Source organism: Hyla sarda, chromosome 4 (assembly GCF_029499605.1).
Source record: "Hyla sarda isolate aHylSar1 chromosome 4, aHylSar1.hap1, whole genome shotgun sequence".
Taxonomy (NCBI): Eukaryota; Metazoa; Chordata; class Amphibia; order Anura; family Hylidae; genus Hyla; species Hyla sarda.
Window position 1 is genome coordinate 13942293 of NC_079192.1, and position 71291 is coordinate 14013583.

The window sequence follows — 71291 nt, forward strand, 5'->3', positions numbered from 1 at the left end:
CACATTTTGCCTGCATTAAAACCATGTCATATCGCGGTGGTCCCTGCGGCCAACAACGGCCGGGACCCGCAGCTAATACAGGACATAACCAATCGCGGTGATGCCCTGTATTAACCCTTCAGACGAGGCGATCAAAGCTGACTGCCGCGTCTGTAGCAAAAGTGAAACTAAACCGGCTGCTCAGTCGGGCTGTTCGGGACCGCCATGGTGAAATCGCGGCGTCCCGAACAGCTTACAGGACACCGGGAGGGACCCTACCTGTCCGATCTGCTCCGTGCCGGGATCCCCTGTATGGCCGGCGCTCTCCTTCGTCGTCATCACGTCGTCCCATCATCCAATAGAAGCGGCATGCGTAGCGACGTGATGGCGGCGACGGAGAGCGAGGATCCCGGGCAGCAGAGACGTTCTGGAGTGACAGGGACATCCGGGGACGCGGCGACAGCGATGGAGGGCGACATCCAGGGCAGCGGTGGGTGACGGGTCCGGAGCGGCGGGAAAATCTTTTTTTTCTAGATTTTCCTCCTTTAAAATTGAGTGCGTCTTATATGCCGGAGCATCTTATAAGGCGAAAAATACAGTAACGCATTGCCAAGCATTATATAGGGTAACATTTGATGGTTGGTTCCCTTTAAAAAAAAAAAAAAGTTTTTTCCACCGGAGTACCCCTCGATCCAGAAACAGCCCATCTATAAAATGAATGGGTAAAAGTACTGACTAAAGAGCTCTGATCCTTTTGTGCTCCACTTGGAGAACAAAGTGTGGACCCTAGAGAATACATACAGAAAGCCTGTTATATGCCATCACTTAAGTCCCTGTCCCCAGGGGTTGGGGTTCACAATCTAATCCTGGACAAATCCCACAAAAACTCCTTGAAGATGATGTCCTTGGTAGGATTTGATCCTCAGACCTGAGCACCTTAAAGTGGTACTCCGCCCCTAGGCATCTTATCCCCTATCCAAAGAATAGGGGATAAGATGTCTGATTGTGGGGGTCCCGCTGCTGGGGACCTCCGCGATCTCAGCTGCGGCACCCCAGACATCCAGAGCACGGATGCCGGATAACTGGCGATGAGGAGGTACATGATGTCATGGCCACGCCCCCTCAATGCAATTATATGGAAGGGGGCGTGACAGCCTCCCATAGACTTGCATTGAGGCGCGTGGCCATGACTTCACGAGCCTCCAACACTGCACCCGATGCTCTAAGTGAATGCCGGGTGAAGCAGGGAGATCTTGGGGGACCCCAGCGATCAGACATCTTATCCCATATCCTTTGGATAGGGTATAAGATGTCTAGGGGTAGAGTAACCCTTTAAAGCAACAGTGCCACCCACTGAACCACAATGCTGCCATCAATCCTATCAAAAAATGCTGGTATTTCTCTAGTGTCCTGACCCAGAGACCTCATCCTCAGTCACATTTGTTTCCCTGTAGGCTTGTAGATGACTCCCCATAAGGTGATCTGGGCTCGCTTCAGTAAGCCTGCAGGATGCTCAGAGGTTCCTCCAACACTAAACCCTCCCGTGACCCAGTGTATTTTTGTGGACCGCCGATGTCCAGCAATCGAGATCACTTTACCTTATCTACAGTTCCAGGTGAATCAATCTAATGTCAGATTTAAATTTTAACAATAGCCTCTTAAAGGGGTACTTCACTGCCCCAGCGTTCAGAACATTTTGTTCTGAACGCTTGGAGTGAGCGGCGGATCTAGTTACATAAGGCCACACACTCTCAATGCAGGTCTATGGGAGGGTGCCATGGGACCACCACACCCCCTCCCATAGACTTGCATTGAGGGTTGTGTGGCGTCAGGATGGGCGTGGCCATGACAAAATGCCAGGTGCTGCACAGAAATTGTGGGGGTACCAGCTGTGTGACCCCTGCAATCAGACATCTTATCCCCCTTTAAATGAGGAAGGTTGCAGCTTGTAAATATAAAAAAATAATAAATCCAGCCATTGCTGCAGGGATCAATAGGAGACAAAGTTAACCAGGGTTCTGGGAAACATTAGCGATCTAAAAGGTTTATCTTGTAAAACTATAAATCTGTCTGGCTTAGGGTGCTTTACCTGCCCCAACTCCACCACTGCTGTTCCAAGTGCTCCTGCCACTTCTGCTTTCCACCGCTTCCTCTGAGGGGTTGTGCCCACAGGAAATGCCAATGACTAAGCCCGATCACCAGTGTTTGGTGGTCCAGTAGAGGAGTTGCACCCCTGTACCCTTTCTGCCCTGTCAGGCAGCCTCCCTACAGTGTCCGCTGAGTCCCCCTGCATATTCATTTGTATGTGTGTTATCTCCTGTAATGTGTTATAGCTTTAAGAACAGTTGACATGTGATTAATCGGTCGTCATGTGATTGTAACCCAATGAGGTGTCAGTGACCATGTGACCCCACCAGAGTCTCCCCTATATAAGCCCTGGGAGGAATGTCTTCAGTCTTAGCTGAGCCACAGTGAGGTCAAACCTGCTAAAGTGTCAAGTCCAGAGGAGGCCTAAAGTCAGTCCAGCAGCCACGGATCCTCAAGTCCATTGCCCCACAGGTCAAGTCAAAGCCTGGTAAGCTACAGAAGGGGTAAAGTCAGTCATAGTCTAGTCAGTCCAAGTCATTCTGTCTCAAGTCAGCGTGGCCTGCATCCAAAATTGTCCAAGTTCCAGCAAACCCTACGGTCTCTGAAGTCACTGGTCACCTCCGTGGGCCTAGCCAAGCTGTATAGACCGTTACATCTGTCTGAGGCTGGGTCCACACTACGTTTTGTCCCATACGGGAGCGCATACGGCAGGAGGGAGCTAAAACCTCGCGCTCCCGTATGTGACCGTATGCGCTCCCGTATGCCATTCACTTCAATGAGCCGACCGGAGTGAAACGTTCGGTCCGGTCGGCTCATTTTTGCGCCGTATGCGCTTTTACAACCGGACCTAAAACCGTGGTCAACCACGGTTTTAGGTCCGGTTGTAAAAGCGCATACGGCGCAAAAATGAGCCGACCGGACCGAACGTTTCACTCCGGTCGGCTCATTGAAGTGAATGGCATACGGGAGCGCATACGGTCACATACGGGAGCGCGAGGTTTTAGCTCCCTCCTGCCGTATGCGCTCCCGTATGGGACAAAACGTAGTGTGGACCCAGCCTTACTCTGTAAAGCTGCAGTTGTTCCTAACTTGACATCGGCTATTCCAGGCTTTACAACTTCCCCTCCATAAGCCTTACTGTCCTACACCCTGCTGTAGGGTATTGCAGTACACAAGACCCCATATATTTTAGGTCTTTTAAACTGACCACTACCTTTCCAGTAGAGTATATATTTGGACTATGGAGGAGATTAAAACCTGTGTAGAGCCCATACAGAACACACCAAGTGTGTACAAGGTGCCTGGAGGAATTCATTTGTACATAACTATCTTTGAAAACCATGGACTGCAGGAAACCAATACAAATCTATGAATAGACAAGAACCTGTCAGATATCTTCTATCTTCCTGGTGGTGTTAAAGGGGTCTGCAAGGTTTATAAATCTTATCCCCAATCCAAAGGATAGGGGATAAGATGTATGATCGCAGGGGTCCTGCCGCTGGGAACCCCTGCAATCTGTGTAGCCCCCGGCATTCTGTGCCGGGCGCTGCTTCCGAGACGGGGAAGTGATGTCACGCCACACCCCCTCCATTCAGGTCTGTCAGGGGGCATGTTGGCAGTCACATCCCCTCCCATAGACTGAATGGAGGAGCGTTGCATAACATCACGAGAGAGGCGTGACTGACGTCACATCCCCGAAGCAGCCCCCGGCACAGAATTCCGGGGGCTTCCTAATGGGATAGATGTATAAACCTGGAATACCCCTTTAACACAGTAAACATTCAAGACTATGCTGCCCAACCCATCCACATGTTCTCCACTTCAAAAGAAAATCATGACAAAAATTTACAAAATTTGTTTATTTCTACACAGATTCTTTAGCAGAAAATCTTTTCAGAAAGATTCTCCCAACCACAGTAAGAGCCACGGCAACAACCACTGAAGTGACAGATCCCACGGCCACCAGCACCCACAGCTGTAGAGGTCCATGTCCAGCACTCATCCTGGAAGCTTGGGCGGTTCCTGCTCTGGACATCTGGTTAGGCTCAGCTCCGGTCACTAGAAGAGGACCCAGTGTGGCCAGGACATGTTCCTCCATAAGAGACCCTGGAGGAGAAAAAAAAAAATAAAAAAAATATTCTAAACACTTCTACTGACAGTCCAGAAGATTCTTTCTGAAGTTTAACTTACACTAACCTGTTCAGGCATGTAGTGCAGGTGAACGTGATACTTACCAGTCCCCACTGTGAGCCTCTATGTCTCTGCAATCCCCGTTCTTCTGTACATTCAAATGATCTGCTTGTTACACAGGGGTGGTTGAAGATCCCAAGCTCCCTGTGCACGTTGACATCTGACTATCTTCCCATTAACTCCTCCCATGCAGAGCCTCTGCAGAGTTGAGCTCCATTGCGCAGCAGAAGAGGCTCCGCAGGGGAGGAGACATTACCATGAAGATGCCAGCCAGATGTCACTGTGCTCCAAGCAGGTCATTTGCATTCAACCAGGATTGTGGCTCAATACCGACCAGCAAGTATCATTGTCACTTCAAGCCCTTAACAGGTTAGTGCGGGGTACTCCGCCGAGAAAAAAAAAAATAAATAGGGGGATAAGATTTGATGGTGGGGATCCCGCCACTGGGGACCCCCACAATCTCTGGCACAGCACCTTAGTCCTCCATGTACGGAGCGAACTCCGCTCTTTGCCGGATGACTGGAGACTACAGCCGCCACACCTCCTCCATTCATGCCTATGGGAGGAGACATGACAGCTATGTAGTAGCCATCACACCCCCTCCCACAGGCATGAATGGAGGGGGGCATGGCATCACGTCATATCATAAACACGGAAGCTCCAAGCTTCCGTGTTCCAGACGCCGCTTCTGGCCCGGAGATCGCGTGGGTCCCCAGTGGTGGGACCCCCATGATCAGACATCTTATACCCTATGCTTTGGATAGGGAATAAAATGTTTTTTGGCGGAGTACCCCTTTAAGACTTTAGTTATGCACATGCAAGCTGTAGGAGACGTTTGACTAAAACCAGTAGTACTCACCAACATCTCTCTTCCCCATTCTTCTTGGCATCCCAAGGGAGGAGCCCCATGCTGATCTCTGGCCCCCAGCAATAGCGCAGTTCCCAGTGGAGCAGCACTGGCAGATACCACTTGGTCCTTCTACAGGAGACCAACTAGAAAGGAAATCATTGACCGATTATGAAACCAAGACCATTGGCGTCCAAGGTACCATCTAAGGCTGGGTTCACACCACATTTTAGGTAATACAGGACTGCATACAGCTGGGGGGGGGGGGGGCTGGAGCTAAAACCGGGCGTTCCTGTATGCGACCCGTATATAATGTATTTCAATGAGCCGACCGGAGTGAAATGCTGACTCTGGTCGGCTCATTTTTGCCTCGTATGCAGTTTTCCCTCTGGACCTAAAACAGTGGTCTACCACGGTTTTAGGTCCGGTGGGAAAACCACACACAGGACAAAAATGAGCTGACCAATCAGCATTTCACTCCTGTTGGCTCATTCAAATACATTACATACAGTCCGCATATGGCAGGGATAAGGGAGAGCCTGGTTTTAGCTCCCCCCAGCCATGTGGTCCCGTATTGCCTAAAATGTGGTGTGAACCCAGCCTAAGTCTCTATAGTCATTTGAGCCAAGGTACTTCATACCCGGTCTTACCTGCTGGATGCCTTGTTGTAGGAGCAGGCCTTGTTCACTGGGTCAGGGGTCTGGTTGATGGCAGCAGCTCTCAGGGAACAGGCGATATAGATCTGGGATAAAATAATCAGTTAGTCTCAGTTCTTTAGTTCCCCTATTTAAGTCAGTTTATACACACTAGGTTACCCTCAGAGCTCAAGCACAAGGCTTCTCCCTGCCCAGTTTGATGGATCTCTTATTGTACCCAAAGCAGGGAGAAGCTATCAGGAACCACCTGAATTACCGCATTTATCGGCGTATAACACGCACTTTTTAGGCTAAAATTTTTAGCCTAAAGTCTATGTGCGTGTTATACGCCGATACACCCCCAGGAAAGGCAGGGGGAGAGAGGCCGTCGCTGCCCGCTTCTCCCCCCTGCCTTTCCTGGGGTCTAGAGCGCTGCTGCCGGCCCTTCTCTCCCCCTGGCTATCGGCGCCGCTGCCCGTTCTGTCCCCCTGACTATCGGTGCGGGCGTGGATAGCCAGGGGGAGAGAAGTGGCGCCAACAGCCAGGGGGAGAGAAAGGGCAGCGGTACTCATTGGCGGCGCCGCTTCCCCCGTTGCCTCCCCCCATCCCCGGTGGCATAATTACCTGGGTCAGGTCTGCGCTGCTGCAGGCCTCCGGCGTGCGTCCCTGGCGTCCTTGCTATGCGCTGCACGGCGCGGCGCATGACGGCTGTGCGCCACGCCGTGCATAGCAACGACGCAGGGGATGCGCGCCGGAGGCCTGCAGCAGGGCGGACCCGACCCAGGTAATTATGCCACTGGGGATGGGGGGGGGGGAAGGCAACGGTGCCGCTGCCCCTTCTCTCCCCCTGGCTATCAGCGGGGACAGATAGTCAGGGGGACAGAACGGGCAGCGGCGCCGATAGCCAGGGGGAGAGAAGGGCCGGCAGCAGGGCTCTAGACCCCAGGAAAGGCAGGGGGAGAGAAGCGGGCAGCGACGGCCTCTCTCCCCCTGCCTTTCCTGGGGGTGTATCGGGGTATACACGCGCACACACGCACACTCAGTTTACCATGGATATTTGGGTAAAAAACTTTTACCCAAATATCCTTGGTAAAATGAGGGTGCGTGTTATAGGCCGGTGCGTGGTATACCCCGATAAATACGGTAATCATTGTTTAGGCAGCTTTAGGCTATGTTCACACAGCAGAATTCCACACAAATTCTGTTCAGCAGAGGTTGTTGAACAGAATTGCAGTGGAATTCTGTGTTCTCAAAACATAGAATTCTGCTGAAATCCAAAGCCCCACTGACTTCATTAACACCTTAAGGACGCAGCCCTTTTTCACCTTAAGGACTGTTTTTTCGTGACATTCTACTTTATTTTGGTGGTAAATTTTTGGCGTTAATTGCATCCTTTTTTGGGGAAAATTCCCCAAATTTCATGAAAATTTTGAAAATTTAGCATTTTTCTAACTTTGAAGCTCTCTAATTGTGAAGAAAAATAAAATGTTTGGAATATCCATTTTCCTTACAAATACAATATGTCCATTTTATGTTGGCATCATAAAATGGACATATTTTTGCTTTTTGAAAAAATTAGAGGGCTTCAAAGTAGAGCAGCATTTTCCAAAAATGTCATGAAAATTGCTAAATCTGAAGGGACAGATGTTACAGAACTACAACTCCCAGCATGCCTGGGCAGTCGAGGCATGCTGAGAGTTGTAGTTTGGCAACATCTGGAGGGCTACTGTTTGGGCACCACTGTAACCGCTAAAACCCCTGTCCTGTGCTGCCATTGGTCAGAACTCCGTTCTGAGTAATGGCAGGAGATAGGAGGAGAACGCAGCTTTGCGATCTCACTCCAATCTTTAGGCTGATCGGGGTTGTTGCTGACAACTCTGATCAGCCCTATTTTCCGGGTGATCGGGTCACCAGAGACCCGATCAGCCCGGAATTGGAGAAAATCACATGTCTGAATTGACATGCGATTTTCTCCGATCGCCGACATGGGGGGTCTCAGGACCCCCCTGGGCGATATGCCGGGATGCCTGCTGAATGATTTCAGCAGGCATCCGGCTCCAGTCCCCAACCGGCTAGCGGTGGGGACTGGAATTCCCATGGGCGTATGGATACGCCCTGTGCCCTTAAGGACTCTGAATGAAGGGCGTATCCATACGCCCTGCGTCCTTAAGAGGTTAAAGGGGTACTCCACCCCTAGACATCTTATCCCCTATCCACCGCTGGGGACCCCCGCAATATAGCATGCGGCACCCACCTGTTTCTTGTCCGGAAATGCTGGAGGGTCTGGGTCACGACCACAGGAACGGAAGTAGTGATGTCGCGACTCCGCCCCCGTGTGACGTCACGCCCTGTCCCCTCATTGCAAGTCTATGGGAGGGGGCGTGATGGCCGTCACGCCCCCTCCCATAGACTTCATTGAGGGGACGGGGCGTGACGTCACACGGGGGCTATATTGCGGGGGTCCCCAGCAATCAGACATTTTATCCCCTATCCTTTGGATAGGATAAGATGTCTAGGGGTGGAGTACCTCTTTCAGTGCAGAAATTCTGCTGAATGAAGGGGCAGGGGAATCCCATTAAAAAGTCTATCTTCCGCAAAATTCTGCAGCATTAACCTGGCCTTAAAGTGATGACCGGTTCCCTTTGAAGAGATCATGCATTAGTGAAAACTACTAAAATTGTCATAACATTCTTAAAAGGGTATATACTTTAAGTAGAGTTAAGTCACCGAGTAGTGAAGTATTCCCAAGTAGGAGTCCCCATTCTTAACACAGTATAATAAAGTGTAGGTACGCCTTTTTTGTAGATACAGTGAAATTAAGCAATCCAAAACAAGGTAACGTTTCGGTCCAGTGAGGACCTTCTTCAGACCGCATTGCTGCGGAGACTGTGAATGGAAAGCGTTGAACTGCTCATAGCCATGTGAAAGACATATGGACAGACGGCCTATATGTCACTCCAGCGACTATAGGCAGACTGTCCATATGCCTTTCACGCGGCTATGAGCCGTCCTCCGCTTTCCATTCACAGCCTCCGCAGCAATCCGGTCTGAGGAAGGTCCTCACTGGACCGAAACGTTACCTTGTTTTGGATTGCTTCATGAATTTCCCACTGATGTAGCTACAAAAGACAGTGTACCTAGTCTTTATTACACATTCTCAAATGGGTACTCCGCCCCTAGACATCTTATCCCCTATCCAAAATGATAGGGGATAATATGTCTGATCATGGGGATCCCGTCGCTGGAGACCCCAACAATCTTCCTGCTGCACCCGGCGTTCATTTAGCATTTCTGGTGCAGCGCCGGAGGCTTGGGACATCACGGCCATGCCCCTCAATGCAAGTCTATGGGAGGGTGTGTGACTGCCCCTCCCATAGACTTGCATTGAGGGGTGTGTGGCTGACATCACAAGCCTCTGCTCCGCATCGCCAGTCATCCAGCGAGGAGCATACTGGCAGACCGGATGTCTGGGGTACTACAGCTGAGATCACGGGGGTACCCCACAATCAGACATCTTATCCCCTATCCTTTGATTAGGAGATAATATGTACAGGGGCGGAGTACCCCTTTAAGGATGGGGGGGAGACGCACACAGACACACACACACACAGGATGGGGGGACACACACACACACACACAGGATGGGGGACACACACACACACACAGGATGGGGGGGGGTAGAAGACAGACACAGGATGGGGGGGGGAGAAGACAGACACAGGATGGGGGGGGGAGAAGACACACAGGATGGGGGGGGGGAGAAGACACACAGGATGGGGGGGGGGAGAAGACACACAGGATGGGGGGGGGGAGAAGACACGCAGGATGGGGGGGGGGGAAAAGACACGCAGGATGGGGGGGGGAAAAGACACGCAGGATGGGGGGGGGAAAAGACACGCAGGATGGGGGGGGGAAAAGACACGCAGGATGGGGGGGGGAAAAGACACGCAGGATGGGGGGGAGAAAGACACGCAGGATGGGGGGGGGAGAAAGACACGCAGGATGGGGGGGGGGAGAAAGACACGCAGGATGGGGGGGGGGAGAAAGACACGCAGGATGTGGGGGGGGGAGAAAGACACGCAGGATGGGGGGGGAGAAAGACACGCAGGATGGGGGGGGAGAAAGACACGCAGGATGGGGGGGGAGAAAGACACGCAGGATGGGGGGGGAGAAAGACACGCAGGATGGGGGGGGAGAAAGACACGCAGGATGGGGGGGGAGAAAGACACGCAGGATGGGGGGGGAGAAAGACACGCAGGATGGGGGGGGAGAAAGACACGCAGGATGGGGGGGGAGAAAGACACGCAGGATGGGGGGGGGAGGAAGACACGCAGGATGGGGGGGGAGAAAGACACGCAGGATGGGGGGGGAGAAAGACACGCAGGATGGGGGGGGAGAAAGACACGCAGGATGGGGGGGGAGAAAGACACGCAGGATGGGGGGGGAGAAAGACACGCAGGATGGGGGGGGGAGGAAGACACGCAGGATGGGGGGGGGAGGAAGACACGCAGGATGGGGGGGGGGAGGAAGACACGCAGGATGGGGGGGGAGGAAGACACGCAGGATGGGGGGGGGAGAAAGACACGCAGGATGGGGGGGGGGAGAAAGACACGCAGGATGGGGGGGGGGAGAAAGACACGCAGGATGGGAGAGGGGGGGGGGAGAAGACACACACGGGTCTTTGGTATCATACCACCGTCTCTAGTCCTTACCATAGAAAGGTCACTGCCAATAAACTTGAAGGCATCAACTGTAAACCTGAGCTTGTTGGCTTGGGATCTTTGTAGAAATTCAGAGGAGGAATCTTCACGCATACCATCCATCAAGCACCTATAGAATAGAATTTGCATGAATCAAATATTCCACAGAACCTGCACCAAATTGTAAAGAACTTGTAGTTATGGATTCTCCTATGTTCTCGTGTCCCCAAGCAAAATCCACAATATTGCTAGTGGATTTTGGCTTCCTATTAAAGTAAACAGATCAGTTTCCACAGGGACATGAACAGACATAAAAGGGGGTTTGAGCCACTGACCTTATGTCCTATTGACAGGCACATTATTGCCTAATACTATCCCTGCTCTATGATACCACTGTGTAAACTATCCCTGTACAGTCTACTGGGTCTGTGACATCAGAGATAATATGCAGTGATGTTGTCAAGTTGATTAAAATGATTCTGACTGCCGATCAATATATTTATATTAATACATATTTTTCTTCAGCATTAGCAATGGCATATAAATATATTTGTTACCTACTCTTAACCTATATCCAGCTTGCAACTAAGAAAGACCTTTGAATGACACCAGGAGTCCCAAGATGAGACGTCAGAAGACATAACATTTGAAGATACAGACTGTATAGAAGGGCAAAGATCTGGGTTTTTCCAGGTTCAGAGTGAAAGAGCCGCATAAGTGAACTTTGGCCAAGAAATAAATAAATGCTTAAATATGCTAATATATATATACACAGAGAAAGCTCAACTAACCAATCAAAATGTAACATGATGATTTTGACATCATAACTAACCTCCCTTTTATATATGTAAAAATCTAATGTGCTTTTGTAAAATAAAGCAGAACTCTGAGAACTCTCGGATAACACTTGGGAACTCTGAGAAAGAGCTTTATTCCAACATTTTTGTCTGGTGTATATTTCTTTATGTCGACACTCGGCATTATACAGCAGCAGTCACGCACATTTTAAAAGGCCTTATCCGCAACCATCCTTGAAAAGATTACTTCCATGTGCCGTACAGGCACATGGAAGTAATCTGCAGGCACAGGCATAATACTGTGCATAATAAGGCATAATAAGTTGACCTGCGTATATCCGTCACATCTGACCCTTCCCTTATAGAACAGTGTTAGAAACAGAATTTTACCCATTATAAGCAATGATCTCATAGCGAGGAGTAGAAGCCACATCTGTGGTAGTGGTAGCCACACAACTGTCCACGAACAGGATCATTGGGGCATGGTTCTGGATGTCCAAAGAGGCTTCTATGTAGAAGACTTCTCCGAGTTGGAAGACCAGTGAAGACCTGGGAGCGCTCCAGTCCTCTAAGGATGCAATAGAAGGATAGTGTCATATAAACCAACACACACACACACTACACCACCACCACCCTACCAGAAAGTCTTACCAGTCATGAGACGCAAGGAGAAGGCCAGCCGCTCTTCTGAGGTCACCGTGGTGCTGAATGGAATCCATGTTGGCTTGATGGCGTTACTGCTCACATTACCGTGTCTGGACAAGTTACAAAAATATCTCAGATTCAGACTAAAACTTTAATGTATTTCCGTGTACAAAAAAAAAAAAAAAAAAAAAAAAAAAAAAAAAAAAGGATACCACTGGTGACATCGTACCAAGGCCACAACTGTTGCTCTACAAACATAAGTGTCATCAACCCTTAAAGGAAATCTGTCAGCGGCATGTGCACGAACCTGTCGGTACAGACAGGTAGTGTAGGCGACACTGATAACAACCGTATATACCTTGTCCTGTTCCGTGCTGGCGTTCTCCAGCAATCCTCTTCGGTATCTTCAGCTCCGGGCCCAAATTGGAGCATGGGCGGAGCTTAGTGACATCACTGCTGCTGTTTGGACCCAGCAGCGATACCGGAGAGGATTGCCAGAGAACCACAGCACGGAACGGGACAAGGTAAATACTGTTGTCACCCCCACTACCGGTCCGTACCGGCAGGTGACACTGATAGATTTCCTTTAAAGTGGACCCGTCAGCAGGTTTTTAGGGTCTAGATCAGTAGACTCAAACTGTGGGCCTCTGGATGTTGCAAAACCTCAACTCCCAGCATGCTCGGACAGTTTCAAAAACACGACCTAACAGAGACAAAACACATTCTAAAGTAACCTTAAAGGGGTACTCCGGTGAAAACCTTTTTTCTTTTAAATCAACTGATGGCAGAAAGTTAAACATTTTTAAATTACTTCTATTAAAAAATGTAATCCTTCCTGTACTTATTAGCTGCTGAATACTACAGAGGAAATTCTTTTCTTTTTGCAATGCTCTCTGATGACATCACGAGCACAGTGCTCTCTGCTGACGTTATTATAATAATAATGCTTTATTTATTTGAACCCAAGTCCCTAACAATGCAAGGCAGCAGTGCTAACCTCTGAGCCACCATGCTGCCCTTAGCATACATCTGCTATGCATGGTTGCTAAAATGGACAGAGATGTCAGCAGAGAGCACTGTGCTCGTGATGTCAGTGTTCCAAAAAGAAAGGAATTTCCTCTGTAGCATTCAGCAGCTAATAAGTACTGGAAGGATTAAGATTTTTTAATAGAAGTAATTTACAAATATGTTTAACTTTCTGCCACCAGTTTTCAAAGAAAAAAAGTTTTTTTTACCGGAGTACCCCTTTAAACAGATTTGCAACTTACAGCAGTATCTATGTTTTCTATGGGGTTTTTCTCCTACTCTAGACAGTTCTTAAAATGGACAGAGGTGTCAGCAGAGAGCTCTGTGTTCCAAAAAGAAAAATAATTTCCACTGTAGTATTCAGCAGCTAATAAGTCTTGGAAGGATTAAGATTTTTTTTAATAGAAGTAATTTACAAGTCTGTTTAGCTTTCTGCCACCAGTTGATTAAAGGGGTACTCGGGTGGAATTTTTTTTTTTTTTTTTTTTTTTTTAAACAAATTGCTACCTTCCCAGAGGAGTAACTAGATCACCACTGAATGTAGTCCTAAAAGCTCTAGCTATAGACTACACCATTGGCATAGACTCACCGTGGGTAGTAACACTGGATGGGAACCAAAGCTGGGTTGGACCTTGTGATGGGTACGTTGGTAGAAGTAGGTGTATAGCGCAGGCTGACGGTGTAGATAAGCCAGTCCGGAGTCATCTTGGGGAAAGAAAAATGTGACAAGATGAGCCTTAGAGATCATAAAGAACTAATATAGTTGTAGAATGGATCACTAAATGCCCAATGGAAAACCCATATCAGATTTCAATGAGACCACCCACCATAAAGTCATCTAATATGGGGAGTACCATAAACAGAGGGATGTCCCTGCTCCCCCAACATACAGCCAGAAGATAATTTGCCTATATTCTAGGATTATGAAACCTCATGGTCATCAGGTTACACTTTGTTTTGGGAAATATCACAATTTTATTGCTTGCCCAAAAAAAAAAAAAAAAAAAAAATTAAGGAGTGCACATACCTGATGACACAAGATGTGGTCCTAGTAAGTAGTGTTGAGCGGCATAGGCCATATTCGAATTCGCAAATATTCGCGAATATATGGACGAATATTCGTCATATATTCGCGAATATTCGCATATTCGTTATATTCCCGTTTTATTTTCGCATACGCGAAAATTCACGTATGCGAAAATTAACATATGTGAAAATTAGCATATGCAAAATTTGCATACGCGAAAATTCGCATATGCGAAAATCTCACACCAGTCTCACGCCAGTCTTACACAGTAGTATTAGAGCCTTCTTTACACCACACAAGCTGGAAGCAGAGAGGGATGATGTGTACTGTGAAGAAAAAAAAAAAAAAAAAAAAGACGAATATTCGTAATAACGAATATATAGCGCTATATTCGCAAAATTCGCGAATATGCGATATTCGCGAATAATATTCGAATTGCGAATATTCGCGAGCAACACTACTAGTAAGAACTAAATGTTTCTCTGGGAAATCAGGCCAACATATATCCATCACACAGCCACTTTCAGGAGACTCCTTGCATGAAAAAAAACATTTTTTATATAAAAAGTAAGGAGTACCTGTCATGATCTTGTGAAATTTTATAATCCTCCCAGTTCACCTTGCGCCCCCCCCCCCCATATCATGATAACCCCCACCCACCTTTAAAATTTTATTATTTTTTATTTTTTTACCTTGATATTGTTCTGTATTTTCTGCTCAGTCTGATTCACAGACTGGGAATGGGAATTATCCAGCAGGCGTGACATCTGAAGCCATACAGGGGAGAACTTCCTCCCTCACTCTGCTACGCACAGCCAAAAGCAGTTCAGTGTGATATGAGCTGTGATTGGCTAAGACTGCATGCACCCACCTCAACACTCCTGATTTTGGACTTCTGCCAGGCCAGCAGGAGTCCTGGCTTTTATTTCAACCAAACATCTATAGGAGCGACGTTTCGCCTGTTTCACACAGGCTTAACAACGCCTGAGAGACAGGCGAAACGTCGCTCCTATAGATGTTTGGTTGAAATAAAAGCCATTCATTCTTTTCACTTGGAAATTGGTGTGCCGCTGCTTTTTTGCATAACTACTTTGGACCTGGGACCGGGTTATCCTGCGTGCACCCCCCTTTTCTCCTACATGTGCTGCCAAAAATCAATCATCTCATAATTTTTTTTAGTTTACCATAAGGAGTGCAATAGCAAAAGTTTTAATGATAGTGCCCATTTAAGAGGTTCCATTCCATTATGTGCAAAGTGAACAGTTATGTTGTTGTACCATTACCTCCAAGTTGCTGCCACAGTCTTGAAGGCCATTTTCAAAGATGACAGCAGTATCTGAACTCTGGGGCCCAGCAGTGCAGGGTTGGGTTCCTAGGGTCAGGTCTGAGGGCTTCACCAGCTTCCCATTCCCATAGAAGTCTCTCTTCACAGTCACCACCATGCTGTCCTCATTACACTGCACACTGATAGGGGAGAAGGAGGATTGGGTGAGCTGTCTGGGATAAAAGTCTCTTCCAGGATATCTAGAGCCCCATCCATACACAGACTGAGCCCCTCTAAGAGCCCCAAAACCAGAGACTGCCCGAGCTGGAAACCAAGGGTTTGATCTAGAAGAACCTAATCCAGAGGCAGATTGTCCAAGTCTTCTAGGAGATCCCCATTCAGGCTGGTTACTTCTCCAAGTGTTGGACTGGCGCCGGTGTCTACCCAAGGCACTGCTAAAGCCTGATCCATAGAGCAGAACCACTAAGAGACAACTCCACCTGATCCACAGCTCCATCCTGACTACAGGACAAGTCACATGACGAGAGGGTGGAGGGAGCCCAGATTTATACCCTCCCCCACTACGTAGTCATATCTTTCCCATGGAGCACACCCAGCTGGACACCTTCTCCACCTGATGAGAATTAAGAGCTGAGGTTGTAGCTTTCAGACTTAAAGGGGTACTCCACTGGAAACATCTTATCCCCTATCCGAAGGATAGGGGATAAGATGTTTCCAGTGGAGTATCCCTTTAAGCTGTGTTCACACCAGTGTTTGGTCAGTATTTTTTTAATCCCAAACCAGAGGGCAGATTTATCAAACCATGTGCTGAGGAAACGTTGACCAGTTTCCCATAGCAACCAATCAGATTGCCTCCTTTTTTTTTTTTTTATAGAGACCTTTTTAAAAAATTAAATAGGCGATCTGATTGGTTGCTATGGGAAACTGGTCAACTTTTCCTTTGCAAGGGTTTCGATAAATCTCCCCCCAAGATTGGAACTGACAAAGATAAAAACTATAAGGGTAGGTTGACACTACGTAAGTGCGCCTATTTGTCGTATCCGTCGGCATCCTGTCAAAAAAGTAATGCCGACATATACTGTTAATGGGAGCAGCGGGCCCTATTCACTTCTATGGCCAAACTGCGTCACCTAGGGGGGAGATTTATCAAAACCTGTGAAGAGGAAAAGTTGTCCAGTTGTCCATAGCAACCAATCAGATCGCTTCTTTCATTTTTCACAAAACTGAAAGAAGCAAGCTGATTGGTTGCTATGGGTACAACTTTCATTTTTAAAGAGGCTTGTGGAAAATGAAAGAAGAGATCTGATTGGTTGCTATGGGCGACTGCACCACTCTTCCTCTGCACAGGTTTCGATAAATCTCCCCCCTAGTGACTCCGATTCAAGCCTAAGGTCCTTGTGACTCCATTTGGTCACAGAAATCAATGGGCTCCGCTGCCCCCATTAACAGTATATGTCGGCATACCTGGGGAGATTTATCAAAACCTGTGTAGAGAAAGAGTGGTGCAGTTGCCCATAGCAACCAATCAGATCGCTTCTTTCATTTTCCACAAGCCTCTTTAACCCCTTAAGGACTCAGGAATTTTCAGTTTTTGCACTTTCGTTTTTTCCTCCTTACCTTTTAAAAATCATAACCATTTCAATTTTCCACCAAAAAATCCATATTATGGCTTATTTTTTTCGTTGCCAATTCTACTTTGCAGTGACATTAGTCATTTTACCCAAAAATGCACGGCGAAACAGAAAAAAAATATAATTGTGCGACAAAATCGAAGAAAAAACGCCATTTTGTAAGTTTTGGGGGTTTCCGTTTCTACTCAGTGCATATTTCAGTAAAAATTACACCTTATCATTATTCTGTAGGTCCATACGGTTAAAATGATACCCTACTTATATAGGTTTGATTTTGTCGCACTTCTGGAAAAAATCATAACCACATGCAGGAAAATTTATACGTTTAAAAATGTCATCTTCTGACCCCTATAACTTTTTATTTTTCCACGTACAGGGCGGTATGAGGACTCATTTTTTTGCGCCGTGATCTGAAGTTTTTATCGGTATGATTTTTGTTTTGATCGGACTTTTTGATCACTTTTTATTAATTTTTTAATGGTATAAAAAGTGACCAAAAATGACTTTGGAATTTTTTGGCGCATATGTCATTGACCGTGCGGTTTAATTACTGATATATTTTTATAGTTCGGACATTTATGCACGCGGCAATACCACATATGTTTATTTTTTTTTTTTACACTGTTTTATTTTTTTTATGGGAAAAGGGGGGTGATTCAAACTTTTATTAGGGAAGGGGTTAAATGACCTTTATTAACACTTTTTTAAACTTTTTTTTTGCAGTGTTATAGGTCCCATAGGGACCTATAACACTGCACACACTGATCTCTTATACTGATCATTATTATCCCATAGGGACCTATAACACTGCACACACTGATCTTATACTGATCATTATTATCCCATAGGGACCTATAACACTGCACACACTGATCTCCTATACTGATCATTGTTATCCCATAGGGACCTATAACACTGCACACACTGATCTTTTACATTGATCATTGTTATCCCATAGGGACCTATAACACTGCACACACTGATCTCTTATACTGATCATTATTATCCCATAGGGACCTATAACACTGCACACACTGATCTCTTATACTGATCATTGTTATCCCATAGGGACCTATAACACTGCACACACTGATCTTTTACATTGATCATTGTTATCCCATAGGGACCTATAACACTGCACACACTGATCTCTTATACTGATCATTATTATCCCATAGGGACCTATAACACTGCACACACTGATCTCTTATACTGATCATTGTTATCCCATAGGGACCTATAACACTGCACACACTGATCTCTTATACTGATCATTATTATCCCATAGGGACCTATAACACTGCACACACTGATCTTATACTGATCATTATTATCCCATAGGGACCTATAACACTGCACACACTGATCTCCTATACTGATCATTGTTATCCCATAGGGACCTATAACACTGCACACACTGATCTTTTACATTGATCATTGTTATCCCATAGGGACCTATAACACTGCACACACTGATCTCTTATACTGATCATTGTTATCCCATAGGGACCTATAACACTGCACACACTGATCTCTTATACTGATCATTGTTATCCCATAGGGACCTATAACACTGCACACACTGATCTCTTATACTGATCATTGTTATCCCATAGGGACCTATAACACTGCACACACTGATCTCTTATACTGATCATTATTATCCCATTGGGACCTATAACACTGCACACACTGATCTCTTATACCGATCATTGTTATCCCATAGGGACCTATAACAATGCACACACTGATCTCTCATCCTGATCACTGGCATGTATTAACACGCCTGTGATCAGTGTTATCGGTGCTTGACTGCTCCTGCCTGAATCTCAGGCACGGAGCAGTCATTCGCCAATCGGACACCGAGGAGGCAGGTAGGGGCCCTCCCGGTGTCCTGTAATCTGTTCGGGACGCCGCGATTTCACTGCGGCGGTCCCGAACAGCCCGACTGAGCAGCCGGGTCACTTTCACTTTCACTTTAGAAGCGGCGGTCAGCTTTGACCGCCGCTTCTAAAGGGTTAATATTGGCGATCGGCGATGTGTGGTATTAGCCGCGGGTCCCGGCCGTTGATGAGCGCCGGGACCGATGCGATATGATGCGGGATCGCGACGCGATCCCGCTTCATATCGCGAGAGCCGGCGCAGGACGTAAATATACGTCCTGCGTCGTCAAGGGGTTTAAAATGAAAGTAGTAATCTGATTGGTTGCTATAGGCAACTGCACCACTCTTCCTCTGCACAGGTCTTGATAAATCTTCCCCACTATGTGTAAAACCGGCCATAGGTTGGTAACACGGTAGAAATGTGTTTTTTCCCTGTCTATTCTGCTCCATTCACACTAAGATTTTTTTTTACTAAGGCCATGTTCACACAAAAGAATTTCCAAGCGTAATCCGGACGAAATATTCCACCCGGAAACTCCGTTGCAGCAAAGTCCTATAGTTTTCAATGGGACTCTGTTGCACCGCGCACACAACGGAATTTCAGTGGCAGAAATCCCGATCCTGGCCTCTTGACAGAGCCTGCTCAGAAATCAATTGCTGTTTATGGAGATGGCGCATTGATGAGCGATCCTAGCGCTGACATGGACTGCTGGCACTCACTGTTTGCAGAATGTTTGCCGGAAATTTTCCTGGCGGACACTCCACAAAAATTCCTTCGTGTTAACACAGCCCAAATAATGTGGAATTTTTTAAATTTTTTAAATTTTGGTTGTGGTTCAATTAAAGGGGTACTCCGCCCCTAGACATCTTATCCCCTATCCTTTGGATAGGGGATAAGATGTCAGATCGCGGGGGTCCTGCTGGGGGGGCGTAGTGTGACATCACACAGGGGTGGAGTCGTTACGTCACGCTCTTCCGCTCGCGTGGATTGGGATCCGAAGCCTCCAACGTTGCCGGAAGCCGTTGAGGTGGGTGCTGCAGCCGAGACCCCGGGGGTTCCCAGCAGCAGGACCCCCGCGATCTGACATCTTATCTCCTATCCAAAGGATAGGGGATAAGATGTCTAGGGGCGGAGTACCCCTTTAATATGCAAGAGTTCCATAGAGTTCTCATGATCATGTGGTGTTGGGGTGTGAGGTGCAGGGTAGATGTTATTAACCCTTTCTTGTCATTACGCCAGGACATGGTTTAGACTTAACCACCCGAAGGTAATACCGCTGATCCTGGGTTAGTCAGGGGTAATGAAGACACCAACGCCAGATTAAGGATAACGGCAGCTTTACTGAGTCAAGACAGGTCATATAGGGGGACATTTATCAAGGGATTTAGAGCTCTTTTTTTGCTTACAAAAGTCGTACAAAAAGTCGCATTAGCACTTAACCAATTTTTTTGTGCGACTTTTGGCTGTAAGTAAAAAGCTACAAAAGAGCGTATGAAAGTACATTTTATTTTTTATGTAAAGCAGTGTCCCCATCCCCATCATTATATTAGGGTAGCGGGGATAGAATCAGAGGAACCCGGGCGGCTGCAGAGTTATGTCAGACCAGGCTCCTTTTAACATACCTCGGCGCCAGAGTTTCTTATTTCCCCTACTGTAATTTCATATTTCCCGCTGGGTCCCATGATCGGGTCCCTTACAGTAGGGATATGCTGGGATTGTTAACCCCCCCCCACACACACACACACACACACACACACACACACTACAACTCCCAGCATATCCTTACTGTAAGGGCATGTTAGAAGTTGTAGTCATGCACGGGCCGGTGACAATAAATGTATTAACCTATAGTTATTTTTTTTAGGGGGGGAACCCTATGCAGTTAATTTTTTAAAATAATTAATTATTTATGAAAAAAAAAAAAGATAAGGTTCCCCCTTTTTTTATTTTTAGCCAAATATCAACCAAGCAGCAACAGCCTGATGTACCAGGTTGGGGCGAGGACCATTGTTACTGGCCCTCCCCAGCCTAAATAATGCCAGCCTGTTACTGCCTAGGCCCAGGAGCACCATATTTGACACACCGGGCCTGTTGGTAGCGGCTCCGCCTGGCACCCCTGTGGTGGTGGGTACCGCAGTAATAATTGGAGCTTAACGCTAGCTGTTTTGGGGGCTAACGCTAAGCCTCAGCTTAGTAATGGACTCCGTCTATAATACAGCTTCCACTACTAAGCCTGTCAAGTAAATAAAAAAAAGCAACATGTTTAAAAGAAAATTTATTGAAAAAAAACACTCCCCCAAAAGTCCTCATTAACCATTTAATTAACATTAAAGAAAAAAAAAATGCTGATCACTGTACTATCCTGAAGCTAAAGTAATCCACAAGATGCACGGATCTGAAATGAGAAGAAATGAAAAATGAGTTAGTACATTTAGAGGGAAAAAAAAGTGGTAAAAAATTGAAAAAACATATATATATATCAAATTTTTTTCAAAGCTGAAAATTTGTGTTCTGAAGTAATTTATTGGTTTTTGCTTATGTGTGCTTAAAAAAATGGTATTCAAAAGTGATTTATTGTTTTTTGCTTATGTAAGCCAAATTCATCAACCCACCATGATAGTATAATAAATGTCTCACACATAAGCAAAAGCAAGAAAAAAATGCCTACAGAACTCGCTTACCAAAGCAACGATGATAAATGTCCCCGATAGTCTTTGTAGTACAGCCAAATATCCCAAGGAGGTGACCAGTGACACAGGGGGACCTTTCAGGCTTGCTGGGATTTGCAGTAGTTAGACTGACTTTAGTGCAGGCCATGGTGACTACAGATGGTGACTGACAATAAGATGACTTACTGATGACCGACTTGTGGCTGCAGGACTTTAGGCCTCCAATGCTCGGACACAGACACTGAGACGACTGCACTGGACCTCAGCATACAGCAGAAGAGCGAGATTGCAGCCCCTCCCCTTGTTATATAGGGGGCTGTGCAAGGAGCCCATAGGTCACTTGGGGGGGGGGGGGGTCACCTGGTCACCAGAGCCCTCAGGGTAACAATCATGTGGTACAAACATTAAAGTAACAGTACATTAAATGAGGCAAACCTGTATACATAATGGGGGTATGCTGCAGGGGAGCCCTGGGGACATGCAGGGACTCTGCCTGACAGGGCAGGAGGACAGTATGGGGCCAAATCTTCCCATACTGGGACATCACAATCACGTGAGGTTCCTCCAGCTGTCTAAAAAGAATAACTCTCGGCATACCACAGGCCTTTATAGTCTCCTTCACATGAACTGTATCCTGTATTTGTAAATTGTTGTCCTTCACTTTAAATGGACATGCTGCATCTGAGGGTCTTCTTAGTTGTTCCTGATTTGCTCTCATGCATATGTAACCCCCTGGGATTACTGTTGTAATTACTTACCCTGCAATTACATGAAGTTTCCAGTAGATGGCGAACTGCACAAGCAGATGAACTGAGCAGTGACTTGATCTGGAGAATGAGGAGTCTGGACATGTGCTCATGGCCAGTTGTGAAATTAGTTCAGCAGAGAGAGATGACACAGAGGGAACTGCCTGCCAGGATTTGGTCCCCAAGAGTGCTGCAGCAGCTAAGAGGATTCTGCTAGCAGGTTGAAAAAAAACTGGTTACCGAAAAGCCCTCCATAAGCAGTAAAGAGAAACTTAAAAGGGGTACTCTGCCCCCACACATCTTATCCCCTATCCAAAGGATAGGGGATAAGATGTCTGATCGTAGGGGTCCAGCACCGGATGCTCGTGCCGTGACCACACACCCACAATGTAAGTCTATGGGAGGGGGCATCCTACCCCCTCCCATAGAATTACATTGAGGGGGCATTACGTCACTAGCGGGGCATGACTGTGAAGGGCTCCGCCCCGCATCACCAGTCATACGGCACGGAGCGAAGTTTGCTCCATGCAATGGATGTCTGGGGTGCTGCTGCAGGGATCCCCAGCGGTGGGACTCCCGCGATCAGACATCTTATTCCCTATGTGGTGGTCCAGTACGGGTGATGTAGCCCCGTACCCTTGCTGTCCTATCGGGCAGCCTCTTTCAGTGTCCCCAGGGCACCTTACACCTGTTTCCCCCCTGTACATATGTTCTGCTGTGTATTGTATTATAAAATGTGTTATGTCATGTGATTGTTACCCAGGAGGTACCCGGTGATCCCAAGAGTGACCTATGGGCTCCCTGCTGGTCTCCCCCATATAATCCCTGGGTGGAGCTTCTTTCTCTCTCTTCTGCTGAGGTCCAGTGCAGTCGTCTAGTGTGTGTGTCCAGAGTGTTGGAGACCTCAAAGTCCAGTCCTGCAGCCGCCATCAAGTCATGTAAGATAAAGTCACAGCTTTATGAGTCAAGTCAGCATGGTCTGCATTCAATTTTTCAGTCCTACTACAAGTCCTTAAAGGGGTCCTCCGGTGAAAACATTTTTTTCTCTTAAATCAACTGGTGGCAGAAAGTTAAACATATTTGTAAATTACTTCTATTAAAAAATCTTAATCCTTCCAGTACTTATAAGCTGCTGAATGCTACAGAGGAAATTCCTTTCTTTTTGGAACACTGATGACATCACAAGCACAGTGTTCTCTGCTGACATCTCTGTCCATTTTAGCAACCATGCATAGCAGATGTATGCTAAGGGCAGCATGGTGGCTCAGTGGTTAGCACTGCTGCCTTGCAGTGCTGGGGACTTGGGTTCAAATCCCACGAAGGACAATAAAGAGCTTTTCTAATAACATCAGCAGAGAGAACTGTGCTCGTGATGTCATCAGAGAGCATTCCAAAAAGAAAATAATTTCCTCTGTAGTATTCAGCAACTAAGTAGTACAGGAAGGATTAAAGATTTTTTTTATAGAAGTAATTTACAAATAGGTTTAACTTTCTGCCACCAGTTGATTTAAAAGAAAGAAAGGTTTTCACCGGAGTACCCCTTTAAGGTCTCTGCATCACTGGTTACATCCTTGGGCCCCCACTGAACTGTATAGACTTTACCAACTGACTACCCTCAGTAAAGCTACCATTGTCCATAACTTGGTGTCGGAGTCTTTATTGCCCCCGTGCCTAGTGGTATACCTTCAGGTGGTATTAAGCTAAACCACACCCTGGCATCACAAATAAGGGGTCAAAAAAGGGGTTAATGCCATCTGCCCTCACCACACATATCCTTTGGAAAGGGGAATAAGATGTCTAGGGGCAGAGTACCCCTTTAAGAGACTTGACTGACCTGATTTACAGCTTCAGGCCCTTTTCCCTCTGTTCCACAACAGGGCGTTCTGGACTCATACAGATAAACAAGCTTTATCTACTTTGACATTCTGAGAGTTTGCCTACTCCGAGGAACACTGTAGAGAAGGGCTTTGTATGGACCCTCTAATATGCACAAAAAAAAATAAATAAAATGTACCCAGGGGCCACTAGGGCAAAGATAAGGGTGAGTCACAGGTGTGGGTGGGCGAGACCTGTATACACATTGTATTTGTCTGATTTGTGCTATACTGTACTTTTGTCATGCATTGGTGTTTTCTTTATGCCATATAAAAAGTTAATTACAAGTTAGCTTTGAGTCAGTTGAATTTTTTTGAAAATGTTCCCAACATCCATACTGGAGGAGGCACTACCATAGATATGTACCCCAGATCCGTAGTGGAGAATTAGGATGGGCCTGCCAGGCATAGAGTGATAACAAGGGACCATAAGGATATAGGTGGGCATCCCCAAACCCTGTAAGGCTGCATTCACACTTTGTTACATCCGGCTGGGGGGGGGGGGGGGGGGGGGGGGGGGGAGAAAACCGGGCGCTCCCGTACGACAACTATGACTAGTCTACCCACCACTGCCTTCAACAGGTCATCTAAACCCACAAACAAAGACCAGAATGAGAGATTATCCAACATTTTATTTTTATTTTTTATCTTGAGCAATAAATCTTTTCAGAATAAGTTTGCCAACCATAGTAAGAGTGACTGCAACCACCACTGGAGTGACAGATCCCACGGCCACCAGCACCCACAGCTGTAGAGGTCCATGTCCTGCACTCATCCTGGAAGCTTGGGCGGTTCCTGCTCTGGACATCTGGTTAGGCTCAGCTCCGGTCACTAGAAGAAGAGGACCCAGTGTGGCCAGGCCATGTTCCTCAAGATAAGAATCTGCCAGAAAAATAAACTACTAAGTTCTTGCAGTAAAAGACACCATTCATGGTTCAGGCTAGAACATAAGTTTAGCAAAGTTACTTTAGAAGGTAAAGCCACATGGCCATAAACCAATACAAATAAGCTTCTAGTAGTATTCTACTTATGTGATGTGTAGGTCAGAGGCATGACCGATGCATCCAGATCCATTCTGGAGGTCTTCTGAAATGATGTTTGCATGTCTGATCCCTCTAGTACAGTGGCCCATCAGATGTTGCAAAACATCAACTCCCAGCATGCAGAGGCTGTCCGGGCATGCTGGAAGTGGAAGTTTTGCAACATCCGGAAGGCCACAATTAGGATCTAGAAACTCTAGAACAGTGGTCTCAGTCACATCAAAAACTCACCAACATCTCTTTTCCCAATTCTTGACCTGCTTAACGATGAGCCCCATGCCGTCCTCTGGCCCGTAGCAGTAGCACAGTTGCCGGTGGTGCAGCACTGGCAGATCCCACTTTGTCCTTCCACCGGTGACCAGCTAGAAAAGAAGAATGTCAAGTTAGTGATCAGGACCCTTTGTGGATCCTCAGCCAACATTAATGTCCCAACAAACCATTTAAGACTAGTTATTTTGTGGCGTCCCAGCACAAAAGCCCATCCTGTGGCCTAAAGACGGTCTTGGGCATCCTTGTTGTCTCTATGTTGGGCCCACTGCTCCAAGTTATTATACTGTGTTTTATTCCTGAATTATGTGATCCTTAAATTATGTACTGTACCCTCAATGCTGCAGAGTGAGCAGGTGACCCTGACACCCCAATGAGAGCACCCCCAATGTTAGCCCTTATATAGTACAAGGAGGGAGGAGCAGTTTCACTAAGTCTAGTGTGAGAAGAGTCTGAGTTGAAGAGCTAAGGGACAGAGTGAGGAGACCTACAAGAGCTTGTAGTCTGCAGCCAAGCCAATCTCAGGAAAACCCCCGCACACAGGTGACATTTAAAGCCTGGCTGTAAGCACAGAGTCTGGGGGAGACTCATTGGCGTTGCTAGGGTTGGTGTCACCCGGTGCGGTAGGAAATGGTGTCACCCCATACCTACCCCCTCCCTTCCACATAATAAAGTTCTTAGCCTGTTGTGATGGATACCACTGGTGTAGCACAGGGTCTCAGGTAGACAAGTCTGTCAGTACAGATTATCTAAATCCACTGTGGGCTGCCCTAGTCAATCTGCAGTTTCACCTACAAGTCTCAGCAAGGTGACTCTGCACTAACGTTTGTACTGTCTAAGATCTGCCAATTCCTGCAACAGTAAAGATAGTTATCCGTAACATCTTTGTCCCCATGATTGGACCAGGAGAAGCTCTTATCCTTGGACTGTGGAGGTTAACTGTGCCCTGGCATCACAAACTGCACCCTGTTTAATCACCAGTACCCTCCAGAATTTGACTTGTACTGACCCAGTTGTCTTTATTACCTGTTGGATGCCTTGTTGTAGGAGCAGGCCTTGTTCACTGGGTCAGGGGTCTGGTTGATGGCAGCTGCTCTCAGGGAACAGGTAATATAGATCTAGAACAGATTTACAGTTAATGTCTAATCAGATAGAGAGATATAGTAAAAAAAAGTTTTAGAATAATATATATTATACACACACACACACTATCCCAATCATCTACAGCAGGATTGCACCAAATCACCATGTTTTGAACAATCATGACCTTGATAGTTATCAGTGATAGTCCCAGGATGGAGCTAGGTGACATGATGGATCAGTTGGAGATCTAATAAGTGCTTATAGATCAACTTATGAAGGTGGGACATTCTGTGTTTGGAACTTGCAGGAAGAACAAGTTTAGCAAGTTGCCCAAAACCAGGACTGTCTGGTTTTGCCCATAGCAACTGAGCTTGTGTATGAGCCATGATTGGTTGTTATAGATCATCCTTTGTTGGCTTTATAGATCTGAGCCCTCACACCCGACTTTGAGCATGGACCTTCTAGGGGTGTAACCTAAAAAATGTTAGTTGCTGTACCAAGCTTTTAGACACTTTCCTAGGAGGCAATGTAAAGCTGGCTGAGTTTATATTACACTAGACAAGATGAACCAAATATATACATTTCTTGGAACCCAAACCTATGTAGTTTTAGTCTGATGCCATGATAAGTCCTCCTTACCAGAGAGGCAGCATTGTTTGTGAACCTGAAGGCATCCACCATGAAGCGAAGCTTGTCTGCTTGGGGTCTTGGAGAAACAAAGACTGAAGAGGAATCTTCTTCCGTCCCATCCACCAAGCACCTGTAGAACAGATTAGTTGTAGACAATAGACTGAAGACCTGTACAGTATTGATGGTAGTAACTCACCCATAGTTAGAGATGATCTCATAGCGAGGAGTGGAGGCCACATCTGGGGTAATGGTGGCCACACAACTGTCCACAAACAGGATCATTGGGGCATGGTTCTGGGTCTCCAGAGAGGCTTCTATGTAGAACATGTCACCAAGCTGGAAGACCAGGGATGGACTGGGAGCGCTCCAGTCCGCTGAAGAAAAGATACTGGAGTATTAGTACAAACCAAGAGACATTGAACCACTCTAGATGAGGAAAACTTCATACCAGTCATGAGACGCAAGGAGAAGGCTAGCCGCTCTTCTGAGGTCACCGTGGTGCTGAATGGAATCCATGTTGGCTTGATGGCATTACTGCTCACATTACCGTGTCTAGACAGAAGTTAGCCGTGAAATACAGAATATAGTAAAACCATGCTTCCTATATCGAATTTACAGCAAGGTATACAGGCCCGAGTCTAATGCTAGCCCCAGGAACAGCAAGACTCTATCCTGCATGTAAAGTTTTGGGACAAGGACAAGTCTGAATTGTCTCAACTTTGGAGAGCCATTCAGGTTACAGACTCCTTAATGGCAACTCCGATATACACAAGGAGCCAAAATGTTTAAAAGCATGAAACACCCATATTACACACACACACACACACACACACACACACACACACACACACACTAGAACTACAGCAACTATATACTGTTGGGTCCATACCTATTGGTATCCAATGGAGCATGCAATTCCTCTACACATTAGAGATGTAGGAGCAATGTTTCAAGGGATGAACACAATGACCTATGCTGCTATGCCCTATTTTGGATGAAGAGCCTAATCCTATTTCTCCACTGACCATTCATAAGGGAAGACCACCATATTACCATTAGAAAGTCAATGGAACACAACAGGGATATACACTCACCTTGGGTAGTAACACCGGATGGGAACAGAAGCAGAGTTGAACCTGGTGATTGGCACGTTGCTAGAGGAGGTGGGTGTGTAGCCAAGGGTGATGCTGTAGATCAGCCATTCTGGAGTCATCTTGAATTTTAAAAATAAATAAATAGACTTTAGAATGGGAATTGTAGTTAAGCCACAGTATGAAAACAGGAGAGCAATGGGAAGTAGGCAAATAGGAAACACATTGAGTGTCTCAGAGAGACAAGATGGGGCCAGATGATAAGACTCAGGTCAGTTAAGGAACCAATATTCAATATTAAAGAAGTCCACATGATCCAATAGATCTTGCCAAGGATCTCATGTAGAGATCTGTATAAGGGAATAGCTGTCATTTTGTAGGGTGAGAAGCAGAACATTCTAGATGCATCAGGAGCAGTAAGAATGGAAGATATATTGTCTACTACAGAGGAACAGAAGGAGGTTCCATGATATAAACAGATAAAAGGTTCAATATGGTGAACCATACAATGTATAGCCACAAGTTTTATGTAGTTCCTACAATCACTTACCATTAAGTTGCTCCCACAGTCTTGGAGACTACTTTGAAAGATCACATTGGGACCAGTAGTCTGAGCTCCAGGGGGACAAGATCCCAAGGACAGGTCTGAGGGCTTCACCAGCTTCCCATTCCCATAGAAGTCTCTCTTCACAGTCACCACCATGCTGTCCTCATTACACTGCACACTGATAGGGGAGGAGGAGGATTGTGGTGGAAGCTGTCGGGACTGGTAGTCTGCGCCAAGACTCCTGGAGCCCCATCCGTACACAGACTGAACACCTCTTGGAGACCCAAACCCAGAGACTGACTGAGACCAAGGGTTTGATCTAGAAGAACCTAATCCAGAGGCAGATTGTCCAAGTCTTCTAGGAGATCCCCATTCAGGCTGGTTACTTCTCCAAGTGTTGGACTGGCGCCGGTGTCTACCCAAGGCACTGCTAAAGCCTGATCCATAGAGCAGAACCACTAAGAGACAACTCCACCTGATCCACAGCTCCATCCTGACTACAGGACAAGTCACATGAGGAGAGGGTGGAGGGAGCCCAGATTTATACCCTCCCCCACTACGTAGTCATACCTTCCCATGGAGCACACCCAGCTGGACACCTTCTCCACCTGATGAGAATGAAGAGCTGAGTTTGTAGCTTTCAGACTTAAAGGGGTACTCCACTGGAAAGATCTTATCCCCTATCCGAAGGATAAGATCTTTCCAGTGGAGTACCCCTTTAAGCTTTGTTCACACCAGTATCTGATCAGTATTTTTTATCCAAAACCAGAAAGCAGATTTATGAAACCATGGGGGACATGTATCATTACCTTTAAACTACTTTTCACGTCTACAAATTTTGCGCAATTGTGCTTTTTTTTGTTGCATTTGTGCTGCGTTTTTTTTTTTTTTTGGTGGATGAGTTTGTAAAGTTGTCACCTGTTTCATGTGTGCAAAAAAAATGTGGATTTTTTTTGGCACAATTGCGCTGTTTTTTGCAAAAAAATCTACGAGTGGTAGCAAGGACACGTAGAAAAGTGTCTGATGCTACTCTGTTTTAATCCAAGCAAGCACGGCTCTTCAAATAGCTTTTTTTGTGAGGGGTTTCTTGTTGGAAGTGGTTCGTTCATATGTGATGTCATTGCACAGTATTTCCCCTTAGGTTACTTCACAATTAAAAGTTGATTTTGCTTTTCAATGGTTTTTTCACACGTACAGTATTTTGCGCAGATTTGATGCACAGGATTTTCTGCTGCAGATTTAAATGTAAACTTATTGACTGAGCACCGCTTCAAATCGGCAGTTACAAATCCTGCGCATCAAATCTGCGCAGAATACTGTACGTGTGAATAGACCCTAAATGGGTTTATTTTTCAAACATAAACAATCACCAACATAAACCAGAAAAACAAGACATCATATTGCAAACACATTAAAGGGGTATTACCGTGCTGACAACTTATCCCCTATCTAAAGGATCCGGGATAAGTTGCCTGATTGCGTGGGGTCCTGCCACTGGGGACCCCCACGATCTCGCACGCAGCTCCCCGCTCTCATCAGGCCCCGGAGTGAACATCCGGTCGGGGTCTGATGACGGGGCAGGTGATCGTGACGTCACAGCTCCGCCTCGTGTGACGTCATGCTCCACCCCCTCAATGCAAGTCTATGGCAGGGGCGAGACAGTTGTCTGCCATAGACTTGTATTGTGGGGGCGGAGCATGATGTCACACGGAGGCGGAGCCTGACATTATGATACTCCGGCCCCATGATTGGGAGTCATCAAACCCGGAGCGATGTTCGCTCCGGGACCTGATGAGAGCGGGGAGCTGCGTGCGAGATCATGGGGGTCCCCAGCAGCAGGACCCTGCGCAATCAGGCAACTTATCTCCTATCCTTTAGATAGGGGATAAGTTGTCAGCACGGTAGTACCCCTTTAAAACAAACACAATGAAATAATGGGATACAATTAACAAAAAAAAAAAGAAAACACATTTTAAAATTTGTGGTAACACAAACCAAAATCAATGATTCTCGCTTGAAAAAACATTCCTTCTTAGTATATCCTAACCTGCGCCTACGAGACGCGCCAATTTCTTGAGAGGAACCAGGTGTAGGAAAAGAATCTCCCTCTAAGGCAAACTCACAAGCAACATCCAGTGACATGATCTAACTTCATAATTAATATGTTCAAATAATATCCTTACTATAAATTAAATCCCCCGTATATACTCGAGTATAAGCCGACCCGAATATAAGCCGAAGCCCCTAATTTCACCCCAAAAACCCAGGAAAAGTTATTGACTCGACTACAAGCCTAGGGGGGGGGGAAACATCATCCCCTCATGTCATCATCCAGACCCCGTCATTAACACCCCCGTCATCATCCAGACCCCCGTCATCATCCAGACCCCCGTCAGTATCCCCCCCCCCCTTCATCATCACCGCCTGTCAATCCCTTCATCAGTGTTCTTCAACCTGCGGACCTCCAGATGTTACAAAACTACAACTCCCAGCATGCCCGGACAGCCATCGGCTGTCCGGGCATGCTGGGAGTTGTAGTTTTGAAACCTCTGGAGGTCCGCAGGTTGAAGACCACTGCGGCCTTCGTCATCCTCCAGACACCCCCTTTAGTTTTGTACTCACCTCCCCTCGGTGGGAAGGAAGGGTGAGCTGGTCCGGGCCATCTATGCTGCAGGGACGGTCCGGTGGGGAGGGTTAGTCGTTCCGGGCTGTCCATTTTCACCGGGGGAGCCCTCTTCTCCACGCCCGGCCCCGGACTAGTGACATTGCCTTGACGACGACGCACAGGGACGTTCATGCGCGTCCCTGTGCGTCGTCATCAAGGCAATGTCACTAGTCCAGGGCCGGGCCCGGAGGGCGGAGAAGAGGGCCTCCCTCCGGTGAAAATGGACAGCCCGGAACGACTAACCCTCCCCACCGGACCGTCCCTGCAGCATAGATGGCCCGGACCAGCTCACCCTTCCTTCCCACCGAGGGGAGGTGAGTAGAAAACTAAAGGGGGTGTCTGGATGATGATGAAGGCCCGCGCAGTGGTCTTCAACCTGCGGACCTGCAGAGGTTTCAAAACTACAACTCCCAGCATGCCCGGACAGCCGATGGCTGTCCGGGCATGCTGGTAGTTGTAGTTTTGCAACATCTGGAGGTCCGCAAGCTGAAGACCACCGAGAAGGGATTGACAGGCGGAGAGTTCACTCAAGTAGTTTTCCAACATCTGGAGGTCCGCAGGTTGAAGACCACTGATGAAGGGATTGACAGGCGGAGAGTTCACTCGAGTATAAGCCGAGGGGGGCGTTTTCAGCACGAAAAATCGTGCTGAAAAACTCGGCTTATACTCGAGTATATACGGTAGCAAAACAGAGCGAAAGATCAAACAACAATTATTTAAGCTGACTTTGGAAAAACAGACATGTACCATTGAATAGAGCAAAACATCTTGATGCAGGACCTTTTTGACAATCTTGTGCTCTTTGGAAGAGTGGTTCAAGTTTGAACTTTGCACCTAATTTATCATGAGGCTTGCGCTAAAATGGTAAATTTAGCGCAATTGCGCAAAATTTGCATAGCTTGAAAATGTCCACATTTTAGTCTATTATACGCCAACATTGATACATGTCAGATTGCCTCCTTTTTTTTTTTTTTTTTTATAGAGACCTTTTTAAAAAATTAAATAGGCGATCTGATTGGTTGCTATGGGAAACTGGTCAACTTTTCCTTTGCACGGGTTTCGATAAATCTCCCCCCAAGATTGGAACTGACAAAGATAAAAACTATAAGGGTAGGTTGACACTACGTAAGTGCGCCTATTTGTCGTATCCGCCAGCATCCTGTCAAAAAAGTAATGCCGACATATACTGTTAATGGGAGCAGCGGGCCCTATTCACTTCTATGGCCAAACTGCGTCACCTAGGGGGGAGATTTATCAAAACCTGTGAAGAGAAAAAATTGTCCAGTTGCCCATAGCAACCAATCAGATCGCTTCTTTCATTTTTCTCAAAAAGGAAAGAAGCAAGCTGATTGGTTGCTATGGGTACAACTTTCATTTTTAAAGAGGCTTGTGGAAAATGAAAGAAGAGATCTGATTGGTTGCTATGGGTAACTGCACCACTCTTTCTCTACACAGGTTTTGATAAATCTCCTCCCTAGTGACTCCGATTTGAGCCTATGCGCTATTTGAAGCGGACGCAAAATTGCGGGTTGCAGCGCTTTTGAAATAACGCATAGGTGACTCCATTTGGCCACAGAAATCAATGGGCTCCGCTGCCCCCATTAACAGTATATGTCGGCATACCTGGGGAAATTTATCAAAACCTGTGCAGAGGAAGAGTGGTGCAGTTGCCCATAGCAACCAATCAGATCGCTTCTTTCATTTTCCACAAGCCTCTTTAAAAATGAAAGTAGTAATCTGATTGGTTGCTATGGGCAACTGCACCACTCTTCCTCTGCACAGGTCTTGATGAATCTCCCCCACTATGTGTAAACCCGGCCATAGGTTGGTAACACGGTAGAAATGTGTTTTTTCCCTGTCTATTCGGCTCCATTCACACAAAGTTTTTTTTACTAAGGCCATGTTCACACATAAGAATTTCCAAGCGTAATCCGGCCGAAATATTCCTCCCGTAAACTCCGTTGCAGAAAAGTCCTATTGTTTTCAATGGGATTGTGATGCACCGCGCACACAACGGAATTTCAGCGGCAGAAATCCCGATCCTGGCCTCTTGACATGTCAATTGTTTCTGCAGAGTCCGCTCGGAAATCAATTGCCGTCTATGGCGATGGCGCATTAACGATCAATCCTAGGTAGATGCAGGGCAGACGTTATGGCTCAAGGGGCAGATGGTATTAACCCCTTCTTGTCGTGACTCCAGGACATGGTTTAGCCTTAACCACCCGAAGATAATACCGCTGATCCTGGGTTAGGGGCAATGAAGACACCAACGCCAGATTAAGGATAACGGCAGCTTTATTGAGGCAAGACAGGAGATCTAGTCTTTGCAGTACAGCCAAATATCCCAGGGAGGAGACCAGTGACACAGGGGGACCTCGCAGGCTTTCTGGGACTTGCAGTAGTTAGACTGACTTTAGTGCAGGCCACGGTGACTACAGATGGTGACTGACAATAAGATGACTTGACTGATGACCGACTTGTGGCTGCAGGACTTTAGGCCTCCAATGCTCTGGACACAGAAACTGAAACGACTGCACTGGACCTCGGCATACAGCAGAAGAGCGAGATTGCAGCCCCTCCCCTGGTTATATAGGGGGGTTGTGCAAGGAGCCTATAGGTAACTTTGGGGGGAGGGGGGGTCGCCTGGTCACCGGAGCCCTCTGGGGAACAATCATGTGGTACAAAGATTAAAGTACATTAAATGAGGCAAACCTGTATACATAATGGGGGTATGCTGCAGGGGAGCCCTGGGGACATGTAGGGACTCTGCCTGACAGGGCAGGAGGACAGTATGGGGCCAAATCTTCCCGTACTGGGACATCACAATCACGTGAGGCTCCTCCAGCTGTCTAAAAAGAATAATCCCTGGATTACCACAGGCCTTTATAGTCTCCTTCATATGAACTGTATCCTGTATTTACTTGTATAGAAGAAATAAGTCCTCCTCGAAGGATGCGTAATCAAAAGTCTCATTAATGCCAAAATGTAACCCCTTATTGAGAACTGAGACACAGGCCTCACTAAGGTCATAGCCATGAGATTAATCACACGATTGTCTTCCTCGAGTTTTATTTTCTTCATTTCCTCCATGTCACCGTTTTCCTTTTCGTCGGAGGTTTCCTTTGGTCTCCTATTCTTCCTTCGCCCCCCCTCGTCTTGTTCTCTTTCCTCTGGGTTCTCTAAAAAATGGGCAGCAGTGGGCATTCTACTCCTAGTCGGGCCCTCCTCCGGGCCACTCGACTCCGACTCAGTTGTTAAAGGGGTACTCCGGTGATAACCTTTTTTCTTTTAAATCAACTGGTGGCAGAAAGTTAAACATATTTGTAAATGACTTCTATAAAAAAATCTTAATCCTCCCTGTACTTATTAGCTGCTAAATACTACAGAGGAAATGCTTTTCTTTTTGGAATGCTCTTTGATGACATCACGAGCACAGTTCTCTCTGCTGACGTTATTATAATAATAATAATAATGACGCTTTATTTATTGTTGTCCTTATTGAGATTTGAACCCAAGGCCCCAGCACTGCAAGGCAGTAGTGCTAACCACTGAGCCACCGTGCTGCCCTTAGCAAACATTTGTTATGCTCGGTTGCTAAAATGGACAGAGATGTCAGCAGAGAGCACTGTGGTCGTGATGTCATCAGTGTTCCAAAAAGAAAGGAATTTCCTCTGTAGCATTCAGCAGCTAATAAGTACTGGAAGGATTAAGATTTTTTTAATAGAAGTCATTTACAAATATGTTTAACTTTCTGCCACCAGTTGATTTAAAAGAAAAAAGGTTTTCACCGGAGTACCCCTTTAAGTAGTCGGTATTCTTAGGGTATTTTTTAGCTTTATTGGATTTATTAAGCCCACTATTTTTTCCATGAGGGTTTCCTTTATTCTTATGCATCCTTTGTTTATTCCATGTAAATTCCTGTTTTAGATCGAAATCTCTTTTATCCCTCAGGTACTTATCCCTCTTCATTTCTTTCACCGTATTTTGCAATATATTTATCTTTTTGTCCAGATTCATTGTAAATGTTTTATATTGTTGCTCCGTCAGCCTAGTTCTCAGCTCCCATTTTGCTTTCCATAACTCCTCTGTCACGAATTCCTACTCCTGCTGCTTCTTTTCCAGGATCAGTATTTGTAGGTTCGATGAGCGCTGTAGGTGTTCCGCCTTCCACGCCTCAATGAAGCCTTCATCGTCCATTGACTGCGAGGGGACTTTATAAGACCTCAATCCCCTTGGTGTTCTATTATTTTCAGAATACGCTTCGTCCAGAACAGCCTAGTTTCCCGGTCTGCCAGGTTGTGAATTGTGTATTCCAAGTTTTTGGCACTCATTACTTGGATAACGTCATGAGACCCCCCCCCCGCATCCGCTCTACCCGCACTGATTCTGTTCTCCCCTTCTTCATTCGAACTGTCCATTTCTATAGCACCTGAATTCATTGTCCTTTATGGGTACTGTGCTCGGGTAAATACAAAAGAGCAAAGAATGTTCACAATACTTCTTACATAGAAGAATACAATACCGGCACTAGTAACCAATTTAAGCGGCACATATGTCAGAGTGCTATCAGAGGGGGGTGCTCAGGTGCGTTCCTGCGGCCGTTGGTGTTCGTGGTGAAAGCGTACAGAGAAGAGACAGTCCGTACTTGTATAGAAGAAATAATACGCTGCACTCACCAGACTTCCAAGGAAAGTGTCTTCTTTATTCGTATAAAATAAAACACGCCAGCAGGTACAGCGGGAGAGCGGGCACACAGGCAAGCGGGGGGAGTGGCGACGGACCGTTGCGTGCTCGAAGCACTTCCTCAGGCCATACGTCATTCCGTCAGAAGGTGTGTTCTTATACCTGCCGGCGCAGGTATCACCATAGTGACCATAACAACAAACATGCTAAAATCACATATAAAGTGCAAATTACATTAAAACCAACATCCTAATGGCGCTGTGAGTCTCACCTACTTTATACAACCATTAGGTGGCTAAAAATGCCCCCATCTCACATTTCCCATTTAGACCTAACTGACCCAATGCGTCTGTCCGGAGGATCCATTTGGATTCCCTTCTTAGGAGTTCCTGGTTCCTATCTCTACCTTTCCCCGCATATTCCACTTTTTCTATTGCGCTAAACTTAAAGGGGACGGACTCTCCTGCGTGGCACTCATTAATGTGAGCTATAAACCTGGTAGCTCCTACTCCTGTACTCAGTGACCTGACATGCTCACGGATCCTGTGAAACAGTGGCCTAATGGTTTTGCCAATGTAAAACCTGCCACATGTGTAAATTAGGGTATACACGACATAACTGGTTCTGCAAGTAAAAAAAAACTGTTTTATCTGTATGTCGTGTCCCCCCAAAACAACACATCTGGCTTTTGCATTATATTTACAGTAGGAGCATGTTCAGCAAGTAAAGTTCTCCAATGGGCGACTATCCGTCAGCCAATTGGTTTTATGTTTTTTCTCTCTTTTATATATATATATATATATATATATATTTTTTATATGATCATGTACTGTTCTATTCTTTTTAAATGTAATAATTGGTGGATTTTCAACAGTGTTTTTCAGATCTGTGTCTTGCTGGAGTGTATACCAATGCGTGTTTATCGCTTGCCTGTGTGCCCGCTTGCCTGTGTGCCCGCTTGCCTGTGTGCCCGCTCTCCCGCTGTACCTGCTGGCGTGTTTTATTTTATACGAGTAAAGAAGACACTTTCGTTGGAAGTCTGGTGAGTGCAGTGTATTTTCCCTAGCGTCCCTCAGCAGCACAATGTGGGGTGTCTCCGCCCTGTGAGCCAATAGGACCTGGGATTTTTTGTGAATTAAAATAAAAAGTACAAGGACCTCCCTAAGGGCTATATATACCCCCTGCTCACATCAGGACAGTGAGTTTTTTCTCTCCTTATGTGAGCAGGGACGCTCCTAGCTCCCCTTTTCTTGCCTCACCGTTTTCCTTTTCTGTTCTTTAAAGTATAGCCTGGGAGGACGCTCCTCTCTTCGGTTCCGGTGCGCGCCACCATTTTTGAGAAGACGGGAGGTTGCTGGACTGAAGCTCTAGGACTTCTATTCACTTCCGGCAAGGCGCCATCTTGCCAAAGACCGTATTACAGGAGGCGCGTCACTTCCGGCGGCGCCGGAGGTCTTTTTTTTTCTCCGGGGCCGCGGTGGTGTGCGTTGGGGGGCTAATTCTGCAGGGTAGCAATCCTTAAACCTGCATTAAAGGAGCCTAGTCATTAATTTACAGTTTTTCTCAGTAATTATTGTCAGTATATTTATCTCTTTACTTCCGGACCGAAAGTGGGCGGGGCTTATTTAGTGGTGCGGAATTCGCCTATTTAAATCCCCTCCCCCCCCCCCTTTGTTTGGCTCAGTCTCTTGGAGCCATTCCATGTGGTATTCAGTCGTGTTATATTGTGTACTACTATTTTTTAATAAGGCTAAGTTTCCACTAGTTTTTTTTTTTTTGCAAAACGCAAAGAAAAACGCCAATTCTGCCACATGGCGTTTTTTTGGTCAAAAAACGCTGCGGCCATATGTTAGCTGTAAATCAATGAGAAATCGCAATTTCGAATTCCACTTTGCGTTTTTTCACTTTGGCGTTTTTTTTATCCTTTTGAAATTTTTTAACTTTTTCAGCGTTTTTTCCAGCTCCTTGGCGTTTTGAAAAAACGCTGTAGTTCCCTCAAACCAGCGTTTTGCTCCAATAGAAGTCTATGGGTGTGAGAAAACGCCAAGAAAACGCTATGTGGAATTTAACTTTGGCGTTTTTGCAGGCGGTTTTTTATCTTTTTTGGACTTTAGCGATGGTAGATAGCTGTTTTTAATAAAATTTCGTAGGGTACCATTAAAATAAAAAAAATTAAAAAAATATACAGTAGTGAAGGAAAAAATTGTATGTAACGAAATGTATATTCTTGAAAAAAAGAAACTATTACTTTTTAAACAGGGATCAATTTATGTGTGCGGGGAAATAAAAATGTAGCCGACAATTATAAAAAAGTATTGTGTGTGTGTTTTTCACTTTTTTGCTTTATTTTTTACATTTTTTTAGTTAGTACTACTACTCCCAGCATGGAACACACTGTTCCATGATGGGAGTAGTAGTTACCTGTACTAATAGACAGATCGCCCGCTGCAATCTTTCTGTATAATATATATATGCGGCGGCCGCTCTTCTATGGTCCCCTGCCCTGACGTATATTTACACTTATTCATATTTCCCGCAGGGCTGTGATTGGCCAGATGGTTCCAGCCAATCACAGCTCTCTGTGAGAAATAGGAACATGTGTATATATACGGCCGTGCAGGGGACCATAGGAGAGCGGCCGCTGCATCTATACATTATACAGGAGCATCACAGCGGGTGTCAGGAGTGATACCCGCTGTGAACTTTCCATAACTGCAGGTACTACTACTCCCAACATGGAGCACACTCTGCCTCATGCTGGGAGCTGTAGTACCTGCATTAATAGACAGATCGAAGCGGGTGTCAGAAGTTACACTCGCTGCAATCTGTCTATTAATACAGGTACTACAGCTCCCAGCATGAGGCAGAGTGTGCTCCATGTTAGGAGTAGTAGTGCCTGCTTAAGGACACATCACAGTGGATGTCACTACTGACACCCTCTGTGATCGTCCTGTCTATAGCAGAGATGGAGCGGCTGTATACATCGCTCACATCCCTGCTCTGCACTATACTCCGGGCCGGCCGCTCACTCATTCATCTTTCCCTCAGAGCTGTGATTGGCTGAAACCATCCGGCCAATCACAGCTCTGGGTGGGAAATATGAATTTCTGTTGACATCAGTGGCCGGAGTATAGTGCAGAGAGGCGAGCGATGTATAGACCCGCTCGCTTCTCTGCTATATTATGGACGATATATGTCTATAGTACAGGTACTATCACTCCAAGCATGGAACAGTCAATTCCATGCTGGGAGTAGTAGTACTACATAAAAAATGTAAAAAAATGTATAAAAAAAAAAAAAGTGAAACACACACTTTATAAAAAAATAATAAAAATTGGGTTATAAAATATATAAATTGCGTTTAATTAAAAATTTTCCATCACTGCTGCATCCTTTTTTTTTTTGGGTACCCAAGAAATTTTGGGTAGCAAAAAAAAAAACGCCAAGGTGCAATTTCCACACAAATGAAAAAAAAGCCAGAAAAAACACCAGAAAAAAACGCAAGAAAAAACGCATGATGACGTCACTTGCACTGGCGATTTTTCAGGCGTTTTTTTAATCCCTAAAAACGCAGTGCAAAAAACCAAGTGGAGACTTAGCCTAAGAGCTTTCTATATCTTAAAACTGTACTTTTTTTTTCCAGGGGGTCTTTCTTTATTTTTTGTGCTTGATATTGATTTTTTTTTGTTATATATATTTTTCACCTTAGATGTCGTCTATGGAATCGGGAGAATCTGGAGGGCGTAGGGAGCCTCATGGGAAATCTTCTCAGAAACGCGGACATATGGAATGCAATTCTTGCAAGGTTCCTCTACCTGATGGGTATGATTACCCCATCTGCCCTTCCTGTCGACCTAGACTACCACCAAATCAAGAACCGTCCATGCAGGATATGTTTGTTTGGGTCAAGGAATTTGTCTTTGGCTCTATCAGGGAATTGAAAGATTCCCTTGCAGTTGCCCCTCCTGCAAGAAAGAGAACTAGAAGTAACTGTGGTAGCCCTTGGGGGGTGTATGGTAGTTGGGGTGTTGTGTACGGTAGATGAGGGGTTAATGTTAACCCTATAGTTTGTGACGCCAGGCTGAGGGCTAATATGCTGAGGTAATTCTCCGGCCTATCGCCGCCCTTCCCAGTAACGATAGGTGCATGCATAAAATGACTGAAGGTCCACAAGGTACTTGAACTTGAACTTGGATAACTTTACTTAAATGCTTGCGGTACATCCAATACACAATAACAGTCTCTGGAATACAGTCTCTATCTAGTGCAATGACTGACAGTTGTTGCGGACCTTGACTTCTCATAAAAGTCTCTGAATTAGGGAAATTGCGAAGATCCGTCTGGATTTAGGGGATAGATAAGGTCCGGTGATCTTGCGGAGTGTTTAGGGATTGACACACTCACAATTTAGAAGATATCAGCCGTCGCTGCAAGGCTCAGGCCTAAACTCACTGATGACAGCAGCGCAGATCCTTCTCCATTAACAGCCAATGAGGAAAGAGCGTGAGCAATGGCCGCCGCTCCCTTATATGGGCAGGGGCGGGGTTGTTTCTACTGGTCCAATTAACTGTCACTCACGGTTACAAGGAATGATGGGTAGAATATGTCACAGGGACCTCCAAAGGTCCCAAAGCAAAAACCATAGAGTTTACCTGATCACGTGACCCGCAGGTCCTGCTACGCTCCATACAGGTAATTAACTATTTATATACATTGATACAATCCTTTATATATAAATCCTAATTGATTACTAGATAACTAATACTTAGATGAGAGGCGACTAGGGGTGGACTAGACAATAAGGACCCGCACGTCCTAGGGACTCTGGCTATGGGGACCTATATACAAAGTTACCAGATAGGATGCGGTACCGGGACACCACAAAGCGATACTCCTATAATCATGCATTCGGATGAAGAATTCCGGGTACTGGATGAGACTAAATCATCCTGTTCTGAAGATGTGGAGGTGCAGGGAAAGATGTATTTCCCTGCCAAGAAATTTCCTAGGTTTATCAGAGCTGTGCAAACAGAGGGGGCATCGGCAGATCGGGGGGAGGTCCCTTCTACATCTAAGGGCCCTAGAGTTTTCCCCTTGGATGATTCAGTGTTGGAACTCATGAAAGCACAATGGGTTAATCCTGAGAAGGCACCGATTCTTAATAGAAGGTTTAAAACCCTTTACCCCTTGGACCAAGCTAAATCTAAGGAGTGGATAAATCCGCCAAAGGTGGATTTTGCCATAGCAAAGCTTTCTAAGAGAACCATCATTCCTTCTGACGATGGTTCCAGTCTAAGGGATCCTATGATCGGCGCATTGAAGTAACCCTCAGAAGATCTTATACTGCATCTTCCAGTTAGTGTACGGTCGATAATGCTTACTCTGAAGTAATCAGAGCCATGAAGTCTTGGCTGTCTAAGGTCCAGGACGATATAGATTCCGGCGTCAGTAGAGAGGATATACTTAGATCCTTCAAATATATCAATCTAGGGATGGATTATCTGCATGACGCCAACTGTCAACAGATGAAGTTGGCAGCTCGTAATATGGTCTTATCCTCTGCTGCCAGAAGAGCCCTCTGGTTAAGACCCTGGCCTGGAGACAGCCATTTCCAAGTATGTTCTTTGCAACCTAGAATTCAACTCCGGCAAGTTATTCGGTCCTGAATTGGATACTATAATGGAGGAACTCTCAAACAAGAAAGGAAAGAACCTTCCTTTATCTGATAGATTCTTTTGTGGTCGCTATTCCCAGTCAAGAAGAGACCGTTCTCCACAGAGAACCAGACAGAACAGGAATTCGGACATGGAAGAGGATCCGGTTCTTCAAGAAGAGGCTCTGCTAGAGCCAGAGGCTCAAAGAAACCAGAGTTCTGACTCAGACAGCATGCCAGTTGGCGACATTCTCCAGTTTTTTCTTCTGGCATGGCAAGGAAATGCGAAGACAGCACAACCGGAGTAGTCCCACAGTAAGTGGGTGCAAGCCAAAATCAACAGTCCCAGTTGCAGACTGTGTAGTCAATATCCAAAATAGATATTAGGCAGCACACCAGGTAATATTCAAATCAAGTGCGGTTTAATGTCCCATATCAAGATACAACGTTTCGGCAGTATCACACTGCCTCTCTCAAGCATAACATGGTGGGTATCAGAGGGACAAAATATCAGGTCAACAATCAAGTGTGCTTCAATTACCATCAATACATATAAAACAATATCAAAATCCATATAAAACATAGTGATAAAATAGATGCCAATCATATATAATGTGAAAACTAAGGTGCAAATAGTTATTAAAATACAGATAATAAACATCAGTGCATATATATACTGTATAAACCCATATTTGATTAATTGCAGTGCAGTGATAATTAAAAACATTATTGAGGGGGCGGCTGTCAGGACTCACCATAATCAAGTTACATCTTCAGTATAAAGTATATACATAAATCACTGCCACCATGGCAGCTTCCGGACGCCGAAATCACGTGACCCCTGTGCTCACATGGCGTAGGTGTCACGTGATCGACGTATCTCCGTCACTAAGTCATATGATGTATGTGCATTCCGGACCGGCGCATGCGCGAGCACAGCGTGAGTCCCAGCACTGTATCTGGGATACACGCGTGCGCAATCACAGCACAGGTCCCGGGCAGACATCTTAAGTAAGGGAGTCGGGGTTGGCAAAATGACTCCTGTAGATATATATATACACACGTGTAAGTAAATAAATACAGTGGATGTGGAGCAAAACGAGATAAGGAATAAGAAGAGTAGTGTACTGAATAGAGGGGAATGTGTAAGTGTATAAAATATGAAAAATATGAAAAGTACAGTAGAATAGATTGAAGAATAAAAAATAGAACTGTGTTGGATGGCAAAATGAATTTGCCGTGCAGTGTGAAAGGAACATGAGATTAAAGTGAAGGTTGAATAAAAATAGATGAATAAAGGTGGATAAATAATAAATTATATGGTATATTTATGTCCATGCGTGCCCCACAAAAACGTGTAGCGCACCCATGTGCAATACCTATATCCACAAATTTTCAGAGAATTAGAAATTTTGGAAAAATATGTATGGTATCAAATGTGTAGCACACTGTGTGGTGTACATATATGTGTATTATACAATTACTACACTATATAACAATAAATCTAAAAGAAAGTGAACAAAAAGCGCTTGCTCTCAAACGTGACACCCTGATTTCCTCTACAGAAAAAGTCGCTAAACCACCTCGTATCAGTTTCATTTCTACCTATAACACAGCATCAAACAACATTGCCAGAATGATCAGAAAAAACACTGGTCCATTGTGCAAAAGTGTTACACTAATATCCCTGAATTCCAAATTCCCCCCTTGATGTCATACCGCAGATCTCCCAACTTGCGTGATAAGTTGGTGAAAGCGGATGTGTCTGGCAACAAGGGTGATCGACAGAAATACCTTACAGTGGCACAAAAGGGGTCCTTGTATAAATTGTCCTCGCATGGATAAGGGGCCGTTTTATTGCCACCCGAGAACTAAGAAAGAGTACAAATAAAAATTCTATCAAACATGCAAATCGAGCTATGTTGTATATGTTTTGACTTGTCCTTGCAGATTATTATATGTTGGAGAGACGACATTGGATTTCCGGACCCGCCTCAATCAACACCGGTACTCCATACGTAAAGGACATATGGACCTACCGATGTCGAAACACTTCATTGAGGCGGGTCACACGGAATCCGATTTAAGATATACCTTAATTCATCATGTTCAAGGTACCAAGAAAGGCGGGGACAGGGAAAATCGCCTTAAAAGGAGAGAACTTTACTGGATTTACGAGTTAGGCTCCCTGCAACCATTGGGTCTTAATATTGATTTTACCGTTACCACAGCCACCTATAACGCATTATTGTCATCTCGGATAGTGGATATCAGTTATAATTGTTTAAAATGATAAAAAGCATATTATTTGTATTAGTAACTTCTGTTTCTCTTTTGTAATTGATTGTAATTGAAGCACACTTGATTGTTGACCTGATATATTGTCACTCTGATACCCACCATGTTATGCTTGAGAAAGGCAGTGTGATACTGCCAAAACGTTGTATCTTGATATGGGACATTAAACCGCACTTGATTTGAATATTACCTGGTGTGCTGCCTAATACCTATTTTGGATATTGTGAAGAGTGGTTATTTCCTTCCCCTAATGTCCCACCCTCCGGAGAGATTTCTAACATCCACAATTCTAAAATCTCCAAAACAAGATTTCTTGGAGAACTCAATTCTAGAGCTTATTGTAAACGCTGCAGTAGACACAGTTCTGCTAGCCGAAAGAGGCAGGGGAGTGTACTCCCCCGTGTTTCTTGTACCCAAGCCAGGAGGAAAATGGAGACTTTTTATAGATCTCAGATATCTCAATCGGCTCATCATAAAAAGAAGGTTTCGTATGGAAACCATAAAGTCGGTCAAGACCATCCTACAGAGAGACGATTACATGGTGTCTTTAGACCTCAAAGACACCTACTTCCATATTCCCATTTGCCAGAACCACAGAAAATTCCTTTGGATTGCAGTTTATATCAGGGGAGTTCTACACCATCTCCAATTTCGGGTCCTTCTTTTTGGTATCTCGACAGCCCCATTTGTGTTCAGAGTCCATGATGGTGGTCCTCAGAGTCCAGGGTATAAGAATAATCCCCTATCTGGATGACTGGCTTATATTAGCCAGGACCAAGGAAGAACTCCACCTTCATACCACTATAACTCTGGAGTTATTTCACACATTAGGATGGCTAATCATTTTACAGAAGTCTCATCTAACCCCAACCAAGGAGATAACCTTTTTTTTTTTTTTTTCTAGATTCCCACAATATGAGAATCTACTTATCCCCAGCAAGGAAGGGCAGGATATAATTTCCTTTGAGTCCCACGCAGAGTATCTCTGAGGACTCTTATGAGATTCATAGGTCTCCTGTCTTCTTCAGCAGAAGCTGTTCCATGGGCCCTCTGGCACATAAGGCCACTCCAAGCAGAAATTCTTCAGGCTTGGGACAAAAGGATTTCCTCCCTGGACACTCCCCTCAGACTTTTTCTCTCAGTCCGCAGGTCTCTGAATTGGTGGGCTGTTCCCCAGGACGGCATGTCTCTTAATGAACCTCGATGGTTACTCTTGACAACAGACACCTCAGGGTCCAGTTGGGGTGCCCATCTGCTGGGAAGGAAGGTGGCTGGGAAATGGAGTCTGGAAGAACTCCCTCTCTCATCCAATATCAAAGAACTGAGCGCAATATATTATGCACTCCTTCATTTCACCCACCTTCTGTTGGGCAAAGCTGTCAAAGTAAGAACAGACAACATGTCAGCTGTTTATTATATAAACAAGCAGGGAAGAACGAGATCTGTTCTACTACTTCAAGAAGAGGCAAAGATCTTCCGTTGAGCAGAAACTCGGATTCTCAGATTATCTGCGATCCACATAAATGGGGTTCAGAATATCCTTGCCGATCGCTTGAGGAGGGACTTCACAATACCTGGAGAATGGGCTTTAAATCAAGAAATATTCTCTCAGCTCATAGACCTCTGGGGTCTTCCAGAAATAGACCTAATGGACACAAGTGCCAATCGCAAGCTAGATCAATTCTGCTCCCTATATCCTTTGGCCAGACCTCATTGGATAGATGGCATGACAATTCCTTGGAATTTCAATCTGGCTTACATCTTTCCGCCAACTTCAATGATAGCCAGGGTATTAATGAAGATCAGACAGGATTTTTGCAAGATGGGTTTGATAAAGGACTATCTCCTAACTCTATCAAAGTATAGTTAGCAGCTCTATCTGCATCTCTACAAAGATGTCTCACACAGGAGCCGGTAATAAAGTCTTTCATCAAGGCCATCACTAGGATCCGTCAAGCCTATAGCTCCATGGGATCTGGCGTTGGTCATACAACTCTGTGCTCAACCCTTTGAACCCTTGGAGGAAGTGGAATTTAGGTTCCTCACTCTTAAACTGGTCCTATTATTAGCTGTCACTACAGCTAAAAGGGTTAGTGAACTCCAGGCTCTAGCTTCTGTCGAACCTTATATCATTTTTCTACCAGGAAAGGTCCTTTTGAGATTTCTCCCGTCTTTCTTACCAAAGGTTGCCTCCTTTGCAAATATTAATCAAGTAATTTCTCTTTCACAGTTTTCTCCAGAATCAGGATCTTCTCAAAAGGACCTTGCTACCCTTGACCTGGTAAGATGTTTAAGAATTTATCTTGAAAGAACTAAATCCTTCAGAAAGTCTGAGAACCTTCTGGTATTACATCAAGGGTCAAAGAAAGGTACTAAGGCATTTAAACCTTCCATCTCTAGATGGATCTGTGAATGCATAAACTTATGTTATACTTCTAAGGATTTGGCCGCGCTAGAGTTCACTAGAGCACACTCTACGAGATCGATTTCCACCTCTTGGGCTGAGTGTAACTTTGTTCCATTGGAACACCTATGCCAGTCTGCAACTTGGAGTTCTCCTTTAACCTTTTTGAAGCACTATAGAGTAGATACCTTTCTGTCTAGTGAAACCACTTTCGCTAAGACCATTCTGAATTCTGCATGACAGGAGAGCTCTCACTAGGGGTTATTCTTGCTAAATCCCCACATTGTGCTGCTTAGGGACGCTAGGGAAGACTCAATTTTGTAAGTTAATTTGTTTTCCCTTAGTCTCCTCAACAGACAAAAGCTTCCCTCCCTATTTTGTTTGTTTGTACTTTATAATTAACTCACTGTCCTGATGTGAGCAGGGCGTTTATATAGCCCTTAAGGGAGGTTCTTGTACTTTTTATTTTAATTCATTAAAAAATCCCAGGTCCTATTGGCTCACAGGGGTGGAGACACCCCACATTGTGCTGCTGAAGAGACTAAGGGAAAACAAATTAAATTACTAAATTTAGTCTTATAAATTGTTGTCCTTCACTTTAAATGGACATGCTGCATCTGAGGGACTTCTTAGTTGTCCCTGATTTGCTCTCATGTATATGTAACCCCCTAGGATTACTGTTGTTCTATTACCCTGCAATTACCTGAAGTTTCCAGTAGATGGCGAAATGCACAAGCAGATGAACTGAGCAGTGACTTGACCTGGGGAGTCTGGACATGTGCTCATGGCCAGTTGTGACATTAGTTCAGCAGAGAGAGATGACACAGAGGGAACTGCCTGCCAGGATTTGGTCCCCAAGAGTGCTGCAGCAGCTAAGAGGATTCTGCTAGCAGGTTAAACAAACACTGGTTACCAAAAAGCCCTCTATAAGCAGTGAAGAGAAACTTAAAGGGGTACTCTGCCCCCAGACATCTTATCCCCTATCCAAAGGATAGGGGATAAGATGTCTGATCGTAGGGGTCCAGCGCAGGAGGCTCGTGACGTGACAGCCCCACACCCTCAATGCAAGTCCCAGCAAGCCCTTAAAGTGTCTGTGGCACTGGTCACCTCCGTGGGCCCTGGCTGAACTGTATAGACTTTACCATCTGTCTACCCTCAGTAAAGCTACCATTGTCCGTAACTTGTCGTCGGAGTCTTTATTGCCTTCGTGCCTAGACCAGGATCCAGTGGTATACCTTCGGGTGGTTATAGGCTAAACGAATACAAGGGGTTAATGCCATCTGCCCTCATCACACCCCGCTACCACAACTTTTGGCATCACAAACAGGATATGGGTGTGCGCCTTATCCCACAAGTCCTCCCCTAGTCTGAACTGTGTCCAATATTGTCTGCAAAAACCGCATGCCGATGTGATTTAAGTCTGCGCCAGAAAGTGTATGGGACTTTGCAATTGAAAAGTGGTTTACTCGTGGCGCTTGTGAAATAGAGGGGAGGTGAAGAAAAGTACTGTGCCATCCATGTGCAAGATTAGGTCTGAAGCTATGTTACGTTGCCAAGTATTGCCTTTACCTGCAAGGGTTAAAGATGTGCCGGAGAAGCGCACAAAAAATGTCCCACGCTGATCAGTGTCTCGCCCCTGGGCGTGGAAACCATGTTGCTGTATCGGAGACAGTTCATTCGGCGAGGTTGGGATAGCAAGTTCCCAAGTTGAAAGGAGTCTGTGATAATTCTACTGTATATAAGTAACTTTCCTTGTAAATTACTTTTGTTCTCCACAGGTTATGCAACATTTAAGAGGAAGTGCCTGACAAAGAAGTTTGTGACCACAGGCGTAAGTGTATGTGCCCGGCTTTTAGCTGTGATTCCATACTAGGAACTCCCAAAGTGTACCAGGAGTGTGGAGCGGTACAATGAAAATACCTATATACCGTTAGAGTAATATATTTTTGCTCATTCTCTTTGTATTCGCGAATTCGAATATGGCCTATGCCGCTCAACACTAATACTTATGTTGGTGAACTATAATGGTAATTGTGTATTGTAATAAAATGTGTTTGTTGTGCAAGGCAATTTATATAGGAGGTATCCTGACCCGGTCAGGAAAAGCTCAACACACTCCCTCCGTCTGGAGAAGAAAAAGTTTAGTCTCAAGGGGCGACACGCCTTCTTTACCGTGAGGACTGTGAATTTATGGAACGGTCTACCTCAGGAACTGGTCACAGCAGGAACAATTAACAGCTTTAAAACAGGACTAGATACATTCCTGGAACAAAATAACATTAATGCTTATGAAGAAATATAAAATCCCATCCCTTCCCCAATATCGCGCCACACCCCTACCCCTTAATTCCCTGGTTGAACTTGGACATATGTCTTTTTTCGACCGTACTAACTATGTAAGGTACATAGATTATCTCACAATATAGTGTACAAGGTTATGTACCACACATAGTTCATATGTAAACACTTAAGTTAGGACTGTAACATTACTTGTAATCCCAGTCCACAAATGTCCTATGTACATAAATATCTAAAATGTTTCTGTCCTCATGTACAGGATACTCTACTGGCAAGAGGGTTCCCCAAAAACTAAAAGTAAGACACGTGTAGAAGCAGAGGCAAAATGGTGACTTAGTATCCCACTCTTGGTGAGTTCTGGGGAGAAGTGTTAAGAACCGACTGGGCCCCAGCAGTCAAAGCATTGGGTAGATAGCCTCCGGCAGGCCATTCTACAAACTTGTGTGTATTATGATCTAAAATTTGCTCCTAGAGCAGTAACAAAGTTACCTGATCCCTAATGTTACAAGAGATGAGCGAACTTACAGTAAAGTCGATTCGTCACGAACTTCTCGGCTCGGCAGTTGATGACTTTTCCTGCATAAATTAGTTCAGCTTTCAGGTGCTCCCGTGGGCTGGAAAAGGTGGATACAGTCCTAGGAGACCCTTTCCTAGGACTGTATCCACCTTTTCCAGCCCATCGGAGCACCTGAAAGCTGAACTAATTTATGCAGGAAAAGGCATCAACTGCCGAGCCGAGAAGTTTGTGACGAATCAACTTTACTGTAAGTTCGCTCATCTCTAATGTTTACCAAACGAGCATGTATGGACATTTACAGTGCTACATGGAATCGTTTCTACCTTGTTCTATAACCAGACCTGTGAAGGACATTTTGCATAATGCCCCAGGAATTGTCACTAGGCCCCAGTGGCCACTTCAGTCCTTTGCCCTCCAGGATGACTATTTAAGAGGGGGCATTTGTGGTGGCCCAGTACAGGAGATTTGCCCTGTACCCTTGCTGTCCTGTCAGGCAGCCTCCTTTAGTGTCCCCAGGGCCCTTTCCACCGGTTTTGCTCCTGTACATATTTTCTGCAGTTTGTTTTATAAAGTGTGTTGTATATTTAAAAGTAATGTCATGTGATTGTTACCCAGGAGGTACCAGTGACCAGGTGACCCCAAGAGTGACCTATGGGCTCCCTGCTAGTCTCCCCCATATAAGCCCTGGGTGGAGCTAGCTTCTCTTGGAGCTCTTAGCTCTTGCTTCCTGCTGAGGTCCACTGCGGTCATGACTAGTGTGTGTTCAGAGTTTTGGAGGCCTTAAAGTCCAGTCCTGCAGCCACCATCAATTCAAGTAAGCCAAAGTCACAGCTTTATAAGTCAGCATGGACTGCATTCAATTGTCCAGTCCTACTACAAGTCCCAACAAACCCTTAAAAAAAAAAAAAAATAAAGTCTCTGCATCACTGGTTACATCCTTGGGCCCTGGCTGAACTGTATAGACTTTACCAACTGTCTACCCTCAGTAAAGCTACCGTTGTCTGACTTGGCGTCGGAGTCTTTATTGTCCCTGTGCCTAGTGGTATACCGTCATGTATTTGTGATGCCAGGGTCTGGTTTAGCATAAAACCGAGGGGTTAAGGCCATCTGCCCTCATCACAACCTGCTACCTATCCTTTCGATAAGGAAATAAGATGTCTAGGGGCAGAGTACCCCTTGAAGGCTTACCTGACCTGATTTACAGCTGACTTAAGCTTGAAACCCTTTTTCCCCCCTCTGTTCCGCAACAGGGCATCCTGGACTCAGAATATCAAAGATGAAGCTAGTTTCTGAGAGTTTCAGCCTACTCCGAGTAACACTCTGGGCTTTGTATGGCCCCTCTAATATGCACCAACTTAACCAGGGGCCACTAGGGCAAAGATAAGGGTGGGTCGCAGGTGTTGTGGGTGGGCAAGACCTGTATACACATTGTATTTGTGCTATACTGTACTGTTGTCATGCATGGTTCTTTTCTTTATGCCAAATAAAGTTAGTTACAAGTTAACTATGTGTCAGTTTTATAATTTTATTTTTCTCTTTTCAAGATAGTCTCAATGTAACCCCACATCCATACCGGTGGAGGCACTTTGTTACGTACCCCAGACCCGTAGTGGAGAATTACGATGGACCTGCCAGGCATAGAGCAATAACAAGGGACCCTAGGAATATAGGTGGGCATCCCTAAACCCTTTTACACATTTATATGATCCATGGTCACTTGACACCTTGAGCCCAATAGACCCCAAAAGTCAACAGGGTCTCAGGTGCTAGTAGTGTTACTGTAAATCTGGCACTGTTGAATATCGTAGATGGAAACCATGACCCGTGTGAAAAGAGTGTAAGCATCTCATGACGTGTATAGTCACGTATAAGAATACTTTAAATAAAACCTGAATGGAATATCAGTTCTCAAAGTGGATAGATACGGCTAAAGGGGGAGAGAAGAACCCAGGGCTGATCTGCAGCGACAGACACTACTCATTGATAAGCATGAGACTGGGAGGCAGCTAATTTCTATACTCCAAGCTCCTTATCTTATTAGGTCTTACACTAATAGTGATGAGATCAAGAGGGAGGTGGCGCTTCATTGTACCTGTGGATCTACGATTAAATTTAAACCTCTTGTGTCAGATGCCATAGTATTAAATAACACCACCTCCTGCTGTCTGCCGGTTACTACTAACCCACTGCCTGCCACAACTATTACTGGTCTACCCACCACTGCCGCTAACATACAGTACATCTAGACCCGCAAACAAAGAAACCAGAATGAAAGATTAACATTTTATTTATATTTCTCTCTACAGATTAAGCAATAAATCTTTTCAGACTAAGTTTGCCAACCATAGTAAGAGTGACTGCAACCAACACTGAAGTGACAGATCCGATGGCCAGCAGCACCCACAGCTGTAGAGGTCCATGTCCTGCACTCATCCTTGAAGCTTGGGCGGTTCCTGCTCTGGACATCTGGTTAGGTTCAGCTCCAGTCACCAGAAGAGGACCCAGTGTGGCCAGGACATGTTCCTCAAGATAAGAATCTGCCAAAAAGATAAAGTTCTTGCAGTAAAAACAATTCATGGTTCAGGCTAGAACATAAGTTTAGCAAAGCTACTTTAGTAGGTAAAGTCACATGGCCATAAACCTATACAAATGAGCTTCTAGTAGCATTCTACTTATGTGAAGTGTAGATCAGAGGCCGGACAGGGATGCATCCAGGTCCATTCTGGAGGTCTTCTGAAATTATGTTTGCATGTCTATGATCCCTCTAGTGCAGTGGCCTACAGATGTTGCAAAACTTCAACTCCCAGCATGGCATGCTGGAAGTTGAAGTTTTGCAACATCCGGAGGGCCACACTTTTTATCTAGAAACTAGAGCAGTGGTCCCAGTCACATTGAAAACTCACCAACATCTCTCTTCCCAATTCTTGATCTCCTTAACGATGAGCCCCATGCCGTCCTCTGGCCTGCAGCAGTAGCACAGTTCCCGGTGGTGCAGCATTGGCAGATCCCACTTTGTCCTTCCACCGGTGACCAACTAGAAGAGATGGATGTCAAGTTAATGATCAGGACCCTTTGTGGATCCTCAGCCACCATTAATGGCCCAGCAAACTAAGACTAGTTATTTTGTGGTGTCCGCACCAAAGCCCATCCTGTGGGCTAAAGTGGTCTTTGGCATCCCTGCTGTCTCTGTTGGGCCCACTGCTCCAAGTTATTATACTGTGCTGTATTCCTGCATTGTGTGATCCTTAAATTATGTATTGTACCCTTGATGCTGCAGAGTGACCAGGTGACCCTGACACCCCAATGAGAGCACCCCCAATGTTAGCCCTTATAAAGTGCAAGGAGGGAGGAGCAGTTTCACTTAGTCTAGTGTGAGAAGAGTCTTGGCATTGAAGAGCTAAGGGACAGAGTGAGGAGACCAGACAAGACATTTGTACTGTCTAAAATCTGCCAATTCCTGCAACAGTGAAGATAGTTATCCATAGCCAGGCATCAGTGACATCTTTGTCCCCATGATTGGCCCAGGAGAAGCTCTCATCCTCTGACTAGGGAGGATAACGGTGCCCTGGCATCAAACTGCACCCTACACCCCATGTTTAATTACCAGTACCCTCCAGAATTTAACTACTGACAGTTGTTTTTATTACCTGTTAGATGCCTTGTTGTAGGAGCAGGCCTTGTTCACTGGGTCAGGGGTCTGGTTGATTGCAGCAGCTCTCAGGGAACAGGTAATATAGATCTAGGACAGATTTACAGTTCATGTCATATATTCACTATTCCAAGTATCTACAGCAGGATTGCACCAAACCACCATGTTTTGGACAATCAGGACTGCTAGTTATCAGTGATGGTCCCAGGATAGAGCTAAATGACATGATTGAAAAGTTGCACTATAATTACTTATTAGAGCTCCAAATGATCAATGTGTTCTTCCTGCAAGTTCCACACACAGAATGGCCCAACTTTAGCAGATTGTCCAAAACAAGGACTGTCTGGTTTTGCCCATAGTAACTGAGCTTGTGTATGATCTGTGATTGGTTGTTATAGACCATCCTTTGGTAGCTTTATAGATCTGAGCCCTGGCACCTGACTTGGAGCATGGACTTTCTAGGGTGTAACCTAAAAAATGTTAGTTGCTGTACCAAGCTTTTAGACACTTTCCTAGGAGGCAATGTAAAGCTGGCTGAGTTTATATTACACTAGACAAGATGAACCAAATATATACATTTCTTGGAACCCAAACCTATGTAGTTTTGTTCTGATGCCATGATAAGTCCTCCTTACCAGAGAGGCAGCATTATTGGTGAACCTGAAGGCATCCACCATGAAGCGAAGCTTGTCTGCTTGGGGTCTTGGAGAAACAAAGACTGAAGAGGAATCTTCTTCCGTCCCATCCACCAAGCACCTGTAGAACAGATTAGTTGTAGACAATAGACTGAAGACCTGTACAGTATTGATGGTAGTAACTCACCCATAGTTCGAGATGATCTCATAGCGAGGAGTGGAGGCCACATCTGGGGTAATGGTGGCCACACAACTGTCCACAAACAGGATCATTGGGGCATGGTTCTGGGTCTCCAGAGAGGCTTCTATGTAGAACATGTCACCAAGCTGGAAGACCAGGGATAGACTGGGAGCGCTCCAGTCCGCTGAGACAATATTAGTGTATTAGTACATGTCAAGAGACTGAGCCACTAACCTTATACTTCAAAACTTCATACCAGTCATGAGACGCAAGGAGAAGGCCAGCCGCTCTTCTGAGGTCACAGTGGTGCTGAATGGAATCCATGTTGGCTTGATGGCATTACTGCTCACATTACCGTGTCTAGACAGAAGTTAACCCGTGAGATACAGAATATAGTATAACTATGCTTCCTATATCGAATTTACAGAAAGGTATACAGGCCAGAGGCTAATGCTAGCTCCAGGAAGAGCAAGACTGTTCTATCCCATATGTAAAGCTTGAGAAAGACGTCTGAATTGTCTCAACTTTGGAGAACCATTCAGGGCACAGACTCCTTAATGGCAACTGAGATATACACAAGGAGCCAAAATGCTTAAAAGCATGCAACACCCATATTACACACACACACACACACACTAGAACTACAGCAACTATGTACTGTTAGGTCCATACTTATTGGCATCCAATTCCTCTAGACATTAGAGATGTAGGAGCAATGTTTCAAGGGATGAACACAATGGCCTATGCTGCTCTGCCATATTTTGGATGAAGAGCCTAATCCTATTTCTCCACTGAACACTCATAAGGGAGGACCGCTATATTACCATCAGAAAGTCAATGGGACACAACAGGGATATACACTCACCTTGGGTAGTAACACCGGATGGGAACAGAAGCAGAGTTGAACCTGGTGATTGGCACGTTGCTAGAGGAGGTGGGCGTGTAGCTGAGGGTGATGCTGTAGATCAGCCATTCTGGAGTCATCTTGAATACAAAAAGGTAACCCACAGTATGAAAACAGGAGAGCAATGGGGAGTAGGCAAATAGGAATCACATGGAGTAATCAGAGACAAGATGGGGCCAGAAGATAAGACTCAGGTCAGTTAAGGAACCAATATTGAAAGTCCACATGATCCAGTAGGTCTTGCCAAGGATCTCATGGGGAGATCTGTATAAGGGAATGGCTGTCATTTTGTAGGGTGAGAAGCAGAACATTCTAGATGCATCAGGAGCAGTAAGAATGGAAGATATATTGTCTACTACAGAGGAACAGAAGGAGGTTCCATGATATAAACAGATAAAAGGTTCAATATGGTGAACCATACAATGTATAGCCACAAGTTGTATTTAGTTCCTACAATCACTTACCATTAAGTTGCTCCCACAGTCTTGGAGACTACTTTGAAAGATCACATTGGGACCAGTAGTCTGAGCTCCAGGGAGACAGGATCCCAAGGACAGGTCTGAGGGCTTCACCAGCTTCCCATTCCCATAGAAGTCTCTCTTCACAGTCACCACCATGCTGTCCTCATTACACTGCACACTGATAGGGGAGGAGGAGGAGGAGGATTGTGGTGGAAGCTGTCGGGACTGGTAGTCTGCGCCAAGACTCCTGGAGCCCCATCCGTACACAGACTGAACACCTCTTGGAGACCCAAACCCAGAGACTGAACCAGTCTGAGACCAAGGGTTTGATCTAGAAGAACCTAATCCAGAGGCAGATTGTCCAAGTCTTCTAGGAGATCCCCATTCAGGCTGGTTACTTCTCCAAGTGTTGGACTGGCGCCGGTGTCTACCCAAGGCACTGCTAAAGCCTGATCCATAGAGCAGAACCACTAAGAGACAACTCCACCTGATCCACAGCTCCATCCTGACTACAGGACAAGTCACATGAGGAGAGGGTGGAGGGAGCTGAGCTTTATACCCCTCCCCCATCACACCAACACCGCCCCACCTGATGCCTTATTACACTCAGCTGGACCTTCACCATTACGTCTCATCTAGTAATGAGGAGGAGTCACACTATGTCAGTTCTTCTTGTATGGTATCATTATATTGCGTTCCTGCCCCCGTTAATCTGATCCATCGGCATCCTGCTGACGCATACTGTTAACGAGACCAGCAGACCCCACTCTCTTCTATGGCTGAACAGTGTCACCTATTGATTCCATTCCAGACGTATCCCCTATTTCAAAATCACAACAGCCCCTGTCATGAGTCTGTTTATTATAACAGGTACAATGGGGGAGATTTATCAAAACCTGTGCAGAGGAAAAGTTGCCCAGTTGCCCATAGCAACCAACTTGCTTCTTTCATTTTTAGGAAGGCCTCTGCAAAATGAAAGAAGCGATCTGATTGGTTGCTATGGGCAACTGGGCAACTTTTCCTCTGCACAGGTTTTGATAAATCTCCCCCAATGGAGTGAATGGGGTCCGCTGTTCCTGTTAATTGTATACATTGCTATCTCTTTTTCCGCCTAAACAGGATGGTGAATGTTAATGGGAGTTGCAGACCTCATTCACTTCTATGGCTGAACGGACTCAGGACTTATGTGATATTTTCAACAGAATCAAAGGCGCAAGCGCACTTTTGAAATGGCGAATATATCCTGAACACTAGATAACTTCGTTCAGCCATAGAAAGCAATCCGCTGCTCCTGTTTACAGTATACAGCGGCCTCCTGTTTTTGACAAGATGCTGACAGATACGACTAAGGGTAGGAACACTACGTTTTGGCCCCCGTTCATCGCATCTGTCGGTGTCCCTCTGAAAAAGGGATGCTGACGTATACTGTTAAAGTGGTATTCCAGGCAAAAATGTAATGCCACGCCCCCTCCATTAATGTTTATGGGAGGGGTGTAACGACCATCACACCCCCTCCCATATGCAACAATGGAGGGGGCGTGGCGTGCTGCAAAAGGGGGCGTGGCATTACATCACAACTCCGGAGGTTTCCGAAACTGGAGACACAGCCTCGCATAGAATGCGGGTGCTGCAGGGAGATCGGGGGGGGGGGTTCCCAGCAGCTGGCCCCCCGCGATCAGACATCTTATCCCCAATACTTTGGATAGGGGATAAGATGTTTTTTGCCCATAATACCCCTTTAACAGGAGCAGCACACCCCATACACTTCTGCTGCTGAACAAAGTCACCCCTAGTAACTCCGTTCAAGATGTATCCGCCATTTTAAGCGCACTCATGACAGGGGCTGTTGCGCTATTGAAATAGCGCACACGTCCCAAAAGGAGTAACTAGGTGACTCCTTTCGCCCATTGAATTGAATGGGGTCCGCTGCTCCCCTTAAAAGTATATGCCAGCATCCTGTTTTCGGCGGGATGCCGATGGATACGATTAACAGGGGCCAAAACGTAATGTATTCCAACCCTTCATACATATCCGTTCACACCCTGCTGAAAACAGGAAGCCATCTGTTTATGGGAGCAGTGGACCCTACTGATTTCTATGGCCAAATGGAGTACCTAGTGACTCAGTTCGGGACCTATGCTCTGTTTCATAAGAACAGCGGCCGCAGTTTTGAGTCCTCTTAAAATCGCGCATGGACCCCAAACTAAGTCAATGGGGGGTTTCAGTTCAGCCATAGAAATCAATGGGGTCCACTGCTCCCTTGAACAGTACAAGTTGGCCCGACTAGCAGGAGCACTAACGCAGTGTGACCCTACCCTTACTTGTATCTGGCAGCATTTCGCCGAAAATGATATGCCGACGTATTCTGTTACGCCGGGCGGTGGATAACATTAATTTTGATGGCTGATGTTTATGCGTGTGTGCAGATTTTGGGTTTATTTTTCTTTTAGCGCAACAAGGGAGCATCATATTAATAATCAGGACGCAGCTCCTTTTCACTTTAAGGACGCAGCCCTTTTTCGCAAACCTGACCACTATCACTTTATATAATAACTCTGGGAGCTTTTACCTTTCATTCTGATTGAGATTTTTCCATTCATGACATTCTACTTTAACAGTGGTAAATTTTCGTTGTTACTTAAAAATTTAGAAATTTTTGCATTTTGAGCTTTGAAACTCTACTAGTAAGGAAACTGGATATTCCAAATTATATATAAATTCACATATACAATACGTCTACTTTATGTTGGCATCATAAAGTTGACATGTTTTTACTTTTTGAAAACATTAGAGGGCTTCAAAAATCAGCAGCAATTTTCATGAAAAATTTTGAATCTGAAATTTTCAGGGACCAGTTACTGTATTTTTCGCACTATAAGACGCACCTGATCATAAGCACCTAGGTTTTAGAGGTGAAAAAAAAAATCTGAACCAAACGGGTACTAAAATATTTAAATAAACTAAAATGCTTTTATGAAGATGTGAGTAGAAGCCTTGACAGAGGAATGGCTGTGGATATAGTGTTTTTGGATTTTGCCAAAGCGTTTGATACTGTCCCTCACAGACGTCTGACAGGTAAGTTAAGGTCCTTGGGCTTGGAAACTTTAGTTTGTAACTGGATTGAACACTGGCTCATGGATCGTACCCAGAGAGTGGTGGTCAATGATTCGTACTCTGATTGGTCCCCGGTAATTAGTGGTGTACCCCAAGGTTCTGTACTGGGCCCGCTGTTGTATAATTTATTTATCAATGATATAGAGGATGGTATTAACAGCTCTGTTTCTATCTTTGCAGATGACACCAAGCTTTGTAGCACAGTACAGTCTATAGAGGATGTGCATAAGTTACAAGATGACTTGGATAGACTAAGTGTCTGGGCATCCACTTGGCAAATGAGGTTCAATGTGGATAAATGTAAAGTTATGCATCTGGGTACTAATAACCTGCATGCATCGTATGTCTTAGGGGGGATTAAACTGGCAGAGTCACTGGTAGAGAAGGATCTGGGTGTACTTGTAGATCACAGACTACAGAATAGCATGCAATGTCAGGCTGCTGCTTCCAAAGCCGGCAGGATATTGTCATGTATCAAAAGAGGCATGGACTCAAGGGACAGGGACATAATACTCCCCCTTTATAAAGCATTGGTACGGCCTCACCTGGAATATGCTGTTCAGTTTTGGTCGCTTGTCCATAAAAGGGAGACTGCGGAGCTGGAAAGGGTGCAGAGACGCGCGACTAAACTAATATGGGGCATGGAACATCTTAGTTATGAGGAGCGATTAAAGGAGTTACAATTGTTTAGTCTTGAGAAGAGACGTTTAAGGGGGGATATGATAAACGTATATAAGTATATTAATGGCCCATACAAAAAATATGGAGAAAAACTGTTCCAGGTTAAACCCCCCCAAAGGACGAGGGGGCACTCCCTCCGTCTGGAGAAGAAAAGGTTTAGTCTCAAGGGGCGACACGCCTTCTTTACCATGAGAACTGTGAATTTATGGAACGGTCTACCTCAGGAACTGGTCACAGCAGGAACAATTAACAGCTTTAAAACCGGATTAGACACATTCCTGGACCACCACATTAATGCTTATGCAGAATTATAAAACTACATCCCTTTCCTTCAATTCCCTGGTTGAACTTTGACGTATGTCTTTTTTCAACATTACTATGTAAAACAGAATATTCAACCCGACATTTGCTCCTGACCTATAATGCCCCCCCTGACATTCTCACCCCCAGTTGTGCCCTTCCCGGTATGGTATTGCACCCAAGCAGCTTCTTAACTTGCTTTAACCTTTATCAGACGCGGCTATTCTTGCAGTGTGCGCACTCCGTGAACAAGATCTCCGGCGCAATGATGTGAAGTCATCGTACCGGCTTGCTATGGATGACGTCCCGTGGCGCACACTAAGACTGGAGCAGCGTCTGATAAAACGGTGAGGGGGATGCCCGATGGAGCGGGAGCTGTTATCTCCCCCTACACAAGCTATAGTAGGGGAGGGGCAGCAATCTCCATAAGACAGATATTTCCTTTCCACTTTTTTTTTGGGGGGGGGGGGGGGGGGAGAAAAAGTGCATCTTTATGGAGTGAAAAATACGGTTGAAGTGGATTTGAGTATTCAAAATGACAGTTTGTTAACCCTTTAGATGTTTCACAGGAACACAGAAAAATAAAAATCTTCATTTTTTTATTTTTGCACTAAATGTTCCTGTACCCCAATTTCTCATTTTTACAAAAAAAAATTATGAGAATAGACCGCAAAATTTGTAACCCAATTTCTCTCGGATACGGAAATACCTTATGTTGACATAAAGTGCTCTGTGGGCTCACAGCATGGCTCAAGAGGAAAAGAGCAACTGTGGGATTTTGGAGGTTCCTGTGTACCTGTCTGTATGATGTACCACAAGCCCAATAAAGCCTGAATTTTTACCCCAACAAGAGCCCTAGGGAATGCACTCTTTTCTACATCTCTGCATATTGATGCGATTTGCACTTCTACTTACCACTTCGAGATAATAGCATCTCCAGTGGGGACCTTTTGGGCACATAGTTACATTTGCCAAAACTGGATATATGAACTGTCTTCATACAAGTATTAGTGGTGCCGGACAAGACTCTTATTGCATTTGTATTCTATACAGATCTAGAGTACAGACCCATGGATGTTTATAGGGGCCATATTATAACCATATACATGGCAATCTGATAACCATAATGTCTTCAGCACATTGTAGACCAAAATAAAAAAATATATACCCATCCATAAGTTCCTCACTTCAAAGAGGCCCATGAACAAGATGAAGATTTTTCAAAGTGTTTTATTTCTACACAGATTCTTTATCAGAAAATCTTCTCAGAAGACATTTCACAGCCACAGTAAGAGCCACGGCAACAACCACTGAAGTGACAGATCCCACGGCCACCAGCACCCACAGCTGTAGAGGTCCATGTCCTGCACTCATCCTGGAAGCTTGGGCGGTTCCTGCTCTGGACATCTGGTTAGGCTCAGCTCCGGTCACTAGAAGAAGAGGACCCAGTGTGGCCAGGACATGCTCCTCCACATGGGACCCTATTAAAACAAAATACTAAGTTAAAGTTCCTGCAGTAAAGGCAATCCATGATGGAATCTAGAATAAAAATTTTAACAAAAGCATCAAGATGACTAGTTCTTACTGAGCCAGAAAAACATTGCTAGAGATGAGCGCAGTTAGTGATTCGATTCAAACTTCTCAGCTCGGCAGTTGATGACTTTATCCTGCATGCATTAGTTCAGCTTTCAGGTGCTCCGGTGGGCTGGAGACTCTCCCCTAGGACTACATCCACCTTTCTCCAGCCACCGGAGCACCTGAAAGCTGAATTTATGCAGGATAAAGTCAGCAACCATTGAGCCGAGAAGTTTGACGAACCAAATTACTAACTTCGCTCATCTCTAGACATTGCCCTAGACCATTCCTGCCAACATTGGTGGTCACATACTGAATTACCATAAACACTATATGAAGGTCAGCCACTAGTACTATTACTAACATCGATAGGACAGTGTCTAATACTAGCGCTAGGACAAGTCATGTGGAGGGCCATTCTGGACATGGCTTCTGAAATTATGTAACAGACATCTGACTTAAGGGCTCATAAGAGTATCGCAGATTTTTTCCACTTTACTTTCTACGTTTTAATTGAGTACTCTGGCCCTATGACATCTTATCCACTATCCAGAGGATAGGGAATAAGATGTCTGACCGTGGGAGGGTCCTGCTGCTGGTGACCCCTGCAATTTTGCATTCAGCAACTACCTTGGGGAGCTGCGCACAGCACTGCCAGCTCAGATCTGCTGCTGTGTGACAACCACAAGGCTGGAGTATCATGATGTCACAACTCCACCCCGTGTGACATCATGCCCCCGCGATGCAAGTCTATGGGAGTAGGCGCGACAGCCCCGTAGTAAAAGCGGATTCTGAGCTGGCAGCATGCCACTCCCCAAGGTGGGTGCTGAATGAAAGATTGCGGGGGTCCCCAGTGATAGGACCCCCGCAGTTAGACATCTTATCCCTATCCTTTGGATAGGGGGATAAGATGTCACAGGGCCAGAGTACCCCTTTAATAGGGATCAAAGGCTTGCAGAATATAATCCTGTACTCACCAACATCTCTCTTCCAAGGTCTTCTTTCCCTCCCAAGGGATGAGCCCCATGCTGATCTCTGGCCCCCAGCAGTAGCACAGTTCCCGGTGGTGCAGCACTGACAGATCCCACTTGGTCCTTCCACAGGTGACCAACTATTAGAGAAATTCAGATATTGATCTGGTTTCTGATCTCAAACACTAATCTAAATGGACCCTGAACAGGTTCTGGCACAACAGCAGTGTGAACTTAGCCTTAACTGGGCGAGTAACCTGGGTCAAATGACCAGGTGTCTATTTTGCCTTACCTGCTGGATGCCTTGTTGTAGGAGCAGGCCTTGTTCACTGGGTCAGGGGTCTTGTTGATGGCAGCAGCTCTCAGGGAACAGGTGATATAGATCTAGAACAATAACTAACTTTATTGCAAGACAAAAATGCTCTTATAACAACCACAACCACATACTGTTAGTGTCACCAGGCTCTTTGTTGGGTGATTGTAGGTCAAGTGTATACTTTGCGGAAATCACAGGAAAAGTGGAGAGTTTAGATGGTAACAAAAGGTGCCAACATGGTGAAGTTTGGCCCCATCACATGCTTTGTGAAAGGTCCTTACCAGAGAGGCAGCATTGTTGTTGAACCTGAAGGCATCCACCATGAAGCGAAGCTTGTCTGCTTGGGGTCTTGGAGAAACAAAGACTGAAGAGGAATCTTCTTCCGTCCCATCCACCAAGCACCTGTAGAACAGATTAGTTGTAGACAATAGACTGAAGACCTGTACAGTATTGATTGTAGTAACTCACCCATAGTTAGAGATGATCTCATAGCGAGGAGTGGAGGCCACATCTGGGGTAATGGTGGCCACACAACTGTCCACAAACAGGATCATTGGGGCATGGTTCTGGGTCTCCAGAGAGGCTTCTATGTAGAACATGTCACCAAGCTGGAAGACCAGGGATGGACTGGGAGCGCTCCAGTCCGCTGTAGAGAAGATACTGGAGTATTAGTATAAGCCAAGAGACTTTTCCTCATCTAGAGTGGCTCAAACTTTACCAGTCATGAGACGAAAGGAGAAGGCCAGCCGCTCTTCTGAGGTCACCGTGGTGCTGAATGGAATCCATGTTGGCTTGATGGCGTTACTGCTCACATTACCGTGTCTAGACAAGAAAGACTTAAGGATAGACTAGAGAGAACCTTCAGCCTGTTTCAATATGCATTCACTTTTTCCCCGCCCCCACCCCTTCCACTCAACTACTGGACCACCCCCCCACCGACAGACTCCATCAGGACCTGGCAGAGTCAGTTGTTCTGACCCGTTTCAGGACAGAAGGCAACGTCAGTGTGACCTTAGCCTTATAGAGCTTTGATGTTATCCCAGAGAGAACATTCACCCATGCTAATGTTATAGTCATGTGGGCAGTCCTACTATAGAGAGTCATTTATACATGTACAAATAGAACCGACAGTCTCAGTAGGACCATCCTCATGAAAAGACATTTACATGGGTAAATGTAGAAAAATAAATAAACGCAAACTAGTATATCAATCTGCTGGCTCCTCCTGCTCTAACAGAACTTGTAGTAAAGTCCGCAGTGTATAAGACCACAAATATCCATTAGATCAGTACAATGCCAATAGACCAGCACTGGATAACATGCCAGACAACCAACCCTGGCATACATGTCAGATCTCCATGGAAAGCAATGGGGAGGCTTACCAAAGGGTGTCTGGTAAGGGATGTCATGTTATATAGAAAGGGTTTATTACAATAGTCTCTCACTCAATTAAAGGGGTACTCCGCTGCTCAGTGTTTGGCACAAACTGTTCTGAACGCTGGAGTCGGCAGCTCGTGACATAGCCCCGCCCCCTCATTATGGCACGCCCCACCCCTCAATGCAAGTCTATGGGAGGGGATAGGGTGTGCCATCACGAGCTTCCGGTGCCGGCATTGGGAACAGTTTGCTCCAAACGCTGAGCAGCGGAGTACCCTTTTAAGCTGCTCAAAAAAAAAATAAAAAAAATAAAAAAAATAAAAAAGTCCCTTACCAGACCACCTGCCCCAGTATAGACTCACCTTGGGTACAAACACTGAATGGGAACCACAGCAGAGTTGGACCTGATGATGGGCACATTGCTGGAGGTGGTGGGGGTGTAGCGTAGGGCGGAATTGTAGATCAGCAAGTCTGGAGTCATCTTGGGGAGAAGATTAAAACAAAAATTAGTAATTTGGTTCACACTCTGAGGAACAAGCAAGAAAAACCCATTTAGTCCAAAAGCCGCTTATAGCTTTGTACAACATTGTGACAGCTCCATAGGCTTTCTAGCTGCAGATAAGAGGCCAACGCAGATCTACGCATGTAGAACCGTCAAATTTAAAGTGACAATAAAGGCTTATTAAAACCTTAGGACACACTTTTTAAAGCCGCCTGCAGATGTAGCAGTGTTGTGCACTATAGCTAAGATAAGTTACTACATCACGTGACTGCAGATACCCAACAGCACTAGGGAGGTCTGACAATAGAAAGAAGTCAGATGGCACAACATCTTGCCTAAGAGCAACTCTACACCTAGGACACCACCCAAGTCACATCCCATCATACCCTACAGGTCTACATACCCCAACAATACCGAAGAGCAGAGACTATAAAAGAAATCTGATATTCTCCAGCGATCACTCACCTCTAAGATGTTCCCACAGTCTTGAAGGTCATTTTGGAAAACCACAACAGGATCTGTAGTCTGAGCTCCAGGGGGGCAGGAACCCAAGGACAGGTCTGAGGGCTTCACCAGCTTCCCATTCCCATAGAAGTCTCTCTTCACAGTCACCACCATGCTGTCCTCATTACACTGCACACTGATAGGGGAGGAGGAGGATTGTGGTGGAAGCTGTCGGGACTGATAGTCTCCTCTACCAAACCCAGGGCCCCATCCAGACACCGGCAGAAAACCTCTCGCAGACCCAACACCAGAGACTGAACCAGTCTGAGACCAAGGGTTTGATCTAGAAGAACCTAATCCAGAGGCAGATTGTCCAAGTCTTCTAGGAGATCCCCATTCAGGCTGGTTACTTCTCCAAGTGTTGGACTGGCGCCGGTGTCTACCCAAGGCGCTGCTAAAGCCTGATCCATAGAGCAGAACCACTAAGAGACAACTCCACCTGATCCACAGCTCCATCCTGACTACAGGACAAGTCACATGAGGAGAGGGTGGAGGGAGCTGAGCTTTATACCCCTCCCCATCACACCAACACCGCCCCACCTGATGCCTTATTACACTCAGCTGGACCTTCACCATTACTTCTCATCTAGTAATGAGGAGGAGTCACAATAGGATCTGTTTCCATTTCTTTTGTAAGGATATGTTCACACTATGTCAGTGCTCCTGTTTTGGTATGACTACACCGCGTTCCTGCCCCCGTTAATCTGATCCATCGGCATCCTGCTGACGCATACTGTTAACAGGACCAGCAGACCCCACTCTCTTCTATGGCCGAACAGTGTCACCTATTGTTTCCTTTCCAGACGTATCCCCTATTTCAAAATCACAACAGCCCCTGTCATGAGTCTGTTTATTATAACAGGTACAATGGGGGAGTCAATAGTGGTGAGGGCTAGAGATGAGCGAACTTACAGTAAATTCGATTCGTCACAAACTTCTCGGCTCGGCAGTTGATGACTTTTCCTGCATAAATTAGTTCAGCTTTCAGGTGCTCCCGTGCGCTAGAAAAGGTGGATACAGTCCTAGGAAAGAGTCTCCTAGGACTGTATCCACGTTTTCCAGCGCACGGGAGCACCTGAAAGCTGAACTAATTTAGGCAGGATAAGTCATCAACTGCCGAGCCGAGAAGTTCGTGACGAATCGAATTTACTGTAAGTTCGCTCATCTCTAGTGAGGGCCATAGAATTCAATGGAGTGAATGGGGTCCGCTGTTCTTGTTAACAATATACATTGCTATCTCTTTTTCCGCCTAAACAGGATGGTGACTGTTAATGGGAGTTGCAGACCTCATTCACTTCTATGGCTGAACGGAGTCAGGACTTTTGGGATATTTTCAACAGAATCAAAGGCGCAAGCGCAGTTTTGAAATGGGGAATATATCCTGAACACTAGGTAACTTCGTTCAGCCATAGAAAGCAATGGGGTCAGCTGCTCCTGTTTACAGTATACAGCGGCCTCCTGTTTTTGACAAAATGCTGACAGATACGACTAAGGGTAGGAACACTACGTTTTGGCCCCCGTTCATCGCATCTGTCTGTGTCCCTCCGAAAAAGGGATGCCGACGTATTCTGTTAAAGTGGTATTCCAGGCAAAAATGTAACGCCACACCCCTTTGTGATGTCATGCCACGCCCCCTCCATTAATGTCTATGGGAGGGGGTGTAATGACCGTCACGCCCCCTCCCATATGCAACAATGGAGGGAGCGTGGCGTGCTGTCAAAAGGAGGCGTGGCATTACATCACATCTCCGGAGGTTTCCGAAACTGGAGACACAGCCCCGCATAGAATGCGGGTGCTGCAGGGAGATCGTGGGGGAGGGGGTCCCAGCGGCTGGCCCCCCGCGATCAGACATCTTATCCCCTATACTTTGGATAGGGGATAAAATAGTTTTTGCCAGGAATACCTCTTTAACGGGAGCAGCACACCCCATACGCTTCTGCTGTTGAACAAAGTCACCCCTAGTAACTCCGTTCGAGATATATGCGCTATTTTAAGCGCACTCATGACAGGGGCTGTTGAGCTTTTGAAATAGCGCACACGTCCCAAAAGGAGTGACTAGGCGACTCCTTTCGCCCATAGAATTGAATGGGGTCCGCTGATCCCCTTAACAGTATATGCCAGCATCCTGTTTTCGGCGGGATGCCGATGGATACGATTAACAGGGGCCAAAACGTAATGTATTCCGACCCTTCATACATATCCGTTCACACCCTGCTGAAAACAGGAAGCCGACGTCTACTGTTTATGGGAGCAGAGGACCCTATTGATTTCTATGGGCAAATGGAGTACCTAGTGACTCAGTTCGGGACCTATGCTCTGTTTCATAAGAACAGCGGCCGCAGTTTTGAGTCCTCTTAAAATCGCGCATAGACCCCAAACTAAGTCAATGGGTGTTTCAGTTCAGCCATAGAAATCAATGGGGTCCACTGCTCCCTTGAACAGTACAAGTTGGCCCGACTAGCAAGAGCACTAACGCAGTGTGACCCTACCCTTACTTGTATCTGGCAACATTTCGCCAAAAATGATATGCCGACGTATTCTGTTACGCCGGGCGGTGGATAACATTCATTTCGATGGCTGATGTTTATGCGTGTGTGCAGATTTTGGGTTTATTATTTTCCTTTTAACGCAACAAGGGAGCATCATATCAATAATCATTTACAACACGTCTGTATTAGCAGAAACCATTTTTCTAATGACAATAGGGAGAAAATAAATGTGATGTATGTGTAACACGTTCACTGCCGATCACCTCTGAGAAAGCCGGGGATCCAGCAAAACGTTGGGGTGGTAGCGTGCGAATGGTTTTAAATGCACGCTCCATCTCATCGCACTCATATATTCTAGCTAGTACTGACTCTTGCTACATGACTAGTTACATGGTACAAGATCAGCCTGTAACCCTTAAAGGACTACTCTGGTGCTTCAGTGTTCGGAACATTTTGATCAGAACTCTCCGAGCCGGAGGCCGTGATTGTGACGTCTCGCCAAAGCCCCTCGTCATCTTATGTCACGCCCCTTCCATTCATGTCTATGGCAGGGGGCGTGGGGTGACGTCATGACCACTACCACAGGGACCCTGCGTTTAGAATGCCAGGTGCTGTGGGAGATTGTGGGGGGTCCCTTGCCTAGGGGATAAGATGTCTAGCAGCGGAGTACCCCTTTAACCATGATTAGACAGTGTTCTTTCCTGAACGTGTGACTCTCAGTTTGTGAGGATGTGTTTTTCTATAATGGACAAACAGGGTGCACTCACCGGCTGATGTAATAGCTGAGGGTTACAATAGCCGGATTTATTGCTACCTATCCGCTTACTAGTTTGTGGTGCATGCCTCCTCCAATAGACATGTATGGAGGGAAGTTTGCTCCGTGCACAGAATGACTGGGGATCGCGGGGGTCCTTTGGATAGGGGATAACATGTCTAGGGGCGGAGTACCCCTTTAAATTCTATAACTCTTAGTCTGGTGTACTGAACACAGTGTATCTTCTCCGTATCATCTGCTTGGTGTGCATAATGTGAAAATACCTTAGTGCTCTACTCCTGGTCACTCCCGGATATTGCAGTCTCGCACCATTAGGCGGCATTCATACACCTACTATTAGAGATTTCCATAACTTCCGTATACATACACCGTTGTTTACTTGAGTTGTTGTTAGGTTTGCTATACAGCTTGGGAGCCGACCATAGTGTAAAGGTGTTGGGTTAGCCTCACCGGGCCCATCACAATCACTAAATAGCGGTGTCAACCATCTGCTATGAATGCCAAAGAAAACAAAGGTGCTCTGCACTCACCGCTAGATGCTGGTTATACGGCTTCCATCTCGGGCTGATGCTCCGGCATGGCGCTCAGAGGCGACTGCCAGCGGTTTCACACATAGGAATGTGCTTCTTCCGGCCGGAGGAAGCACATTCCTATGCGTGAAACTGCTGATAGTCGCCTCTGAGCACCCCACGGAGATTTATCAAGACTTGTACAGAGGAAAAGTTGCTGAGTTGCCCATAGCAACCAATCAGATCACTTCTTTCATTTCTGAAAAATGAAAGTAGTAATCTGATTGGTTGCTATGGGCAACTCAGCAACTTTTCCCATGGACATGTTTTGATAAATCGCCCCCCTATGTGTATCATTGGTCACACGGTTATATCAAACATTATCTAGGCCCTAGAGACCTTCAGATTGGACACTGTCTGCTCATGTTATCCGGTTATGAGCCTCATGGATGTGACGACATTTACTTATTCTTACACAATGCTGAGATCCTCACAGTGGTGGGATACGTCATGTGGTCTCCGCTCTAGTATCCTTAGGGTCTATTCACACAGCAGAATTTCCTCATGCGGAATTCCACCTCAAATGAAAGCCCAATAGACTTCTATGGGATTCCGCACTCCCATTCACACTTCTGAATTTCCGTATGGATTCCGCACAAGATCCGCAGAGACCAGAAAGCACCTAAATGAATGCGGAAGCAGAATTTGGGGCGGATGTGTCGAAATTCTGCTGTGTGACTAGACCCTTGAGGATAGATGAGGTATAGAGGTCATTGTAAACTCACTTAAATTCTTGAGGGTTGCTGTCACCATAAAAAGGAGTGGTAAGACACCTCCAGTTTGCTGTCCTGCCTTTCGGCATTTCTTCTGCTCCCCACACTTTTACAAAGGTTGTGGCTCCAGTTGTTGCTGCTCTCAGACTAAGAGGTCTAGAGATTATTCCTTACCTGGACGACTGGCTTCTAAAAGCCGCTTCTCCAGAAGTCTTACAATCTCATTAGAGATGAGCGAACTTACAGTAAATTTGATTCGTCACGAACTTCTCGGCTCGGCAGTTGATGACTTTTCCTGCATAAATTAGTTCAGCTTTCAGGTGCTCCGGTGGGCTGGAAAAGGTGGATACAGTCCATGGAGACTCTTTCCTAGGATTGTATCCGCCTTTTCCAGCCCACCGGAGCACCTGAAGGCTGAACTAATTAACGCAGGATAAGTCATCAACTGCCGAGCCGAGAAGTTCGTGACGAATCGAATTTACTGTAAGTTCGCTCATCTCTAAATCTCATCTTCATCTGGCTCTAGATTTCCTTCAGCGTCTGGGCTGGATTATAAACTGGGAGAAGTCCGAGATCATTCCTTCCACATCCAGGAAGTTTCTTGGCCTCATAGTCGATTCTTCCCACATGACTTTATCTCGGACTCCAGAGAGAAAGAGTCGAGTGATAAGAGCCGCAGAGTTTCTGAGGAGTCCTCGCAAAGTCTCCATCCGAACTCTGATAAAGATGTTGGGCCACATGTCAGCTTCTGCAGAGGCAGTTCCCTGGGCCCTTTGGCATCTCTGACCACTTCAAGATCAGGTCTTGTCGGTTTGGAATCGCAACCCCAAAGGGTTGGACAATAGATGCACCCTGTCTCCCGAAGTCCGAGCATCTCTCACATGGTGGAGGGATCTGACGGATGGGAAGTCCTTGATTCAACCTCGTTAGATCATTTTGACCACAGACGCCTCCCTTCTGGGTTGGGGAGCCCATCTGAACGAGTATCCTGTTCAGGGTACTTGGACCTCTCAGGAGAGACTTCTCTTCTCCAACATGAGAGAACTAAGAGCAGTTCGTCTAGCTCTTCTCCACTTCGCACCCCTTATTCTAGGGAAAGCGATAAGAGTTCGGTCGGAAAACACCACTGTGGTGTTCTATATCAACAGACAGGGAGGCACGAAGTCTCAAGCACTCCTCAAAAAGTCCGGACTAATTCTGTCTTGGGCAGAGACCAACTTGACCCACCTTGCAGCAATACACATCAAAGGGGATCTCAACACAGTAGCAGATCGTCTAAGTCGCGGCCTTCCAGTCCAGGGTGAATGGTCCCTCAACGAAGAAGATTAAGAAGATAACTCTGCAGTGGGGAGTGCCAGAGATAGATCTCATGGCAACACGTCTGAACACCAAAGTGAGCAAGTTTTGCTCTCTTTACAAGGAGGACAATCCTGTGATGATAGACGCTCTGTCCATACCATGGATGTTCAGGCAGGCCTACATATTCCCTCCACTTTCCATGATACCGAAGGTATTGATGAAAGTCAGGCAAGACCAGGCCTCTGTGATAGCCATCATACCATTCTGGCCAAAGAGGTCCTGGTTCACCCAGCTCATGAGGATGAGTCAAGGGCATTATTGGAGGCTCCCCCCATGCAGAACCTTGTGTCTCACAACACAGGCTCCTGCCTAGATCTGAGGAGACTCAACCTGACAGCCTGGAGATTGACAGGACCCTACTAGATAGTGGGCTTCCTGCAGAGGTTTTGAGAACCATTGCTCATTCCAGACCACAAACAAAGTTTATTCCAGGATAAAACGAATTTTTCACCAGTGGTGTACTATGAAAGAGGTAGTAGCCTCAGATCCTACTCTTTCTACATTACTATGTTTTCTCCAAGATGGCCTTGACAAGGGTCTAAGCCCATCTACTCTAAAGGTTCAAGTCTCAGCACTCTCTGCCTTTTTAGGCAGATCCCTGTCACAAGAACCCCTAATCAAAAGATTCCTCAGGGGAGCTGAAAGACTTAAACCAAGGGTTCTTAGACCTATTCCCAGATGAAATGTATCCACTGTTCTCAAGGGGTTATGCTCTCCCCCCCCCTTTGAGCCTCTGGAAAAAGCCAACTTTAGGTATTTAACCCTTAAAGTAACCTTTTTGCTGGCCATAACCTCAGCCAAAAGAGTTGGTGAGATTAAGGCCCTCTTGGCTTTTGAGCCTTACACTTTCTCCAGGACAGAGTCTTGTTGAGATATCTGTCTACCTTTGTTCCTAAGGTCCCGACCTTCTCAAACATCAACCAGGTCATATCTCTCCAAGTTCTGTGCCCTAACCCATCTTCTCCTGAAGAAGCTGCTAATCACACGCTGGACATTTCAAGAATCCTTAAAATCTAC

The 71291-nt window shown here is 45.7% G+C and overlaps 4 protein-coding genes across 4 annotated transcripts; all 4 read right to left on the bottom strand.

Moving 5' to 3' along the window:
* Window positions 1-3931: 3931 nt before the first annotated feature.
* On the bottom strand, window positions 3932-15888 carry LOC130367261 (zona pellucida sperm-binding protein 3-like). Its single transcript, XM_056569667.1, has 8 exons — window positions 15218-15888; window positions 13497-13612; window positions 11888-11991; window positions 11627-11804; window positions 10452-10569; window positions 5755-5846; window positions 5117-5250; window positions 3932-4173 (listed from the first exon to the last, which is right to left on the bottom strand). The coding sequence occupies exons 1-8, from the start codon at window positions 15713-15715 to the stop codon at window positions 3932-3934; spliced, it is 1482 nt and encodes a 493-aa protein (XP_056425642.1). The 5' UTR covers window positions 15716-15888.
* An 8765-nt stretch (window positions 15889-24653) lies between these two features.
* Window positions 24654-29299, bottom strand: LOC130367561 (zona pellucida sperm-binding protein 3-like). Its single transcript, XM_056570033.1, has 8 exons — window positions 28685-29299; window positions 28138-28256; window positions 27492-27595; window positions 27240-27417; window positions 27053-27173; window positions 26357-26448; window positions 25295-25425; window positions 24654-24905 (listed from the first exon to the last, which is right to left on the bottom strand). Exons 1-8 carry the CDS (start codon window positions 29171-29173, stop codon window positions 24661-24663), a joined length of 1479 nt encoding a protein of 492 aa, XP_056426008.1. The 5' UTR covers window positions 29174-29299; the 3' UTR covers window positions 24654-24660.
* A 22207-nt stretch (window positions 29300-51506) lies between these two features.
* LOC130367559 (zona pellucida sperm-binding protein 3-like) lies at window positions 51507-55754 on the bottom strand. The gene is made up of 8 exons (XM_056570032.1): window positions 55033-55754; window positions 54530-54648; window positions 53921-54024; window positions 53671-53848; window positions 53484-53604; window positions 52847-52938; window positions 52103-52233; window positions 51507-51736 (listed from the first exon to the last, which is right to left on the bottom strand). The coding sequence occupies exons 1-8, from the start codon at window positions 55597-55599 to the stop codon at window positions 51507-51509; spliced, it is 1542 nt and encodes a 513-aa protein (XP_056426007.1). The 5' UTR covers window positions 55600-55754.
* Window positions 55755-60360: 4606 nt separating this feature from the next.
* On the bottom strand, window positions 60361-64912 carry LOC130367262 (zona pellucida sperm-binding protein 3-like). Its single transcript, XM_056569668.1, has 8 exons — window positions 64331-64912; window positions 63726-63844; window positions 62705-62808; window positions 62455-62632; window positions 62268-62388; window positions 61963-62054; window positions 61677-61810; window positions 60361-60605 (listed from the first exon to the last, which is right to left on the bottom strand). The coding sequence occupies exons 1-8, from the start codon at window positions 64823-64825 to the stop codon at window positions 60361-60363; spliced, it is 1488 nt and encodes a 495-aa protein (XP_056425643.1). The 5' UTR covers window positions 64826-64912.
* Window positions 64913-71291: the final 6379 nt, after the last annotated feature.

Coding starts and splice junctions, on each gene's coding strand:
- LOC130367261 (XM_056569667.1), bottom strand. CDS start 15,715: ATGGAGCTGTGGATCAGGTGGAGTTGTCTCTTAGTGGTTCTGCTCTAT. Junction 10,570..11,626: donor GAGATCATTGCTTATAATGG/GTAAAATTCTGT, acceptor TCTATTCTATAG/GTGCTTGATGGATGGTATGC. Junction 4,174..5,116: donor AATGGGGAAGAGAGATGTTG/GTGAGTACTACT, acceptor TTTCTCCTCCAG/GGTCTCTTATGGAGGAACAT.
- LOC130367561 (XM_056570033.1), bottom strand. CDS start 29,173: ATGGAGCTGTGGATCAGGTGGAGTTGTCTCTTAGTGGTTCTGCTCTAT. Junction 27,174..27,239: donor GAGATCATCTCTAACTATGG/GTGAGTTACTAC, acceptor TCTGTTCTACAG/GTGCTTGGTGGATGGGACGG. Junction 24,906..25,294: donor AATTGGGAAAAGAGATGTTG/GTGAGTTTTTGA, acceptor TTTTTCTGGCAG/ATTCTTATCTTGAGGAACAT.
- LOC130367559 (XM_056570032.1), bottom strand. CDS start 55,599: ATGGGGGAGGGGTATAAAGCTCAGCTCCCTCCACCCTCTCCTCATGTG. Junction 54,025..54,529: donor ATCCGGTGTTACTACCCAAG/GTGAGTGTATAT, acceptor ACTTCTGTCTAG/ACACGGTAATGTGAGCAGTA. Junction 53,849..53,920: donor CTCCTTGCGTCTCATGACTG/GTATGAAGTTTT, acceptor ATATTGTCTCAG/CGGACTGGAGCGCTCCCAGT.
- LOC130367262 (XM_056569668.1), bottom strand. CDS start 64,825: ATGGAGCTGTGGATCAGGTGGAGTTGTCTCTTAGTGGTTCTGCTCTAT. Junction 63,845..64,330: donor ACTGTGGGAACATCTTAGAG/GTGAGTGATCGC, acceptor CTTCTCCCCAAG/ATGACTCCAGACTTGCTGAT. Junction 62,389..62,454: donor GAGATCATCTCTAACTATGG/GTGAGTTACTAC, acceptor TCTGTTCTACAG/GTGCTTGGTGGATGGGACGG.